Below are 62,276 nucleotides of genomic sequence, written 5' to 3'. Positions count from 1 at the left end.
TCCAACTCTGCAGGGCACCATACTTTAGAAATGTTGTGAGATGGTGCAGAAGAGATTCATGACAATAGTCCATGGGATGAAAAGCTTCAGTTCCGTGGGAAGATTTGATAGAATTGTTGAAAATAATGAGGATTCCTGAAAGAGATAGGGAGAAACTGTTCCCATTGTTAAAATGATTGAGATACAGAGGACACAGATTTAAAGTCATTGAAGCACGGTGATATGAGAACATAAGAACACAAGAAATAGGAGCAGGAGTAGGCCATCTAGCCCTTCGAGCCTGCCCCGCCATTCAATAAGATCATGGCTGATCTGTTGTGGCTCAGTTCCACATTCCTGCCCTCTCCCCATAACTCTTAATCCCCTCGCTTATCAAAACCCTATCAACCCACGTCTTAAAAATATTTAGCGAGGCAGCCTCCACCACTTCAACGGGCAGAGAATTCCAGAGATTCACCACCCTTTGAGTGAAGAAGTTCCTCCTCATTCATCATCTTATATGTCTCAATGAGATCTCCCCTCATTCTTCTAAACTCTAACGAGTACAAGCCTAGTTTATTCAGCCTCTCCTCATAGCTCAACCCCCTCAACTCCGGTATCAGCCTAGTAAACCTCCTCTGCACTCCCTCCAAGGCCAAAATATCCTTGCGTAAGTGCAGCGACCAAAACTGCACACAGTACTCCAGCTGCGGCCTCACCAATGCCCTATACAGCTGCAGCAAGACCTCCCTACTTTTATATTCAATCCCCCTCGCTATGAAGGCCAGCATCCCATTCGCCTTCCTGACCACCTGCTGCACCTGCAGGCTGGGTTTTTGCGACTCATGCACAAGGACCCCGAGGTCCCTCTGCACCGTCGCCTGCTGCAGTTTTTCGCCACGTAAGTAATAGTCCTTCCTACCATTCTTCCTACCAAAGTGGACCACCTCGCACTTGCCAACATTAAATTCCATTTGCCAGTTCCTGGCCCATTCGCCCAGCCTATCTAGATCCTTCTGCAGACTCTCCACACCCTCCGCGCAATTTGCCGTTCCACCAATCTTGGTGTCATCAGCAAATTTCGACACCTTACACTCAGTTCCCTCCTCCGGATCATCTATATATATGGTAAATAGCTGAGGCCCCAGCACCGACCCCTGGGGCACTCCACTAGTCACCAACCGCCAATCCGAATAGCACCCATTAACCCCCACTCTCTGCCTCCTATTTGACAACCAATCCTCTATCCACGCTAACACCCTACCCCCAACTCCATGCCCCCTTACCTTCTGCAATAACCTCTTGTGAGGCACCTTGTCAAACGCCTTCTGAAAATCAAGAAAGACCACATCCACCGGCTCTCCTCTATCCACCGCCCTAGACACATCCTCATAGAACTCCAATAAATTTGTCAGACACGACTTCCCCTTAACGAAACCGTGCTGCGTCTGCTCTATCAAGCAATTCCCCTCAAGATGCCTCGCTATTTCCTCCTTGATGACGGATTCTAACATTTTACCTACAACAGACGTTAAACTAACCGGCCTATAATTCCCTGCCTTTTGCCTGGCACCCTTCTTAAACAACGGCATAACATTAGCCGTTTTCCAATCTTCCGGCACTTCCCCGGAATCCAGCGACGTTTGGAAAATAACCACCAAGGCATCCACTATCACCTCCGCCATTTCTTTCAGAACCCTCGGATGCATTCCATCCCATCCTGGGGACTTGTCCACCTTTATCAGGCAGCAAGTTGGGAATGAAGAGTAAATGTTGGCCTAGCCAGCAATGCCCACATCTGGCGAATAAATTATTTTATGATGTGGAGATGCCAGCTTTGGATTGGGGTGGGCACAGTAAGAAGTTTCAAAGCACCAGGTTAAAGTCCAACAGGTTTTTTGGTAACATGAGCTTTCGGAGCACTAACCCTTCATCAGGTGAGTGACGAAGGAGCAGTGCTCTGAAAGCTTGTGCTACCAAATGAATCTGTTGGACTTTAACCTGGTGTTGTGAGACTTCTTACTGTAAATTGTTTTAAAAAGTGGTTAAAAACAGGGAGGCATTGCCTGATATGGCTAATGCCATTTTAGGTGCATCAATTTTCAAGTGTAATATACAACTGTCTGTAAAAGAAAAGGAAATAAAAATTTTTTCTAGGAACTCAAAATGCAAAGGCCAAAATTTGTATAGTTTCTCATCTGATCTTTGTATACATTAATTTGGTGTTTATTTAATATCCTTAGTTCATCTCTGTATGAACAATTTACATTGATTAGACCTTGTGCCTTAAAGGGATACACAACTACTCTGCAGAAAAAGATAATGCCTTGTGACAGAATGTCCCTGCCTTTATAAAGCATTCTTTTACTTACTGTGATTGGATTACACATAGAAATAATTGCAGGAACTTGGTTAAAGTTTATTTATGAGTCATAAGTAAGGCTTACACTAACACTGCAATCAAGTTACTGTGAAATTCCCCTAGTCGCCACAATCTAGCACCTTTTGGGCTACACTGAGGGAGAAATTAATATGGCCAACGCACCTAACTAGTCGTGCAGAATGTGGGAGGAAACCAGAGCACCCAGAGGAAACCCACACAGACATGGGGAGAACGTGCAAACTCCTCACAGACAGGGACCAATCCCGGGTCCCTGGCGCTTGTGAGGCAGCAGTGCTAGCCACTGTGCCACCATGCCACCCTAGTAGGCATCCATTATACCAACAAGTTTTGTTTCCTGTTTGCCTGACTTTCATAAAAGCATTGCAATCCTCTGGAAACCAACAGGGGCGGCACATTGGCACGGTGGTTAGCACTGCTATCTCACAGCGCCAGGGACTCGGGTTTGATTCCCGGTTTGGGTCACTGTCTGTGTGGAGTTTGCACGTTCTCCCAGTGTCTGCAAGACTTTCCTCCGGCTGCTCTGGTTTCCTCCCACAGTCCAAAGATGTGCAGGTTAGGTGGATTGGACATGCTAAATTCTCCCTCAGTGTACCCGAACAGGCACCAGAGTCCGGTGACTAGCAGATTTTCAGAGTAACTTCACTGCAGTGTGAATGCAAGCCTCCTTGTGACTAATAAATAAACAAACTTATAGAACTTCTCAGATATTAGCCACCAGTTACCGACAGCTCAAATGGATTTAGAATCATCCCACTTGCCGAGAATACTGGAGCTACAGACTTTAAGGGAATAGAGCACTTCAAAGATGTATGGGTTGGGCTAATTGGCCATCCTAATGTCTGTAATGTCAGGGGGATTAGCAGAGAAAATAAGAGTGGGATTACAGGAACAGGGCCCGGGGGGGAGGGGGGGGGTCGGTGCAGACTCAATGGGCCGAATGGTCTCCATTTGCACTGTAGGGATTCTATGTTATATATGAATGTTGGTGGACTTTGCAGTGGATGAGAACATGGTGCTCACTGCTAGGTGGAGAGATTGAGTCAAGTAACGTACCCATCTTTTAAGGAGAAGCTTGAAAAGTCCATCAGGGAGGTACAAGGAATGGAATCTTACAGACAGAACAGAGCCATTTGGGATGTCATTTTTAATACTATGTCTTAGCTTCCCCCCCCCACTCCTCCGGGAAGAAGCCGTTCTTGAGTCAATCGGTATGTGACCCCAGACTTTTGTATCTTTTTCCCAACAGAAGAAGGTGGAAGAGAGAATGTCCCGGGTGCGTGGGCTCCTTAATTATGCTGGCTGCTTTTCCAAGGCAGCAGGAATTGTAGACGGAATCAGTGGATGGGAGGCTGGTTTGCTTGATAGATTAGACTACATTCACAACCTTTTGTAGTTCTTTGTGGTCTTGGGCAGAGCAGGAGCCATACCAAGCTTTGATACTACCAGAAAGAATGCTTTCTACAGTGTATCTGTCAAAGTTGGTGAGAGTTGTAGCCGACATGTCAAATTTCCTTAGTCTTCTGAGAAAGTAGAGGTGTTGGCAGGCTTTCTTAATTATAGTGTTGGCATGTGGGGGGTGTTGGAAGGATTTGTAATTTGATATTTGGCCTGCTTGACTTGTACAGGAAAGGATATCACAAGGCATGGTACATTGGGGAGATTTTGCAGACGCTGTGAAAATGGATGAATGAACACCGCTCGACAATCACTAGGCAGGAGTGTTCTCTTCCTGTTGCGGAACACTTCAGCAGTCACGAGCATTCAGCCTCTGATCTTCAGGAAGCATTCTCCAAGGTGGCCTTCATGACACATGACAACGTAGAATCGCTGAGCAGAAACTGATAGCCAAGTTCCACACACGAGGACGGGCCTCAACCAGAATCTTGGGTTCGTCTCAAACTATCTGTAACCCTCACAACTTGCAAAATCTCACTAACTGTCCTGGCTGGAGACAATACACATCTCTTTAACTTGTGCTTAACTCTCTCTCCACTCACATTGTACCTTAAGACTCGATTATCTGTAAAGACTCACATTCCAACCATTATCTTGTAAAGGCTCGCATTCCAACCATTATCTTGTAAATTGAGTTTGTGTCCATATACGCCCTGTTTGTGAACACAACTCCCACTCACCTGATGATGGGACAGCGCTCCGAAAGCTTATGCTACCAAATAAACCTGTTGGACTTTGACCTGGTGTTGTGAGACTTCTTACTGTGCTCACCCCAGTCCAACGCTGGTATCTCCGCATCACTGCATGACTTGGCCATCAGAGGCAGTGACATTACCAGTGTGCCACAATACATCTGATTTCTCCCCACCACTGTGCAAATTAGATCTTTTCAGGTCCAAAGACCTTTGGATTTCTTGTCAAATGTTGCAGATCAGAACAACCATCTGTGTGAACCAAATTCTCATTTCCCATTCCCCCTTCCGGTTCTGCCAATTATTCCAAACTTGTGGGCTCTGATTATGAACTGACTTGCCGGAGGAGATATTCTGCATCTGCACGCCCTTTTGGATCAGGCAGGTTCTTGGTCGAAGGGGGCAGGAGAGAGGTTTGGGGAGGGAATGCGGGAACTTGGAGTTTAACCTCAGAGCAATGCCATCGAAGGTCAGTCAGTGTGACAAAGAAAACATAACAGAAAGTTGCATTGGCAAACTCTACTGGCGTTGTTGAGTAATTTATTTTATTGAAGGTGAGGGAAAGGTTCAGGAAATTCCATCACAACAACTGGAAACAACACACATTTTAGCTGTGTAACCATGGAAAAAAAACAACACAGGAGCTATGTCAGGAAGTGTGGCTTTGACTTTGGATTCATGCCCTCTGCCGGAAGCAGACATCAGAATACAGATCCAATGTGCTTTGTTGCTTATTTCCAGCGACCTCCAACCTTGCCTTTTCCCGCTGCTTTCTTGCTGTTGGAGAGAAAGGACACAGGGATAAGGCTGCGAAATTGCCAAGAGCACACCACCAAAGAAGTGGGGACCATACTGAATCAGGTCATCAGGAAGCTGCGCTGTTCCTGCAGTGGGACTCCAGGTGAATGTGACAGCAAGCTGGCAATTCTTTCTGAGGGAGGTACTGACTCCGGGGCTACCACGAGGAATGGTTGGGGCAAATAGCAGAGGTGCATTTTGGGGCAACACGATGGTTAGCACTGCTGCCTCACAACGCCAGGGACCTGGGTTCGATCCCAGCTTAGGTCACTGTCTGTTTGGAGTCTGCATGTTCTCTGCCATGTTTGTGTGGGTTTCCTCCAGGTGCTCTGGTTTCCTCCCACACTCTAAAGATGTGCGGGTTAGGTGTATTAGCTATGCTAAATTGCCCCTTAGTGTGCAAAGATGTGTATGTTAGGGGATTAGCCGAAGTAAATTGCCCCTTAGTGTTGGGGAAAGCCTAGTTAGGGTAAATGCATGGGGTTACGGTGATCGGGCTTGGATGATATTGTGCTTGGTGCAGACTTGAGGTGCCAAATGGCCTCCTTCTGCACTGTAGGGAATTCAGTGATTTAAGGGGATGAATTATGGCTTACCAGGGAGATGCTTGTGAGGGTTAATACCTTTGATTCTCTGCCAAAGCCACGTGCCCATGTCGAAAGGAGTGCAGAGGGGGGAAACCTGTGCCTTCCAACTCTCTCTTGTGACTCCAAGGGGCTGGTTGTGCACACCAGTTGCCACATTGTGGGATCACGACTCGGCAATTGTGCAAAACCTTGAGACACCCATCAACTTCAGCTGCTGAGTTGTGGGGACGTCACCTCTTCAAAGTGCATGAAGACTGGGAATGGCGGATGAGGTAGAAGGCACAGTGGTTAACGCTGCTGCCTGATTGCGCCAGGGACCTGGGTTCGATTTCGGCGTTGGGTCACTGTGTGGAGTCTGCACATTCTCTCTGTGTCTGCGTGGGTTTCCCCTGGATGCTCCAGTTTCTTCCCACAGTCCAAAGGTGGATTGGCCATGGTAGATTGCCCCTTAGGGCCCTATTTTATCATTTTGGTTTGAAGTGCTGGACGGACTTGAAACTGGGAGTATTTCAGACACGTTCTTAGGCGCCCCCATACGCACTCTGCCTGAAAAAATATCAGCAAGTCCGAATTCCGCTGCACAAGCCTGTGGACGGTGTTAAACGTGCCCGAAACCCTGCAGCTCCAATCGGAGCCTCCAACTGCACATGCGCAGAACAAATGATAGAATGCGTCTTCCCTGCCACATTCCTTCCAAGCCAGGTAATGCCTCCCCCTGGCCCTCACAGACATTGCCCCAGCCCCCCTCAACATTACTGACACCCTTATCTACCCACCCCCTACACCACCCAAGACCCATCGTGGGCTCCTCCTCCTCTTACCCCCACTGATCTCAGGCACAGTGGCTGGAGACCTCCTTCTCCCCCACTGATCTCAGGCAAAGTGGCAGCAGACCCCCCTGTTCTCCCTCCCACCGGTCTCAAGCAGAGTGGCAACGGAACCCCCCTTCCCCCCTACAGATCTTAAGCAGAGAGCCGTCAGACAGTCAGCACTCTCCTCCTTGCTAACCCTCACTGATGGACCACCAGAATCGGACTTATATGGAGCACGTCTGTTTCATGCCGATCCTGAATGGGCGAACGTGGCAGTAAAGGGGGAAGTGCCGGTAAAGTTGGGCGTGCAGCCCGTTAAGTCAATTTAAATGGCCATTGTGATTTTACAAGTGATGATAAAATCGGGCCCTTAGTGTCCAAAGATGTGCAGGTCAGGTGGTTTGGCCATGGTATATTGCCCCTTAGATGTGCTGGTTAGGGGGATTAAATACGTGAGGTGATGGGGATAGGGCCTGGATAAGATGCTTTGTTGGAGATTTGGTGCAGATTTAATGTGCTGAATGGCCTTCCTCTGCACTGTAGAGATTCTATCATTCCATGGATTCTATGATTATCCCGCCCCTGCAAAATTAATCCCTCTTTTTAATTAGTCAGGCAGTGGCGAGCGGGTGAATGGAACAACATTTTAAAGTAGGGGCATAAAGGAGGCTCACAGAGGATCCGTCATTTTGTTTTTCGACCTTTGAGCGGGGTGCGCACTATGAGAGATTTCTTTCAGTCGAGCTATCAGTACTTGACACGCCATCTGCTCATTCATCTCTTGGCATGGTTTTTGATGCCGTTGCCCTGGTGACCAGACTGCTCTGACATTCTGGTGCTGCTGAGGATTTGGAGCAGGGTGTGAAAGCAGCAAAGCTTGCTTCCTTCCTGACCCGATTGGTAAATGCAGCACTGAGGTTGAGACACACAGATCAGGCAGTACAGCGACTGTCCTGTGTTAACCAGCCATGCCTAATGCAGCAGAGGTGGCCATGAAATAAACCTCGGTGACTTTGTGTTGTGAGAATGGGGCCTGGAGGTGGGGGAGGGGATCTTTGTTGGGGAGAGAAAAAAAAATCAGCCAGCATTATGTTTGCTGATTGGACAAGGGCAAAGGTCAGGTTCAATGGGTGGCACGATGGCACAGTGGTTAGCACTGCTGCCTCACAGCAACAAGGACCCGGGTTCAATTCCAGCCTTGGGTGACTGTCTGTGTGGAGTTTGCATGTTCTCCCCATATTTCCGTGGGTTTCCTCCAGATGCTCTGGTTTCCTCCCACAGTCCAAAGATGTGCAGGTTAGGTGAATTGGCTATACTAAACTTCCCTTAGTGCCCAAAGATATGCAGGGTAGATGGAATGGCCATGTCAAATTGCTCCTAAGTGTCCAAAGATGAGCAGGTTGGTGGATTGGCCATGCTAAATTTTCCCTTCGTGTCCAAAGATGTGTGGGTTAGATGGATTGGCCATGATAAATTGCGTCTCAGTGTCCAAAGATGTGCCGGTTCAGTGGATTGGCCATGCCAAATTGCTCTTCAGTGTTCAAAGATGTGCAGGTTAAGTGGTTTGGCCATGCTAAATTGTCCCTTAGTGTCCAAAGATGTGCAGGTTAAGTAGGTTGGCCGTACTAAATGTATCAGTTTTCTGGGATAGGGCAGAGATGGTGTGCTTGGGTGGGATAATCTTTTGGAGAGTCAATGCAGATTCGATGGACAGAATGGTCTCCTTTGGGGTTCTCTGATTCTAGATCTTCCTATGAGCATTGCTTCTATGGTTCATTGGTGATGCCTTCCTTGGTTGAAGAGCTCAGCCACGCTCACTGTTGTCAAGAGGTTATGATAAAATCAAAATTAAAGAATCCAATAATTGATAATGTGTTCTGGTGGATGTATGATTAAAAGAGAGCAAACTATTTTATAAAGGGAATTGATTAGGAACACAGATTGGTGGAGATGATAGAACTGAGGTCTTTGATATTTGGAATAGCCTAAAAATACTCTAAACAAATGCTTACCTCAGAGAAGAATAGAATCCCTACAGTACAGAAAGGGGCCATTCAGACCACTGAGCCTGTGTCTACAGCAATCCCACCCAGGCCCTATTCCTGTAACCCCATCTATTTACCTTAGCTAATCCACCTGACACTAATGGGAAATCTAGCATGGTCAATCCACCTAACATCTTTCGGACCCTCGGGAGGGGGGAACCAGAGCACCCGGAGGAAACCCGTGCAGATACAGGGAGAATGTGCAAACTCCACACAGACAGTGACCCAAGCCAGGAATTGAACTCGGGCCCCTGACGCTATGAGGCAGCACTGCTAACCACTGTACCACTGTGCCACCCCTGACGTGGATAACATCGTGTCATAGAAGTTCAAGAGTTAAAGCAAAGATGGTAAAAGCTCAAAGAGAATATGAGGGTGAGTTTCACACTTCCATTCTAAAAGGGTGAATCATGTAAGAAATGACATTAAGAGGGACCTCTAAGACAGGTAGTTCCTTTAAGAAAAAATCAAAAGGATAGGCACTAATATCAGTAACAGAGTTAATCACATATAGAGGGCTGATCCAAGATCACAGCCAAACACAGCAAGCACCTGGAGAAAATAATATTCAAATTTTGTGTCTATTCTAAGACAGAGGCAACCTCAGAAAAGATAGGGGTGCCAAGTGTGGTAACTATTGCTGGATTTTGCTTATACTTTAAAACGTATGCAATGTTGTTTAGCTCTGAGGCTGGGGTGGATTTAGAACTGGGTCAATTTAAATGTACTGTGGATAGCCATGAATGTGGTTAAGTTTTTGATACCTTTCTCTTAAAGTTAAGGTTATTTATTAGTGTCATAAATAGGCTTACATTAACATTGCAATGAAGTTACTGTGAAAATCCCACAGTCACCACACTCTAGCACCTGGGTGGGTACACTGAGGGAGAATTTAGCATGGCCAATGTACCTAACCAGCACATCTTTCAGACTGTGGGAGGAAACCAGAGCACCCCGAGGAAACCCTTGCAGACACGGGGAGAATGTGCAAACTCCGCACAGACAGTGACTCAAGCTGGGAATCGAACCCAGTCCCTGGTGCTGTGAGGTAGCAGCACTAACCACTGTGCCACCGTGCTATGTGTTTTACTGTTTATTTTGTTTACTTATTACAAAAGACCAGAACATTCTTCCTTGGTCTTTGCATCATTCCACACATTATACTAAACTACCAAAAACGCAGTTCGGAACCCATATTCCAAGTTTCTCTTTTGGGATTTAGAATACCCTCAGCATTTAACATCAGCTGGGTTCTTAACACTGTCAAGAATTAGATCTGAATAACTGCGTAGGGGTTAGCTGGCATCTGTGGGACCACATTCCAGAAAATTGTTGATGCCTTCAGGAAAGAAGAGGAGGTGAGAAATATTCCACAGAACACTTCCGCTGCCTAATTCTCTCAATGTGTCTGTTTTGAAGGCTTGTTGAAATTACCTCGCTTACCCTGGCAGCACAATGGCACTGAGTGGTTAGCACTGCTGCCTTGCAGCGCCAAGGACCGGGGTTTCATTCTGACCTTGGGTGACTGTCTGTGTGGATTTTGTATGTTCTCCCCGTGTCTGTATGGGATTCCTCCAGGTGCTCCCACAATCCAAAAGGTGAACAGGTTAGGGACTTTGTGGGCCAAAGGGCCTGTATTGTGCTGTAGTTTTTCTGTGTTTCTATGTTTCTAGGTGGATTGGCCGTGCTAAATTGCCCCTTAGTGTCCAAAGATATGCAGGTTAGGTTGATTGGTCATGCTAAATTGCCCCTTAGTATCCAAAGAGGTGCTGGTTACGTGGATTGGCCATGCTAAATTGCCCCTTAGCGTCCAAAGATATGCCGGTTAGGTGGATTGGCCATGCTAAATTGCCCCTTCGTGTCTAAATATGTGTGGGTTAGATTGATTGGCCATGCTAAGAGGTGCTGGTTAGGGGGATTAGCCATGCCAAATTGCCCCTTGGTGTCCGAAGATGTGCTGGTTAGGTGCACTGGCCATGCTAAATTGACCATTAGTGTCATGGCGATTAGCAGGGTACATATGTGGGGTTACAGGGGTAGGGCCTGGGTGGGATTGTTGTCAGTGCAGGCTAGATGGGCTGAATGGGCTCCTTCTGCACTGTAGGATTCTATGATTCCACGATGTTGGGTGCAGTGAATATAAACCTCCCCATTCCACTGCTGCCATCAAAAATTTGTTGATCCAAGGTCATTGGGGGTGAGATGGGGGGAGGAGTGGGTACCTTCGTATGAACAATGTATTCCTGGATATACTTACAATTTCTGGTGTTCATTGATGCGGTTGTGCAGAAGGTTAATCTAGAAAGAAGACATATTTAATCAACATCAGGAAAGAAGTGAAGTCAGAAATGTTGCACTGCACCTCACTATTCTTCAAGTATTAAACTGAGGTGGAAGTTGTCTGAGCTAATACTGGGTTGTGGAGTGAACAAACCTCGTACAGGATATTTAGGGTGAATCAATGCAGTTTTAGCTATTTCATCCAGTTTCCAATCTGTGGCTGAGTTAGTGCTCTGTCAAGGATGCCATTAGGGCACTGGATGTAGTTCAGTCTTGAAAAGAGATGTCTATGAAATGTGGGCAACAAGGTACAGAACATAAGAACTAGGAGCTGGAGTAGGCCATATTCAGCTTGCTTCGCCATTCAGTAAGATAATGGCTCATCTTTTCGTGGACTCAGCTCCACTTACCCACCCGCTTACCATAACCCTTAACTACTTTACAGTTTAAAAATCTATCTATCCTTGCCTTCAATGAGGTAGTCTCAGCTGCTTCACTGGGCAGGGAATGCCACAGATTCACAACCCTTTGGGTGAAGAAGTTCCTCCTCAACTCAGTCCTAAATCTGCTCCCCCTTATTTTGAGGCCATGCCCCCTTGTTCTGGTTTCACCTGCCAATGGAACCAACCTCCCTGCTTTTATCTTATGTATTCCCTGCATAATCCTATAATTTTCTATAAGATTTTCCCTCATTCTTCTGAATTCCAATAAGTATAGCCTCAGTTTACTCAGTATCTTCTTCATAAGCCAACTCTCTCAATTCCAGAATCAACCTAGTGAATCTCCTCTGCACCCCCTCCGGTGTCAGTATATTCTTTCTCAAGTAAGGAGACTAAAACTGTACACAGTACTCCAGCTGTGGCCTCACCAGCACCTTATACAGCTGCAACATAACCTCGCTGTTTTTAAACTCCATTCCTCTAGCAATGAAGGACAAAATTCCATTTGCCTTTTTGTTTACCTGATCATCTGCAAACCAACCTTTTGTGATTTATACACAAGGACACCCAGGTCCCTCTGCACAGCAGCAAGCTGCAATTTATTTTTTAAAAAATATACATAATTGTAAAGAAAAAGTAAACAAGGAAAATCATTTGAATGTAAACCATTTGAAAAGGACAAGGAAGATACAGATTCAAATTAGTAAAAGGTAAATTTAGGATTAACATCAGAAAGTGCTATATATTTGCATAGATAGAACTTTAAATAGTTAAGCTGGCAGTTCCTCAAAACTTTTAAAAGTTCATCCCTGGAATGTGGGTTTTGCTGAGTAGTCCAGCGTTCATTAGCTGTTTCTAATTGCCCCTTGAGGAGGTGGTGGTGAGTTCCTGGCAGCACAGTGGTTAGCACTGCTGCTTCACAATGCCAAGGACCAGGATTTGATTCTGGTTTGGGTAACTGCCTGTGTGCTGTTGGCATGTTCTCCCTGAGTCTGCGTGAGTTTCCTCCAGGAGCTCCATTTTCCTCTCACGGTTCAAAGATGTGCAGATTAGGTGAATTAGTCTTCCTCAATTGCCCCTTATGCTCTACAGATGTGTAGGTTAGGTGGATTGGCCATGCCAAATTGCCCCTTCGTGTTCAAAGATGTACAGGTTCATAGAATCATAGAATAGAATCATAGAATCCTTATGGTGCAGAAGGAGGCCATCCAGCCTATTGAATCTGCACCAACCACAATCCCACCCAGGCCTTATTCCCGTAACCCCACATATTTATCCTACTAATCCCCTTGACACAAGGGTCAATTTAGCATGGCCAGTCAACCCAACACGCACACCTTTGAACCTCTCTGGTAAGACATATTGGTCATGCTAAATTGCCCCTTAGTGTCCAAAGATGTGCAGGTATGGTGGATTGGCCATGCTAAATTGCCCCTTAGAGACAGAGGGTGGTGACAGACGACTGCTTTAATAACTGGACGCCAGTGACCAGTAGTGTATTGTTCGTAATTTATAGAAATGACATAGATGACTATGTGGGGGGGACGGATCAGAAACTTTGTCGATGACATAAAAATTGGCCGGGTGGTTAACAGTGAGGTTGAGCGTCTTGGGTTACGGGAAGATATAGACGAGATGGTCAAATAGGCGGATAAGTGGCAGATGGAATTTAACCTTAAAAATTTTGAGGTGATGCACTTTGGAAGGAATAATTTGACAATGAAGGATACTATGAGAGGTCTGACATTGGGAAGTTCCGAAGATCAAAAGGAGCTTGGCGTGGTTGTCTATAGGTCTTTGAAGGTGGAAAGGCAGGTTAATAGACACACTGGCCTTTATCAGTCGGGGTATAGATTTCAAAAGCAGGGAGGTCATGATTGAGTTGTTTAGAACTTTGGTGAGACCACAGCTGGAGCACTGTGTGCAGTTCTGGTTGCCACATTATAGGAAGGACGTGATTGCACTGGAGGGGGTGCAGAGGAGATTCACCAGGATGCTGCCTGGGATGGAACATTGAGAGGTTGGGTAGGTTTGGATTGTTTTCGTTGGAGCAGACAAGACTGAGGGGCGACCTGATTGAGGTGTTCAAGATTGAGGGGCATGGACAGGGTAGATAGAGAGCTGTTCCCCTTAGTTGAAGGATCAGTTATGAGGGGGACACAAGTTAAAAGTGAGGGGTGGGAGGTTTGGGGGGAGAATTTGAGGAAAAACGTTTTTACCCAGAGTGTGGTGAGAGTCTGGAATGCGCTGCCTGGGAGGGTGGTGGAGGCGGGATGCCTCACATCCTTTAAAAAGTACCTGGATGAGCACTTGACACACCATAACATTCAAGGCTATGGGCCAAATGGTGGCTTGGCCCAAGTGGGATCAGGTGGGCAGGTCAGGGCATTTCAGTGCACACTCAATGGGCCGATTCTGTGATTCTGCTCCAGTTTCCTCTCACAATTCAAAGATGTTTAGGTTAGATGGATTGACCATGTTAAATTACTCCTTAGTGTCAGGGGGATTAGCAGGGTTAAATATGCAGGATTATGGAGATAGGGCCTGGGTGGATTGTTGTCAGTCCAGGCTCGATGGGCTGAACGGCGTCCTTCTACACTGTACGATTCTATGATTCTAACATTCCAATGTTCATCTTTAAGGATCCAAATGACTGTTTTCTGATTAATCTTGACACTGGGTTTGCAGTGAGCGATAATTCTATGGGGAGGTGGCACTGTAATCTTATTGTCAATGGTCAGATCATCCAAAGGCCCAGGCTAATCTACTGGGACATCGGTTCAAATCCCACCAGTGCAACTGATGGAATATAGAGCTAGTTCCTAATAACGGTGACCATGAAAACTATCACTGACTGTTGTAAAAACCCATCTGGTTCACTCACTGATGTCCTTTAGGGAAGGAAATCTGCCATCCTTACCTGGTCTTGCCTATATATGACTCCAGATCCTCAGCAATGTGGTCGACTCTTAACTGAAATGATCCAGCTAGCCACTCAACTCAAGGGCAATTAGAAATGGGCAACAATTATTGACATTGCCACTGGTGCCCACGTTCCATGAAATAATTTTATAAACCTGAGCTTTAGCCAGTTTTAAAGTTTATTTAACGGAAAATGCTGGAAAATCTCAGGAGGTCTGACAATATCTGTGGGGAGAGAGAATAGAGCCAACGTTTCAAGTCTAGACAACCCTTCGTCAGAGCCTCAAAACATTGGCTCTATTCTCTCCCCACAGATGGTGCCAGACCCACTGAGACTTTCCAGCATTTTCTGTTTTTGGTTCAGATTCCAGAATTCGCAGTGTTTTGCTTTTATATTATTAAAGTTTATTTATTCGTGTCACAAGTTGGCAGATATTTACACTGCAATGAAGTGACTGTGAAAATCCCCTAGTCGCCACACTCTGGTGCTTGCTCGGGTACACTGAGGGAGAATTTAGCACGGCCAATGCGCCTAACCAGCACGTCTTTGGGACTCTGGGAGGAAACTGGAGCACCCGGAGGAAACCCACGCAGACATGGGGAAGAATGTGTAAACTCCACACAGACAGTGACCCAAGCCGGGAATCGAACCCGCCCGACAGGGTAATGGAACGATTTGACTGACTGCATTCCATTAAGACACTCAAAGTGATTTATTTTGGAATGTGTGATTGATATTTTTTCCCCTCCTCTGGGCTCCCGGGACTGTTGACCTCTCCTCCTTTGGCTGATGGCTTCAATCTATCCATTGTTCATCTTCTGTTTGGTTTCCGCTGCTCTTGTTTTTCAGGGAATGTCATTGGCTGGATGCCACTTACCCTGACTGGACAGCACAGTGTGGACAGCAGCGAGGCCTGACACAGATAGGGATCAGGAACGTATGATACCATTCCCGTTTTAACAGCAAACTAGGAAGCGAAACTGAGAGTGGTTTGTTTAAAGAGTCACCATTTATAGTTACACTTGACTGATAGAGAGAGAGAGCCATATTTTGTTTAAACATATTAAACTTGTAACATAAATCATAGAAACTAGAAGCAGGAATTGGCCCTTCAAGCCTGCCCCACCATTCATTATAATCATGGCTGATCATCAATATCCAAATCCTGATTTTCCCCCCTTCCCCCCATATCCCTTAATTCCTTTTAGCCCCAAGAATAAAGTTTATTTATCAGTCACAAGAAGGCTCACGTTAACAGTGAAGTTACTGTGAAAATCCCCTAGTCGCCACACTCTGGTGCCTGATCGGGTACACTAAGGAGCAATTTAGCATGGTCAATGCACCTAACCAGCACATCTTTGGACTGTGGCAGGAAACCGGAGCACCCACCGGAGGAAACCCACGCAGACACGGGGAGAACGTGCAAACTCCACACAGACAGTGACCCAAGCCGAGAATTGAACCTGGGTTCCTGGCGCTGTGAGGCAGCAGTGCTAATCACTGTCCCACCCAAGCTGTACAAACATCGAGGTTAGAAGCAGGAGGAGGCCATTCAGCCCTTCGAGCCTGCTCCTGTCATTATCTTCATCATGGCTGATCATCGAATTCAATATCCTGAGCCCCTCTTCCCCCCAAAGCCCTTGATCCCTTTAGCCCCAAGAGCTATACAAAGATAAAAAATAGAAGACTCACAGCACCAGGTTAAAGTCCAACAGGTTTATTTGGAAAGATGAATTTTTGGAGTGCTACTCCTTCATTAGGCACATCACCTGACAAAGGAGCAATGCTCTGAAAGCTTCAGTATTTGAAGTCATTTTACGTATGCCAATATCAGTAGATTCAGGGTAGAATGAGAAAGAATGTTCCTGATGGTGGGGAGGTCCAGAACTAGAAGTCATAGTTTGAGGATAAGGGGACTGAGGTGAAGAGAAATTTCTTCACCCAGAGAATGGTGAATGTGTGGAATTCACTACCACAGAAAGTAGCTGAGAGTAAAACACTGTGATTTCAAGAAGAAATTAGATAAAGCTCTTGGATGCTGTCGGGATCAAGGGATATAGGAGGAAGGGGGGAATCAGGATATCGAATTTGATCAGCCATGAGTGTCACTGGTTGGGCCAGTATTTATTGCCCAATCCTATTTACCTGAGAGCAGTTGAGAGTCAGCCACATTGCTGTGGCTCTGGAGTCACATGTAGGCCAGACCGGGTAAGGAAGGCAGATTTCCTTCCCTAAGGGACATTAATGAATCAGGTGGGCATTTCTGTCATGATGGGATTCGAACCTGGGTCCCCAGAACAATGATTGAGTTTTTGGATTAATACACCAATGTTCCCAGGTAGTCTGGGGTCAGAAACATGCCTCTGATGTGCAGTCACTAATTCGGTAGCTGACGAGTTTCTCATATGGGGAAGTACTTGAAATAGATTCTGAGGTTAATTATCTTTGCTTGAAGTTTTGTCGAGATTAACAGTTCTTTTTAGCCCCTCTCTAGTGAGACATCTCAAAGTTAGAAAATAACTGTCCCCAGCTGAAAACTATTCACTTTTTTCCTCATTTTTTTATACATAGATAATTATTTCATTGATATTATCTGTGATGCAAGCGTAACCACCAATGAGGGGACACCAAAGAATTTATATTGTTTCCAGTGAGTTCACAGTGCCTCACAGCGCCAGGGACCTGGGTTCGATTTCCAACTTGTGACTGTCTGTACAGAGTTTGCACATTCTTCCCTTGTCTGCGTGGGCTTCCTTCAAGTGCTTCCTTCAGTTTCCTCCCACATGCCAAAGATGTGCAGGTTAGGTGGATTGACCATGCTAAATTGCCCCATAGTGTCAGGGGATTAGCAGGATAAATACGGGATAGGGCCTGGGTGGGATTGTGGTCAGTGCAGATTCGATGGGTGAAATGGCCTCCTCCTGCACTGTAAGGATTCTGTGATTCTATAATTCTATGAGTGTTGTAGGTGATTGGGATTCAAGGGAATGTAGAGAGAAATGACACCCACTTGTCTAGAAGAAGAGACTACAACCATAAAAGGAAGGCTCCTCGATTCAGATGGTTATGCCAGGGGAACACTCCTTCACACAAAGGGTTGTCAAAAACTGGAATTCCCTCTCCTTAAAATCTGTGGGGTAAGTTGAAAGTTTCAATGCTGACACTGATGGTTATTTTCTTGAGTAAGTATATAAAGGGTTAAGGATTGAGGTTGTTCAACATATTGGAGATACAGATCAATCAGTGTGTAATTAAATGGGGACAGCACAGTGGTTAGCACTGTTGCCTCACAGCTCCAGGGACCTGGGTTCGAATCTTGGTTTGGGTCACTGCCTGTGTGGAGTCTGCACATTCTCCCTGTGTCTGTGTGGGTTTCCTCCGGGTGCTCCAATTTTCTCCCATAGTCCAAAGACGTGCTGGTTAGGTGCATTGACCATGCTAAATTCTTCCTCAGTGTACCCAAACAGGTGCCAGAGCGTGGCAACTAGGGGATTTTCAAGTAACTTCATTGCAGTATTAAAGTAAGCCTACACGTGACACTAATAAATAAATAAATTTTGAAGCATTTTAATCTGGAGGAAACAGAAGTTACTTGTTGAAATAACTCTTCAAATAGACCAACCATGCAAACAGAAAAGAAATTGATGTAGATAAGTCTGTTATCATACCTGCCTGAACATTGAAGAAAGATTTCATGATGCAGAAATCTAGTGTTCCAAGCTACTGATATACATTTTTTTTTAACGCAACACAAAGAATCTGTTGTGGCCAGCAAAAGAATTATTAATCAAAGTAAGAGTTCTACTTGCAACTATGCCAAGTCTAGAGCTGTTGTTGTAGTGCTTCAGGCTTGCTTGATGGGTATAGGGTCTGAAAAGTGTTTGACCAATGGTTATCAATGTCCACCATACTGTTGTTTCAGTTCCCTGATGTCACTGTACAAGTCACTTCACCATGAACATGTACCCACAGGGCACGCTCTGTTCAGTCTGCCAGCTGGAAGTATACTGGCCTCAGACTGGTCCTGAGCAGAAATTTTAATTGACAATTGCCTCTACTTTCTCAGGAGGCTTAAGGAAATGGCTGTGACAACTCTCACCAACTTCGACAGATGCACCATCGGCATATCCGTGACAACTCTCACCAACTTTTACATTGCACCATAGAAAGAAGTATCCTTTCCAGATGTATCCCAGCTTGGTATAGCTCCCACTCTGACCAAGACCATAAGAAACTACAAAGTTTATTTATTTATCAATCAGAAGTAAACTTACATTAACAGTGCAATGAAGTTACTGTGAAAGTCTCCTTGCTGCCACACTCCGGCACCTGTTTGGGTACACTGAGGGAGTATTTAGCAAAGCCAATTCATCTAACCCGCACATCTTTGGACTGTGGGGGGAAACCAGAGCACTCAGAGGAAACCCACGCAGACACAGGGAGAATATGCAAATTCCACAAAGACAGTGACCCAAGCTAGGAACCGAACCTGGGTCCCTGGTGCTGTGAGGCAGCATTGCTAACCACTGTGCCACATGCCGTCCCAAGGAGTTGTGAAGGGTGTGAACGTAGCCCAGTCCATCATGCAAAACAGCCTCCTATCTGTTGACTCTGTCTGCACTTCCAACTGCCTCAGTAAAACAGCCAGCATAATTAAGGACCCCATGCACCCTGACATTTTCTCTTCCACCTTCTTCCATCGGGAAAAAGAAACAGATGTCTAAGGTCACGTACCAAGTGACTCAAGAACACAGCTTCTTCCCTGCTGCCATCAGACTTTTGAATGGATGTATTATATATTAAGCTGATCTTTTTCTACACCCTAGCTGTATCTGTAACAATATATTTTGCACCGTCTCCTTTCCTCCTCCCCTGTATACTCTAAGAATGGTATGTTTTGTCAGTATAGCGCGCAAGAAACAATACCTTTCACTAATACACGTGACAATAATAAATCAAATCAAAAAGAAGTTATTCTAAAATGAGGACAGAAAAATGTTGGGTTAAGTTATAAGTTCTAAGAATTATTTATGCAGTAGAACAATGACTAAAACTCCTGTCTTTGCAAAGTTACCAAAGGGAAAAAAGCTATTACAGTGTAAAAGGGAGCCATTAGGCCCATTAATGATGTCTCTCTGGTGAGCAATCCAGTCAATCCCATTGTCTCACTTGATCCCTGTAGGCCTGCAAGCTTATTTCTCTTAGGTGCCCATCAATCACATTAATTGGCCGGAATTCTCCGGCTGTTCACTCCAGCAGCATTAAATTAAATTAATTAAATCAAGAAGGTTTATAGTGCTTGAGCAGCATTTTGACTCAACTGTTAATCCTCGATCACATCTTAGCATCGAATTCCAAATACTGTCCAAGATGAGCTACTTCGACCTCCTGAGCATCACTCATCCCCACCCTTCATCTGCTGCTGGAAGCCTGATCTGTGCGTTTATTGGTTTCAAATCCCTAATTGCCCTTGAACTGAATGACTTGCTGGGCCATTTCAGAGACAAAACATTTCAGAAACCAGCCTCCCATCCATTGGCTCCGTCTACACTTCCCGCTGCCTCGGCAAAGCAGCCAGCATAATTGAGGCCCCCATGCACTCTGGACATTCTCTCTTCCACCTTCTTCTGTCAGGAAAAAGGTACCCATCAAACACTTCCAGGACAGGTACAGCATGGGGTTAGATACAGAGTAAAACTCCTTCTACACTGTCCCCATCAAACACTCCCAGGACAGGTACAGCACAGGGTTAGATACAGAGTAAAGCTTCCTCTACGCTGTCCCCATCAAACACTCCCAGGACAGGTACAGCACAGGGTTAGACGCAGAGAATATCTCCTTCTACTGTTGTGGCAGAGGAAGGAAGGAGAAAATTAAAAGGGGCAGTCTGGTTATAAAGTAGTGGGCTCTCCAGTCCTGGCACTGAATCATTAGACCAATTAATCATTGGTAGGATTTGTACCCAGAATCCAAAGATGGGGATGGAATTTAGCTGTCCCACCTGCCTCGGGAATCATAGTTGGTGAGATGCAGACAATACAAAGGTCTGTTGACCTCCAGAGAGATTTTCTGGCCTTGGGGCGAGCGTGGCCAGAAAATCCCACACAGGAAGGTCTAGCATTGTACCCAGTGCTGCAGATTCAAACTATTAAGAGAAAAAAACTCTCACTTCAGTTGCTTGACAGTACAGGACTTGAAGTCGCTGAAAAGTCGGCATGTTGCTGAAGTTTTTCATCTTGCACTCATCAAGACAAATGCAAAAATTCCAAATTTCAAACAATCGCAACAATTTATAATGCAGGAGAAAAGAGTGCTGATTGGTTGGCAAGTGATCTCTAATTGTTGGAGGCTTTGTCATGGAGAAGGCAACAGGAAATGATAAGCTGGTCAAGACACAAGCAATTCAAAAAATGCACAAGACCTGGACATATTCCTTTTGATTGCAGAGTCCCTATGTATGAATGGAAATCACATCTATAGCCTGTGTGAATGAGCCACATTATGAGCTTGACTGACTATCTTAAGTTGGTTGTTAGAGTAGTTATTAATACACACGGGATTGTTCAGTAAGTGCTGCCTAATCATCTATTGTTAGATGTGATTCTTGATTGGAACTCACTCTATCCAGGAACATCTCACTCTGGCAAGGTCACGTACCTCATATTTTTGCCGTTTCAGTTTCTCCATCAGGTCAAACTTCTCAGACTCCAGTTGGTACATCCAATCCCACAATTCCTTGGCCTTCTCCCTGTGGAAGAAGAGAAACAACATAGGGAATAAGGATCCTTTCAGGGTAAGTCGAGCCCTGCAAAAAACCAGAAGGTTCTGCTGCTTGGGAAACCTATTGGAACTGCGATTGCACTAGGGATACAATAATTGGCCTCTTCCTCTGGGTTAGACAGAGGTTGGGTGGGAAGAAAATAATTTATGAGAGGCCTGGATAGAATGGATAGTTGGAATGTAGAAATGTCAGTTACTAGGGGAGATAAGTTTAAACTCAAAGGGGGGAAAGTTTAAAGGAGGTGTGAAAGGTAAGATTTTTACACAGAGGATGGCAAGTGCCTGGAATGTGCTGCCAGATGAAGTGGTAGAAGCAGATACAATAGCAATGTTTTGAGAGGCATCTTGACAGATACTGAATACACAGGGAATAGAGGGATAAGGATTGCGTAGAGACAGAACACCTTTAGTTTATGTGTCAGTGCAGGTTTGGTGGGCCGAGGAGCTTGTTCCTGTGCCGTACTGTTCTTTGTTCATTGAATCAGTTAGGATTCCTGTTGCTGATTTCCTCCAGGTTCTTCCCACAGTCCAAAGATGAGCAGGTTGGCTGGATTGGCCATGCTAAATTGCCCTTTAGTGTCCAAACATATGAAGGTTAGGTGGATAGGCCATACCAAATTTTCCCTTAGTGTCAGGGGGACTAGCTAGGGTAAGTGCATGGGGCCATGGGGAGAGGGCCTGGGTGGGGTCGTGGTCAGTGAACACTCAATGGGCCGAATGGCCTCCTTCTGCCCTATAGGATTCTATGATACCCAGGGACCCCTGCTGAATGATGCCTCCAGGGTTGATCTGGTGTCCACTGCCCAAGACCACAAATGGAAAATGGCCATTGAAGGGTTGCCATTTTGAAAATATTCATTCTTGGAATGTGAGCACTGCTGGCAACACCAGCAAGTACTGCTTATCCCTCATTACCCTTGACAAGGTGATTGATTTGATTTGATTTATTACTGTCACATGTATTAGTATTCAGTGAAAAAAGTATTGTTCCTTGTGCACTATACAGATAAAGCATACCGTTCACTGAGAGATTGCAGAATGTAGTGTTACAGTCTTAGTTAGGGTGTAGAGAAAGATCAACTTAATGCAAGGTAGGTCTATTCAAAAGTCTGATGGCAGCAGGGAAGAAGCTGTTCTTGAATCATCTGATACGTGACCTCAAACTTTTGTATCTTTCTCATGATGGAAGAAAGTGGAAGAGAGAATGCCCGGGGTGTGTGCGGTCCTTAATTATGCTGGCTGCTTTGCCGAGGCAGTGGGAAGTGTAGACAGAGTCAATGGATGGGAGGCTAATTTGAGGGATGCATTGGGCTACATTCGTGATCTTTTGTAGTTCCTTGCTATATTGGGCAGAGCAGGAGCCATACCAAGCTGTGATACAACCAGAAAGAATGCTTTCTGTGGTGCATCTGTAAAAGCTGGTGAGAGTTGTAACTGACATGCCAAATTTCCTTAGTCTTCTGAGAAAATCGGGGTGTTGGTAAGCTTTTTTTACTGTAGCGTTGGCGGGGGGGTACCAAGGTTATTGGTGATCTGGAGACCTAAAAACTTAAAGCTTTTGACCATTTCTACTTCGTCCTCATTGATGTAGAGGTATGTTCTCCTCTACGCCTCCTGAAGTCGATGACAATCTCCTTTGTTTTGTTGATATGGAGGGGGAGATTATTGCCCTCGCACCAGTTCACCACGTTCTCTATTTCATTCCTGTACGGTTGCGTTTCATGTGGTATTGGTACATCCAATGTGCAAAAGATTGTGAATGTAGTCCAATGCAAACCAGCCTCCCATGCATTGACTCTGTCTACACTTCCTGCAGATAAAACTGGATAGAGTGAGAGGCCATTTGAGAGGGCAGTTCTGAGTTTCAACCACATTGTTGTGGGTCTGGAGTGATGTGTACGCCAGATTGGGTAAGGATGACACACTTCCATCCAAGAGGCACTTTACCGAACCAAATTGTTTTTTACAATAATCTGGTTGTTTTGTGGTTATTATTATTAAGACTAGTGACAGAGTTTAGTGTAGGTGATGGCTGTAGACCAGATGAGAGCTGGTTTTCAGGAAGACCCAGTGAATTAAGTGCCAATCAGACAATTAACTGAACCTTCCCTGGGTTCCTTGATTCCAGCCAGGATGGGGTTGAGGCAGTTGGGATCGGGGGGGGGGGGGGGGGGGGCGGCAGACAGTGTTGTGGGGGGGGGACACGCACACCTGCCGACTTTCAATCCGGACCTGGACCTCTTTTAAAAATCCAACCTCAGGATTTGGAGGGCCAGGATTCTCCGACCTTGCCCCAACAGCTGAGATTTTCCAGTCCTGCTGCAGACAGTGACAAATTCTCTATTCTCGCTGGTGGTGGTGGTGGTGTTTTGGGGGGGGGGGGGGCATGCGATCGGCCAAAGATCTAAATGGCTTTACCTCATTTTATCGTCATTGAGATGTTCGATGTTGAGGGGCTTGCGTCTCTCTGCCAAAATCTTCTTCTTCATTTCACGCCCTGTCTGCCTTTTGCCTCTTCTCTGCTCTGCCTATGCAACAAACAGAAAAAGCGAACATGTGACTTTCCTTGAAGGTCTGTCGATGGCCTGAATTCCAAAATTCTCACCCAAATTCTGGCTTGGGGTGCATTCCTGACTCCCCTTTCTCAACCATCTTGACTGGGCCACAGCCTCGGGTGGTTGACCATCAGAGTCCATCACCTGGGTAGCCCCAAGGCATTTCCTGATCAAGACTTCATCATCCAGTGGACAACTAGCACCTTCCGTTTAGATTTCTGATTTGCAGCATCCACAGTATTTTGTCTTTCTACAGTGGATAGGTAGTTAACCATTGTCCATGACGGCTATAGGTCTCTCATCCTATTCGAGAGAGAGAGAAGACAATAGGTTGTGTGGCTTAAGGGACACCCGGTGAGGATGCAGGTCATAAGCTTACCTCAGCCAGAATAGGAATTGAACTGATATTTTTCTCAAACACATGCTGGCCATCTTTCCAACCGAGCTAACCAGTCTCTCCTGTATGCGCTATTATTGTTCAATTCAATGAAACATCTCTTCCAGGATCAAACACCTTGAAGAAATTCAGCTCTTAGAACCATAGAAAAGTCGCAGCACAGAAGAAGGCCATTTGGCCCAACTTGTCCATGCCAATCTGAGGACATCCGGGTGACTGTTCTAATCCCACCTTCCTGCACCTGGGCCACAGCCTTGTGGCTTACAGCTCTTAAGGTGCAGGTGCAGATACTTTTTAAAGTGGGCAGCATGGTGGCACAGTGGTTAGCACTGCTGCCTCACAGCGCTAGGGACCCGGGTTCAATTCCAGCCTTGGGTCACTGTCTGTGTGGAGTTTGCACATTCTCCCCATGTCTGTGTGGGTTTCCTCCCACAATCCAAAGACGTGTGGGTTAGGTTAATTGGCCATGCTCAACTGATCATAGTTTCAGTAAATGTGTGGGGTTGTGGGAATTGGGCCTGGGTGGGATTGTGGTCAGTACAGACTTGATGGGCCACATGACCTCCTTCTGTACTGTAGGGATTCTAAAAGAGTTTAGGGCCTCTGCCCCTACCGCCAACTCAGAAAGCGAATTACACACATCCACCACCTTTTGCATAAAAAGTTCTTCCTCATGTCCCCTCTACACCTATGGAGGAATTTCCATTTGCCTCTGTTGCCCTGTTAAGACTGGTTACGTTACTAACATTTCCCACTTCCGATAAAAGTTCACCAAATTGAAATGTTTAACTGTGTTTCTCCCTTCACGTGATCCGACCCTGACCCCCCTCATCCACCCCTCCCAATTCCAACCGTCTTCCGGCATTCCTCGTTATCTGTCAGGCAGCTAACTAGTTCCTAGCTATCCTCAAACACTGTTGTGACACTGATCAATCTCACGCCTCCCAGAGTAAACGTGGCCATTTCTAATTTAAATGAGTATTGTTTTCAGGGAGGTATTAAGGGAACCTTTGGGAAACCTAGTGTATTACTGCCATTTAATAGAGGCAGCAAAATGTGCCGTTCAAACTATAAGTAGTTGCACAGACATTGACTAAGGCCCTTTACCTCAGGAAGACCCAGTGACTTACTGTGCATGGTGGTACAGTGGTTAGCACTGCTGCCTCACAGTACCAGGGACCCATGTTCAATTCCAGCCTTGGGTCACTGTCTGTGTGGAGTTTGCATGTTCTCCCCATGTCTGCGTGAGTTTTCTCCGGATGCTCCAGTTTCCTTCCACAGTTCAAAGATGTGTGGGTTACATTGATTGACTATAGTAAATTGTCTTAGTGTCAGGTGGACTAGCAGGGTAAGTAAGTGGAGTTATGAGGATAGGGCCTGGGTGGGATTGTGGTTGGTGCAGACTCGATGGGCCAAATAACCTCCTTCTGCACTGTAGGGATTCTACGATCTCCCTACCTTAATAAGGTATCCACCATAGTGTGCACCCATGTTAGACAGGACTTTCTTCTTCTTGGCATCATCTTCTGCACGTTTCTTGGCCTCTTCCTCCTCTTTACGCGTTCTTTCTTCCTGTGTGCAGAAATCGACATGAAATATCTAAGAGTACATTGTAAACATAACCTGTAATGGTAAGTGTAGTGAGGCTCGCGTACTATAATGAAAGGTTCTGATTGCTCTTGCATTGAATTAATATCAAATTTATTGGCAATGATTGGAGTTGTGGAGGGTAGGTGGGGTGGGGAGAAATTAATGTTGTTGTCACTGGACTATTGAGCCAGCGAATCAGGGTGACACAGTGGCATCATGGTAGCACAGTGGACAGCACTGCTGCCTAACAGTGCCAGGGACCCGGATTCGATTCCCTACTTGGGTCACTGTCTGTACAGAGTTTGCATGTTCTCCCCATGTCTGCGTGGGTTTCCTCCGGGTGGTCCGGTTTCCTCCCACAGTCCGAAAGACGTGCTGGTTAGGTGCATAGGCCATGCTAAATTCTCCCTCAGTGTGCCCAAACAGGCGCTGGAGTGTGGCGACCAGGGAATTTTCACAGTAACTTCATTGCGGTGTTAATGTAAGCTTACTTGTGACACTAATAAATAAACTTTGAAACTTTAATGCTCTTGGGAACCAGGTTCAAATCCCACCATGCCCAATGGTGAAATTTGAATCCCTAGTTTTACGAAAACGTGGAATTGAAAGTTCAATGATGACCAGGGAAACCGTTATAAAAACCCATCTGGCTCACTTCAGGACTGGGAAGGAAATCTGCCGTCCTTACCCTGTCTGGCCTACATGTGACTCCAGAGTGACAGCAATGTGGTTGATTCTTAACTGCCCCTTGGAAATGGTTGAGCGAGATGACCTGCTCAAGGGACAATTAGCAATGGGCAACAAATGCTGGCCCAGCCAGCAACACTCATGTCCATAAATGAATTTAAAAATGCTGAACACAATAGTGGTCTCGGGAATGATCTGCATAGATGAAGTGAAAAGGGACACTGAGGAACAGAGAAAAGCGGGGCTTACAAGGAGCCTGGTCTGGCGGTCACGCTCTTTTTCTGCACGAAATCTCTGCTGTTCCGCTCTCTCTGCTCTCCGATGTTCCTGGGAATAGAACAAAAACATCTTGTGTTGCAAATTACCAAAGATTTAAAAACACAAGTGATTGGTGAAGACTCACAGTACAGGAGTGAATACAGGAGTTAGGACGTCTTGCTGAAGTTGCGCAAGACATTGGTAAGTTTCTGATGTTCTTCCATATCACTTTGCGCATACCAAGGTCAGTGAGACACAACACCTTCTTTCCCTTTGACAGCTGCACAGTGAAGTCAGTTTGATCAAGTTGAACTTAATGCGAGTGTGTAATAGAAAGAATTACTCACCAGACAGTGCAATTCTATTTATATGTGTTTGTGCGAGTATGCACAATTGATGGAGGATTACGTACCATATTGAGGCAGCTGAACGTGACTGTCTCAGTGTGCCAACCCCCCACCCCTCCCCAACTCTTTACTATTTACTAGGTACAAGCCCATGGCTACAGGATGTGCTGATACGTTGCCCAAACGCCCATTTATCACACAGGAGCCTTGGAAGTGAGTGATAACAGGTTATTTAACTGGAATGGGTATCATATCCACAGTTTAGGGGGAGGTGATGGCCTCTGGTATTATCTATTTATCCAGAAACTCAGCTAATGTTCCGGGGACTCGGGTTCGAAACCCGCCACGGCAGGTGGTGGAATTTGAATTCAATAAAAAAAATCTGGAATTAAGAATCTACTGATGACTTTAAACCGTTGTCGATTGTTGGAAAAATCCATTTGCTTCACTAATGTCTCTTTAGGGAAGGAAAATTGCCATCCTTACCTAGTCTGGCCTACGTGCGACTCCAGAGCCACGGCAATGTGGTTGTCTCTCAACTGCCCTCTGAACAAGAGCAACTAGGGATGGGCAATAAATGCTGGCCACGTCTCACGAATGAATAAAAAGAAAACTTGAGTTGTCTGTAACCCCAGAGGGTTGAGAACACTTAATAGAGGCTAGCCTGGATTGATTTTTGGGATTGTTATCCAGTCAAATGGTATCAGAAATGGATAGCTAAGTTCTGCGTGCATGAGGATAGCCTCAACTGGGCTCTTGGGTTCATGTCATACTAACTGTAACTCCCACCATTTGGCCTAGGCTTGCAAAATCCTGGTTTGATACAATTCCCACCTCTTTAACCTGTGATTATCCCTCACTCCACTTGCATTGTATGTACCCAAAAAGACTTGATTACCTGAAAGACTTGCATTCCAACCATTATCATGGGGGTGCCACAGTAGCATTGTGGTTAGCACTGCTGCCTCACAGCGCCAGGGACCCAGGTTCAGTTCCTGGCTTGGGTCACTGTCTGTGTGGAGTTTGCACATTCTCCCTGTGTCTGTGTGGGTTTCCTCTGGGTGCTCCAGGTTCCCCCCAACATTTCTGAAAAACGCACTGATTAGGTGCGTTGACCCGAACAGGCACCAGAGTGTGGCAACTAGGGGAATTTCACGGTAACTTTATTGCAGTGTTAATGTAAGCCTTACTTGTGACTAATAAATAAATGTTAAACTCTTGCAATTGCGTCTTAGCCTATTTATGCCCTGTTTGTGAAACCGACCTCTCTACCTACCTGATGAACGAGCAGCGCTATGAAAGCTTGTGTATCCAAATAAACCTGTTGGACTTTAACCTAGTGTTATGAGACTTCTTACTGTGCCCACCCCAGTCCAACGCCGGCATCTCCACATCATAACAAAGACATTTAAATGTAAAACATTATCCGAGATGTGCCCTTGTTTTCCATACTCAGTGAGTTGGAAAATTTGACCTGCGGGGAAGTTCTGAAGAACACTTACAATTCTCTCCTTCAGGGCAATCAGTTCCTCCTCTTCTCTTTTCCTCTGCTCAAAGTGAGCTTCGATCAGAGTCTGGAGTTCCAGGAGATCTTTCTCCATGCGCTTCCTGTAAATATCCTGTAAAACAAGGAGGTGAAAGGGGAAAAGACCAATAAATCGAGGCACAGTAAATCATAATCCGACAACGTCTGAAAGTAAGTGGAGGCACTGGCCTAGTGGTATTATCATGAGACCATTAATCCAGAAACTCAGAAATGTTCTGGGGACCTGGGTTCAAATTCTCCACGGCAGATGGTGGAATTCGAATTCAATAAAAAAAATTAAGAATCTACTGATGACCATGAAACCATTGTCAATTGTCAGAAAAACCCATCTCGTTCGCTAGTGTCCTTCAGGAAAGGAAATCCGCCATTCTTACCTGGACTGGCCTACATGTGACTCCAGAACCACAGCAACGTGGTTGACTCTCAACTGCCCTTCGGGAACTAGGGATGGGCAATAAATGCTGACCCGGCCAGTGACACCCGTGTCCCACAAATGAATAGAAAAATGTAACAGCAATGGAGTGTTGCATATATTTCACTAAAGGGGAATTCAGTGCATTTTCTTCCTCATTTTTCGATATCTTTTCCACTTCTGTTGCCCTTGCGGTTCTCAGCATTGCCAACTCTTACCACTACCTGCTATTTCCTTCAGTTGAGAGGTTTAGAAGGCAAATGGCTCCAGAGGTGAGAAGCTTCAGATATGGGGAGAGGTTGGGACTGTTCTCCTTGGAGAGAAGGAGGCTAAGATATGTGTTGATAGAGATGAGGGGGCAGGGCTGGACAAAGTAGATAGGGAGAAACTGTTCCCCATCCCGTGTCTGCATGGGTTTCCTCCAGGTGCTCTGGTTTCCTTCCACTCCAAAAGACATGCTGATTAGGTGCGTTGGCCATGCTCAATTCTCCCTCTCTGTACTTGAACAGGTGCCAAAACGTGGTGACTATGGTATTATCATAGTAACTTCATTGCAGTGTTAATGTAAGTCTATTTGTGACATTAATAAACAAAATTAAAAAGCTAAAAACTGTCATCCAAACTGAGATTATTATTGTGAGTAGAATTCATTCAATTTCCCTTATGGTGAATTAAATCCAATCAGCCTTGACATCTCTTTTGTTGAAAAGTAGGTTTAATTCTCAAACAACTGCCAATGTCCTCCAGTAGCCTGAGGAACACAAGGTGCTGGGAACCACCAATGCCCTACTCTCTAATTTTGCCTCGTTGTGCAAGCAAGCACCAGAGATTGTTCAATCGGTGGCACAGTGGTTATAGCACTGCTGCCTCACAACACCAGGGTCCCAAATTCGATTCTGGTTTCTGGTCACTGCCTGTGTGGAGTTTGCAAGTTCTCTTCGTGTCTGCGTGGGTTTCCTCTGGGTGCTCTGGTTTCCCCCCACAGTCCAAAGGTGTGCTTATTAGGTGGATTGGCCATGCTAAATTGCCTTAGTGTCCAAAGATGAGTAGATTAGGTGTATTGGGTGTGATAAATTGCCCCTTAGCGTCCTGAGATGTGCAGATTAGGTGGATTGGTCATGCCAAATAGCCCCTTAGTATCCCAAGATGTGTAGGTTAGGGGGAATTAGCCATGATAAATATGTGAGGTTATGGGGATAGGACGGGGGAGAGGGTTTGGGTAAGTGAATTGGTGCAGACTTGATGGCCTGAATGGCCTCCTTCTGTACCGAAGGGACATGGTTTCAATTGCCTTGGTTTACTGTGTATGCAGAGTTTGCACATACTCCTTGTGTCTGTGTGGGTTATCTTTAGGTGCTCCAGTTTCCTCCCACGCTGCAAAGATGTGTGGGTTAGGTTGATTGGTCATGCTAAATTGCCTTTTTGTGTCAGGGGATTAGCAGGCAAACATGTGGAGTTTTGGGATAGGACCTGGATGGGTTTGTAGTCAGTGCAGATTCGATGGACCGAATGGCCTCCTTCTGCACTGTTGGGATTCTATGATTCAATGGATTCAGTGCCTTTCACTGCCAGGCTCTGACAAATTGAATGGAACCACAGTCAAACATCTGTCTGTCCACCACAGGGCTTTGAGTGACCATGCTCAAGGTTACAACCTCACTCACATTTTGGACCAATCTGACCACCTAACCCAATTGTCAGCATGGACCAATCAAAACCAAATAGAGAGAACTTACATCAAAGTCAACCCTTTCTCCATCAGGGATCTTGGGACCAGAAATCTGGGGGACCACGAGCCTGAGAGAGACAGAACGGAACATTACTTTCAGAACTGTCACCACTTGTGAAACCATAAATTAGAGCTGCAAGTTCCTGTTGCTAAAATTTGCACCATCCTGCGGGTCAATTTTAACCAAAGCCACCAGTCAGAAACTGACAGAATCGGATGCAATTCTGCTTTTGAAATTAGAGAAGGTCAACATTAGATGCATACAACTAACATTCCACCCAATACTGTGCATTTTCTGCTGGATAGCTTGGAATGAAATTATCCCCTGCCTATCTGTCCATCTCTGTCCACGTTTGTTTGCAGATATGTTCTTCACATGCAAAACATACAAAGGCACAGGCATTTTAAATATCTCCATAAATAGTGCAAAAGCAAGAAGCGACAGCCAAAAGGCGGCACGGTAGCACAGTGGTTAGCACTGCTGCCTCACAGTGCCAGGGACCTGGGTTCGATTCCCTGCTTGGGTCACTGTCTGTGTGGAGTCTGCACATTCTCCCCATGCCTGCATGGGTTTCCTCCGGGTGCTCCGGTTTCCTCCCACAGTTCAAAGATCATAGGCTCACAGAATCCCGACAGTACAGAAGGAAGCCATTTGGCCCATCGAGTCTGTACCAACCACAATTGCACTATCCCCGTAACTCCACGCATTTACCCTGCTGAATCCCCTGACACTTGGGTCAATTTAGCTTGACCAATCAACCTAACCCACACACCTTTTGTCTGTGGGGGGAAACCGGAGCATCTGGTGCAGGCTAGGTGGATTGGCCATGCAAAAATGCCCCTTAGTGTCAGGTGAATTAGCAGGGTTACGGGGATAGGGCCAGGGTGGGATTGTTATTGGTGTGGAATCAATGGGCCAAATGGCCTCCTTTTGCACTGTAGGGATTCTATGTTTCTTTGGTTCCTTGGGTCGCTGTCTGTGTGGAGTTTGCACATTCTTGCCATGTCTGTGTGGGTTTCCTCCGGGGCCTCCTTTTTTTTCCCCACAGTTCAAAGATGTGCAGGTTAGGTGCATTGGCCAATCTAAATTGCCCCTTAGTGTTCCCGGATGTGTAAGTTAGATGATGACATGATAAATGTGTAGGTTTATGGGGATAGGGTGGGGTGACGGGCTTGGGCAAGACACTCTGTCAGAGAGTCAGTGCAGACCCAATAGGTCAGGTTAGCCCTTTCTGCACTGTAGGGATTCTATGTTTCTTTCCTGCGAGATAGAGTGAACATTGGACAGGGGTGGGGTTGAGCTTCTATAATTCAATTGCCCATTGATACTCATCTGTCAGAGTTCACACACCACCCAGGTGAGACCCTGAAAAGGACCAAGTGTCTGAAGGAAAGAAAGGTAGGAAACAGATGGAGAAATGTAAGGTGGCCTGACAAGATGCAAAATGTGTTGTAGAACCACAAAAATGCTTTCATCGAGTAGAAATCTCATTCAAAACACATTTTGCAAATTGAAGAATTCATTGATCTATCTCACACTGACTTTTTAATATTAACTAATGTTCTTCGGAGAAACCATTCTTGTTGAAGCCAAATCAAAGTTTGTCTGAGGGAATGGAGTCAAGTCAAAGTTCTTACTTTGGTCTGGGCCGTTCCTCTTCTGTGGGCAATGAGACGGAAAAAAAACCAGAAAAAATGTTAGTTTTGGAGAGAACTTGCTTACAAATCTCATTCAACAACACACATCATTATGAGCTCTTTAAAAAGCATGAAGACAGCAATCATATAATCCCAATAGATCAGAAAGAGGCCATTCGGCCCATCAAGTCTGCACCAACTTATATTCAAACCAAAAGAGGAAGTGCTGGAAAATCCCAGAGGGCCTACCAGCATCCATAGGGAGAGAAAAGCTTTGATAAAGGGTCATCTGGACTCGAAACATCAGCTCTTTTCTCTCCTTCCAGATGCTTCAGGACCTGCTGGGATTTTCCAGTATTTTTTCTTTGGTTTCAGATTCCTGTATCTGCAGTCATTTGCTTTTATCCAAATTATACTCAGGTTTACCTCATAACCCCACCTATTTACTCCACTAAGCCCCCCTAACCTACACATCTTTACATAATAAAAGGGCAATTTAGCATGGCCAATCCACCTAACCCCACACATCATTTGACTGTGGAAGGAAACAGGAGCACATAGAGGAAACCCATGCAGACACGGGGAGAATGTAGAGTCCACACGGACAGGGCTGCAATTGAACCCAGGTTTCTGGTGCTGTGAGGCACTGGCACAGTAGTTAGCAGGTGCTGAGCAGGTGCTGGAGTGTAGGGACGAGGGGATTTACACAATAACTTCATTGCAGTGTTAATGTAAGCCTACTTGTGACACTAATAAATAAACTTGAAAACTTTAACTTTAAACTTGAAAACTTTTAAACAATAAAAACGTTGGTTGGCACACATACCCAACCCCATCACCCAGGAACAATTCAAAAATGTTCTCAAGGGCAGCACGGTGGCACAGTGGAACCCTCACAAGCGTCAGTGACCTGGGTTCGACTTCTGGCTTGGGGTTACTGTCTGTGTGGAATCTGCATGTCCTCCCCGTGTCTACATGCATTTCCACCAGGTGCTCCGGTTTCTTCCCATGGCCTAAGATATGCGGGTTAGATGGATTGGAAATGCTACATTGCCCTTCAATGTCAGGGGTTCTGGGTAGGGTAAATATATGGGGTTACGGGAATAGGGCCTGGGTGGGATTATGGTTAGTACAGAATCAAAGGGCCAAATGGCCTCCTTCTGCACTGTAGGATTCTATGATTCTGTGAGGCTGTGTCATAAACCACAGCCATAGGATAAATGGAATATATCACTGAGTTCCAGGTGTATCCCTACATACCTGAAGGACCACCTTAATCAGTTCACCCCTCATATGTTTGATTTCTTTCATATGCTAAATAATCACTGTCACATGAGATACCCTGAATTTCTATAATATCCACAATTACAATGGGCCACTTGTTCAATAGAAGTGGACAAGTTATTTAGAAGGTGTGCATGTATGGGATTGTTGCACTTACCTTGTTGAGCTGTCAGTGAAACCCCACATAGTGGAACACAGTTGAAGCAGAGAGTTGCAGGAAAAGTTGGGGCAGGTCGAGGAAAATAAGGAAAAGTTGGAAGAGTGGGAGAAGAAAGTGGATGTAATTAGTATAGTCACGCTGAAGGTCTTCTACAATCTTCAGGAATATAAAACCCAAATCCGACCTAACCATAATCCTATCTCTCTTTCTAACTCTAGAGTAGCTGGAGGTGTGAGTAGTATTATCACTGGACTAGTGATCCAAAAACCTAATGCTTTGGGGGCCAGGATTCAAATCCCACCTTAATAAATGGTGAAATCTGAATCTAATAAAAATCTGATGGCAACTGTGAAACCAATGCTAATTGCCAAGACCAAAATAGTTCACTAATGTTGTTTAGAGAAGGAAATCTGTCAGGTTGACTCTTAAATGTTCTCTGAAATGGCCTTGCAAGTAGTGTCTATATCCCATGGAAGAAAAAAACATGTATTTCTGCAGTGTGATGATAAGGTGCCTTTAAGGAATGTATTTATATGATGTTTCTTGCAAGGGGTATATTTAAAATTCAGTTCTGTTTTACACAGTGCCAATTTGTCTGGGTAACAGACAGCTCAGATGTTGAGAATGCAAGATAATAATTGATTTTAGCTAGGGATATATTTGCGTTAATCTGAGTTAATGCATTTTTGTTTATTTTGGTTATTCCCCTGGGGTTTCAGGGTAGGTTTTGTTTAGGTTGCTTGACAGATTTGTTATGCTGGTGGGTGGAACTAAACTTGCAGAAAAGATGCATAGTTTCTTTAAAAAAGACAGTTAGTTTCTGCGTGGTCCTGAAGGAAGCAAGAAGTATCTTTCTGTCTTTCTCTCTCTCTGGAGGCTGCTGTCAGGTGGTGTCAGAAGAAATGTGTCCATCTGTCTCTATCTCTCCAGAGGCATTTAAAAAGCTCTAGGACTATTAACAAGTACAAGCATTTAAGCCTATATGTCGCTAACTGACTCTGAAGAGGGATTTAAATCTGTAAGAGGAATATTGCTTCAATTGGAACTCATGGGGATAGGTTTGCAGTTACGAATTGTATCTTGTCATGTTTAAGCATTGTTGAAATGTTAAATGTTAAGCTAATTCATTTGTTATAGTTAAATGGTGTTGTTAAATAAAATTTGTTTTGGCAAAGGTATCCCAGTTTGTCAGTAGAATTGTCCCCGAAGTGAGACAATAATATCTTCATGTTAATGCCAAAAAAGCAAATAGTTGGGGTCTAATCCAACCTCAAAATATAAAGTTAAAGTTTATTTATTAGTCACAAGTAGGCTTACATCAACACTGCAATGACGTTACTGTGAAAATCCCCTAGTCACCACACTCCAGTGCCTGTTCGAAACACTGAGGGAGAATTTAGCACAGCTAATGCACCTAACCAGCATATCTTTCAGATTGTGGGAGGAAATCCTATCCCTGTTACCCCACAGACTTTGCTAATCCTCCTGACACTAAGGAGAAATTTAGCATGGCCAAACAACCTGAACTGCATATCTTTGGACTGTGGGAGAAAATCGGAGTACCTGGAGGAAACCCATGTAGACTTGGGGAGAATGTGAAGACTCCGCGCAGACAGTGACCCAAACGGGAATCGAACCTTGTGGTCCCTGGGCACTGTGAGGCAGCAGCACTAACCACTGTGCTACCATGCTGCCCCATACCTTGGGGTTTCTGATATCATACCCAAACAATAGCACCTTGGATGACCTCAGGCAGTTTTTTTGAAGTGTAGCCATTGGTAATAATACAGGGAATGAGGGAGCCAATTTGCACACAGCAAGCTTATGCAAACAGTAATGTGATAACAAAAGCAAAATACTGCAGATACTGGAGATCAGAAATAAAAACAAAACTTGCAGGAAAAAAATCTCGGCAGATCTGGCAGCATCTATGAGGAGGAGGAGAGAGGCTGGAATTCTCTGACCGCTCACTCCTATAGCCACTGACAGCTCAGGCCGAGAACTTGGCGCTCAGCCAAACTTTGTTGATTGCAGCAGGATGGGAGGACTCTGGCTGCGAGAAAGGTCAGAGAACCCAGCCCAGAGTTAATATTCCGAGTCCAATATAACTTCTCTTCAGAGTTGAGTTAATCCGTTTCTCTCGTGATACTGGTTGAGGGATACATTTTGGCCTTGTGTTTTTTGAGATAGTGCCCTGAAATGTTTTACATCCACATGAGTTGGCAGATAGGCCTATGTTTATTATCTCATCTGAAAGATGGCATCTCCAACAGTGTGGCATGCCTACAGTACTGGGATTGCCCTCCTGTAGTATGTATTTGAACCCACAATCTTCCAGCTGCTTCCTAATGTCTTACATTTCTGAGCCTCAGCTCTCGCAGGCTCTGAGAAGCTTGATCCTTTCCCTGGCAATCCTCAATTATATTAAAAAAACACTGATGCACAAAAATAACTGTTAATAAATAGGTCTATTGGCTATCACTAGCAAACATAGGGAATTAAAGGTAAAGTTGTGATGATGCTATACCTTTAAGAAATTGTGCAGATTTTTTTTACTGTCTATTCTAACTCCTGCCATTGGGTCTATAACCAGTTTCCCCTATTGTTACTGCAGCAGTATAATTGCTCATATGCTTGTTTTAATCTGGACTAATACTGTTCTGTTGGTTTTAGTGTTCCTCTGGGATTTTGCAGAGTAGAGCTTGGTTGGGTTGTTTAACAGTGAACATCAGGTGACTGGGTGGAGCTGAGCTTACTCAGGATGCAAGCTCAGTTGTTGCTTGGAAGCTGCAGAGAGAGATAGCCCTTTCTCTCTTTGAAGTCTGGAGACTGGGATCTGCCAGAAAAGTAAGTTTGTTTCTCTGAGGTTCTGCTGTTTGAGGATATATCCTTCTCTGAGATTCTGAGAATAAGAAGAGAGGTGGCTGTCTGGATCTCTGCCTAAAGATGTTCAAAAATTGGAAATCTACAATCCACATGAGCATATTAGTTTTTAGTGCTAACTGGTTCTGAAGGAAGGACTCAGGTCTATGGGGAGACGCTGCTTAATTGGAACAATTGAGATAGCTAGCTGTTAAGAATTATAACTTGTCATATTTAAGTATTTTGATCGGTAAACATTATGCTAATTCTTGTTGTGACATTCTAGCTGTGTTCTTAAATAAAGTTTGTTTTGATAAAATTTTTCTTGTGGGTCACTTGAATCATACCTGAAGTGAAACACCTTTTGCTCATGCCAAAACCAAAAGTAAAAGTTGGGGTCTAGGCTAACTTCAATATACCTTGAAGTTTATTACTTGGTATCTAACAAAGTTAACTATTAAATTTGACATGACAACCAATACATGGGAGAATAATAGGGTGCCTGCCTAAAAATGATTTTTAGAAAGATAACTTTGGCTTTGGTTGCCTTTAAGAAAGTCAGAACTGTTGCTATTTCAGTCTTATTAATTCCCATTAAATGGGTTTGTATGAGGTTCCAGTAAAGATATGAAATAACATTTAATATTTGTGAACTGTAACTTTTGATTTTTGCACAATCAATATGGATCATTTTTAAAAAAGTTATCCACAAACTAAAAGTTGTAGAACTGTGGTCTGCTGTTAGCCAGATTGAACGCACCCTTAAATCAAATGAGAAAGTGTCACTGCCACTTACCTTCCACCTCATGCTGCTCGGCTTTTGCAACAAGGGAGTGTCGCCATAGGCAGTAATGATATGTAGAAATTGGGGAATGAAACATATAAGAACAGCATGAGACAGAACAACCATTATAAAAGATATCTTTTTCACTAAGGAAGTATGAAAATTATGTCCCTTAATTTCTGTGGGAGTCTCCCACATAAATGGGCAGTACAATAGCATAGTGATTAGCACTGGTGCCTCACAGCGCCAGGGATCCGGGTTCGATTTGCGACTTAGGTCACTGTCTGTGCAGAGTCTGCACATTTCCCCCCATGTCTGCGCAGGTTTCCTCCCACAGTCCAAAAGATGTGCTGGTTGGGTGCATTCGCCATGCTAAATTCTCCTTCAGTGTACCCGAATATGCACCGGAGTGAGGCGACAAGGGGACTTGCACAGTAACTTCATTGCAGTGTTAATGTAAGCCTACTTGTGACACAAATAAATAAATAAACATAAATATTTATGTATACATGTGTGTGAGTGTGGATCTGCACACAAATGCATGCATGCATCATTTAATTCTGCAGGAGTCACTGAATAGCAGCCAGAAACATGAGTGTGTGAATCATTGAATCGTAGCATAATGCAGGAGGCCATTCAGCCCATCAGGTCTGCACCAACTCTCTGACAGAATATCTTGGCCAGGTCCTCTCCCCACATTATCCCCATAACCCCACACGTTTGTACGACTAATCCCCTAGCCGACACATCTTTGGACACTAAGGGGCAATTTAGCATAGCCAAACCATGTAAGCTGCATATTTTGGGACATTAAGGAGCTATTTAGCATAGCCAATTCACCTAACCTACACATCTTTGGCATTAAGGGGCAATTTAACATGGCCAATCCACCTACCTACACATTCTGGGAAATGTCTGGGAGAAAAACTGGAGCATCCAGAGGAAACCCACGCAGACACAGGGAGAACATGTAAACTCCACATGGACAGTGACCCGATGCTGGAATTGAACCTGGATCCCTGGCACTATGAGGCAGCAGTGCTAACCACTGTGCTGCATATGAACACACTCATTTGAAACTCCATTATGAGTGCACTCTGTTTTACCGTTCTTGTCAAGGATTTTACTCTTGATACATACGTGACAATTGATGAAATGCTCACCTTCCTGGTCATATTGTTGTTCTCCTTGTTGTGGTAAGGCATACAGAGAAAACAGAGACAGTTAGAGAGAGAATATACACTTCATTTGATTTTTAATTCAGTGTAAAAATCTACATGGAGGCAGCATCAGGAGCACCAAGGTGAAGGGTGCAAAGATGTCTTTTGAAAGGTTATATTTCCCTGATTTGTCAACAGAGACATTAGTAAACATTCATTCATGGGCACATGGTTAGGGAGCTAGTTAAACACAGCATCACATAAATTGACATTAAGGGCCCGATTTTACCCTCATAATGCGCCCATTCTCCTGCGCTGCCACTCTGCTTGTAATCAGTGAAGGGGATGGGCTCGCGATAGGTCTAGATGGGGGATAGTGGGGTCAGTAATGTTTTTAAGGCTGGGGCAATGTCTGTGGGGGCCAGGGGGGAGTTAATATCTGGGCCGGTCAATCTATCATTGTTTTCTGTGCATGTGCAGTTGGAGACACCAATTGGAGCTCAGGATTTCGGTAGCATTAAGCCCCGCCCACAGGCTTGTGCAGTGCGATTCGGACTCCCTGATATTTGTTCAGGGAGACTGCGTATGGGAGTGCCTGAGGAGGGGTCTAAAAGTCAGATCTAAAACATTCCCAGTTTCAAGTCCGCCCAGCGTTTAGAATCAAAATGGTAAAATAGGGCCCTAAGTAACAGATAACACAGTTATTCTTACTGCTCTTAGACCCTCTGTTTGAACTCAACATTGTGTTCAAATTGTCCAGCCCAGTTTGGGTTTCCCTCATGCATGAGTCAAGCACCCACCCATCCCTTTCTATTCTGGCAAAAAGCCGGGCTGTTGAGGATTGTGAACCCATCTGGTTCACTAATCTTCTTTAGAGAAGGAAATCTGCCATCATTACCTGGTCTGGCCTACGTGGGACTCCAGAGCCATAGATTTTGGTTGACTCTCAACAGCCCTCTGAGGGATGGGCAATAAAGGCTAGCCAACCAGTGACGCCCATGTTCCATGAATGAATAAAAAAAATGGAGTGGGACTTTTGAAACTGGCTCTTGTCTGTCATTTTTAATAATCTGCGGAGTCTTCGTGACTGCAAAACTCCAAGCCTATTAACCCTTAGTTAATGAATCTATGAATAGTACAGATGCGTTTCTGTGGAAGCACATGAGGGTGAAAAGAATTGAAGGATATGTTTTGATGGTGTTAGTTAGAAGGGTAGGAGGCAAAACTGAAGCATAATCCAGAGCATAGATTAGTTGGACTGTTTATATGTTGTGTGTTCAATGTGACCTTTGCATGTATTTGCATGTTCATCTATGTATATCATAGTGCAATATGGTTTTCCAAGGAAACATTAAATGTACCAATGTTGGTACAGTGGTTAGCACTACTGCCTTGCAGTGCCAGGGATCTGGGTTCAATTCCGGCCTTGTGTGACCGTCTGTGTAGATTTTGCACATTCTCCCCGTGTCTGTGTGGGTTTCCCCCAGATGCTCCGGTTTCCTCCTGCACTCCAAAGATGTGCAGGTTAGGTGGATTGGCCATACTAAATTGTCCCTTAGTGTCCAAAGAGATGTGGGTTAGAATCATAGAGTCATAGAATCCTACAGTACAGAAGAAGGTCATTCGGCCCATCAAGTTCCACCAACCACAATCCTCCCCCCAGGCCCTATCCCCATAACTCCATGCATCTATTCTAGTTAGTCCCCCTGACTTTAGGGGTAGTTTAGCATGGCCAATCCATCTAATCCACACATCTTTGGACACTAAGGGGCAATAAATCATGGCCCAATCCACCTAACCTGCACATCTTTGGACTGTGGGAGGAAACTGGAGCAGCTGAAGGAAACCCACGCAGACATGAGAAGAATGTGGAAACTCCACACAGACAGTCACTCGAGGCTGGAATTGAACCTGGGTCCCTGGCGCTGTGAGGCAGCAGTGCTAACCACTGTGCCACTGTACCACATATGAACACACTCATTTGAAAGTTTGTTATGAGTGCACTATATTTTGCTGTTCTTGTCGAGGATTTTACTCTTGATATATTAGTGACACTTGATGAAATGCTCACCTTCCTGGTCATATTGTTGTTCTCCTTGTTGTGGCAAGGCGTGCAGAGAAAAGAGAGACAGTTAGAGAGAGAATATACGCTTCATTCAATTTTTATTCAGTGTAAAAATCTACATGGAAGATGCATCAGGAGCACCAAGGTGAAGGGTGCAAAGATGTCTTTTGTAAGGTTACATTTCCCTGATTTGTCAACAGAGACATTGGTCAACATTCAATCACGGGCACATGGTTAGGGGGCTAGTTAAACATAGTATCACACAAATAAACATTGAGCCACCCTTCGACTCTCCATACCCACTCACCCAAATACTGCCATGCGCAGACCTCAGGAGTCACATTGAGATGAAATAAATTAAAGACCTAAGTATCTATTCAAACTTCCATTGTATTCTTGCAAATCCATTCAAAACTATCAAAATTCCGTAACCCCTTATCAAAACAAACAGACGCATATTCATAACCCTGTATCAAAAATGGCTAATCCTTTAATAATCTCTTTGAGCTATCAATCAAACTGTGAATTTACTACACCGTGAATTCTGGCCTGTATTTATGTTGTGTGTTCAATGTGATCTTTGCATGTCTTTGCATGTCCATCTATGTATATCTAAATTGTGCAACATATCTTTGCAAGGAAACATTAACATGTGCCAACATTGGCAGTGCCAAGGATCTAGGTTCAATTCCAACCTTGGGTGACTGTGCAGATTTTGCATGTTTTCCCCGTGTCTGCGTATGTTTTCTCTGGATGCTTTGGCTTCCTCCCACACTCCAAAGATGTGCAAGTCAAGTGGATTGGCCATACTAAATTGCCCCTCAGTGTCCAAAGATGTGCGGGTTAGGTGGTTTGGCCATGCCAAATTATCCTTTAGTGTCCCAATACATGTAGGTTAGGTAGGTTAGGGGGACTAAAGGATAAATATGTGGGCTATGGGATTAGGGCCTAGGTAAAATGCTCTATCAGATAGTCAGTGTTGAATCAATGGGCTGAATGGCCTCCTTCTGCACTGCAGGATTCTATGATTCTATGTGTCTGCAGTAACCAGGTAATTGCAGTCTTTCAAAGAGGACATTAATGACAAATAAAATGTGTTCTTGGATGCCTGTACATGAAGGACTGGGTTAGTTAATCCTTTTGACAAACCAATTAGACTAAATTAAATTAACTGAGGGATAAACCAAAAAGGGGCAGCTTCCAAAAGGAAGGGAACCGCCCTAAACAAAACAACAAAGAGGAAAGGAAACTTAAAACAGCAAATTAAAATGTAATTAAAGAGGTTGATAATGTACCCCAGCCCCTGCAGTGCCCAATGGGCACAGAAGGCATTGACAGTGCCCTCGAACACCAAATGCTCCCTCTCTAGGAACACCTGGCCACAAATATGGCCACGGTAGAGGGGTAGACATTTGGGTCAGACGACCCCCTTGGTTGCCCGCTGCCTGGATCTGTTGATGGCAAGAACTGGGTTAGTCAACAGCTTAAATCTATAATAATAAAATAAGCAATTCAGCCAACACTGAGAATTGATGGGATATTACATCAGACAAATATTAGGTCACAGAACGAAGCATAAACATATTGAAGGTCAACTTGACTGTGTGCAACATAAAAAGCTAGTTGGATGGTTGGCATAGGAAGCATAAAGGTTTTCTATCACCTGCACTGGTTGTTGGCATGGACACAGGCTGAGAATAAAGCAACTGCTGAGCTTCGTACCTTCCTCAGGCTCTTCCTCTGTGAGAGAAAACAGGAGGCTTGTTATAAAGACACCACAGTACAGGTTACTTGCTGTGCTGAGGACTGCGAGCAAGCCAATGTTTACATGCAACCTTTGCTTGCACTTTGATTTGACGTATCAATCACGAGACGCAAAGGATAATGGGCAAGATTCACGGCCTCCCAGTTGCGTGTTTCCGCCGGCCGGAGGCGTGGTTTGCTAGCGGCGGGATTCCCTAGTCCCGCCGCGGTCAATGGGAATTCCCATTGATGTCACCCCCACGCTGGCAGGAAACCCACAAGTGAGGGTACGCAGCTGCTGCGACTGGAGAATCAGTGAACAGCCAGAGAATTCCGGCCAACAAGTGTGATTGATGGGCACCTGAGAGAAATAAGCTCGCAGGGCTACAGGGATTGAGCGAGACAATGGGATTGACTGGATTGCTCGCCAGGGAGACATCATGAATCTGATGGGCCTAATGACTCCCTTTTGTACTCTAATGACTATCTTTTCTTTTGGGAACTGTGTAAAAACAGGAGTTTTAGCCATTGTTCTAGTACAAATGTTAATTCTTAGAATTTATAATTTAACCCAACATTTTTCTGTCCTCATTTTAAAGTAGCTTCATTTTGATTTGGTTTGATTTATTATTGTCATGTGTATTGGTATGCAGTGAAAACCTTGTTTCTTGCACACTATACAGACAAAGCATACTGTTCATAGAGTACATGGGGCAAGGAAAGAAGAGGGTGCAGAATGTAGTGTTACAGTCATAACTAGATTGTAGGGAAAGATCAGCTTAATATAAAGTAGATCAATTTAGAAATCTGACAGCAGCAAGGAAGAAACTGTTCTCGAGTCAGTTGGTACATGATCTCAGACTTCTGTATCCTTTTCCCGATGGAAGAAGGTGGAAGAGAGAATGTCTGGAATGGGTGGGGTCTTTAATTATGCTGGCTGCTTTCATTTCAGTTGTCTGATGCTACACAGTATTGCCTTTCTGGAGTAGGGCAAGGGATGCTTGCAAGTACATCATTCTTGATTTCTTTACCAGGAGATCGGTCTGACTGAGTCTTCCCCTGTCCTGTAGGCTCCTGGATTATCTTGTTCTATATTCTAGTTAATCTTGCTGGCTGATAACCTGATCTGTTGTTTACTGGCTTCTCTATCTGATCCTAGCTTGATTTACTGACAACTTGTATGTTGCAAAAGGATGAACAATGGTGGACAGGTGGAGACTTTCTGTTGGAGACGCTCGTGCTAAATATTAACTTGTATTGCTAGCCACTGTCAGTATCAATATATTTTGGTACATTGACTGGGTACAGCAATGGAGCAGTGGTAATGTCATTGGATTATTAATCCAAAACTCTCTGAGAACATGGGTTCAAATCCCACGATGGCAAGTGGTGAAATTTCAATTTAATAATTAAAAAATAATAATCTGGAATTGAAAAGACGGAGGCCAAGGGAAGACCTGACAAAATTATGAGAGATGGATAGTCAGAGGCTTTTTCCCAGGATAGAAGTGTCAATTACAAGGGGGCATGGGTTCAAGGTGAGAGGGGGGAAAGTTAAAGGGAGTTCTGCGGGGGGAGTTTTTCACACAGAGAGTGGTGGGTGCCCGGAACGTGCTGCCAGAGGAGGTGGTGGAAGTAGGCACATTAGCAACGTTTAAGAGGCATCTGGATGGGTCCATGAATAGGGAAGGAATAGAGGGATACAGTCCCAGTTAGGGCAGAGTTTTTTTTGGTTTAGTTATGATTGGCGCAGGCTTGGAGGGCCGAAGGGCCTGTTCCCGTGCTGTACTTTTCTATGTTCTCTGTTCTACAGTGGACGCCAATTGTAGAACTCTATAATCAAAATTAGAATGAGTTCACTGATTGGCAACTATGATTTACGATGATTGACTGAGTAAAGAACGTTGAAGGGGTGCTTGTGATAGATAGTTAGACATTGAAATTAATGCGTCTCACTAAGATATCTTTCAACTGCAAACCAATATTGCAAATAAATGGAAACTATGCACTTTATCACTTCTAAGAATAAAAGAGTATAAATTGAGAGATTACCTTCCTGCTGCCCCCTGTGAGGAGAGAAGTATAGAGATTATTATTTTGACAGTTCAGTCAGGAAAACTTAACATAATTTAAATAGAAATATTTCTCAAGGTACAGAGCATAAACTAGTTGAAATACAAGCAACAATGCTACTTTCCTTCGCCCATTTCATTTATTCATTCCTTTCTTAGTGCAGAAGGAGGCCATTCGGCCCATCGAGTCTGCACCGACTACAGTTCCACCCAGGCCCTATCCCTGTAACCCCATACATTAACCCTGGCTAGTCCCTTTGACACTAAGGGGCAATTTAGCACGGTCAATCCACCTAACCCGCACATCTTTGAACTGTGGGAAGAAATTGGAGCACCCAGAGGAAACCCACACAGACATGGGGAGAACATGCAAACTCCACACAGACAGTGACCCAAGCTGGGAATCGAACCTGGGTCCCTAGTGCTGTGAGGTAGCAATGCTAACCACTGTGCCACCATGCCAAATTTTATTTCATTTCGTTTTATCTCATTCATCCATTTTATCATCCTTCTTTCTCACTTCTATTTTTCCACTTCTTCATTCCTGCTCTCCTTCTTTTCACATCCTCCCCCAACACCGCCACCCCTCCACTGCAACTGCCACATTCCTCAAGCAGTCCTTTAAGATTCTACACCTCATTTCTGCCATTCACGCACTCCGATCACTTAACAATCACTCTTATATGCCCACCATGGGAATGAGAACAGTTGGGACATGGACCATGCAAAGGTCCATTGACCTCAGTTGGGATTTTCCGGCTTTGGGGGTGAGCGTGGCCGGAAAATCCTGACCAATCATTCTCTGAATCGATAGGTGCTTGATGGGTGATGCAGACACAATGGGCCGAAGGGCCTCTTTCTGTGCTGTAACTATTTTATGATTCTAGAAGACGATGTGCTAAAAATACTCAGAATTGGGGACAATAATAACAACATGGACTAAATCAGTGTTCACAAACTGATGTGCGGGGAGAAGTATATCAATAACACACAGCAATGTTCGCATTGTGGCATTCATGTCAAAACCATTGACATTCTATAACATATATGTATTTTTCAGCCTATATTTAATAATAGAATCATAGAATCCTACAGTGCAGAAGGAGGCCATTTGGCTCATCAAATCTGCACCAACAACAATCTGCCCAGGTCCCATCCCCACAACCCCAAATATTTACCCTGCTAATCCCCTGAAGGGCAATTTAGCATGACTAATCAACCTAACCTGCACATCTTTGGACACTAAGGGGCAATTTAGCGTGGCCAATCAACCTAACCCCCACATCTTTGGACTGTGGGAGGAAACTGGAGCACCCGAAGGAAACCCACACAGACACGGGGAAACTCCACACAGAGAGTGACCTGAGGCTGGAATTGAACCTGGGACCCTGGCGCTAATGAGGCAGCAGTGCTAATCACTGTGCCACCGTGCCGCACGATAATCCACACTCTTACTTCATTCATATATCTTGGAAGTATAACTCTTTCAGGAAATGAGATCCTGGCAATCACAACCCAGTAACATTGCCAACATCCCCAAGTTTGGCCTGGAGTGTCTGAGATATGAAGATTAATTGACTGAGAAATGTAGAGAGCAACACCCAGGACTAATATCACCATTTAAAAAAAAGTGTTTTGTTCATTGTTCTTAAACATGTCAATTTATTAGTTTTAAAAGTATTGGAAATTGCAGGAAAAAAATAAGGTGTGTTTAATAGTCAAGAATCATCCAATAAGTAATGGTGTGGATATGCTGGGTGGCCAATGCTGGACCAGGCGGGGTGGGGAACTCGAGGCTTGAAGTCATGAGATGCGACCTCCAGGACTATATTTGTGATGATACTGTGTCTTTAAGTAATGTTTTTTAATCACGTTTCTCTGCATGTGATTTTGTTGGCATTGTGTTGTCTGTAGCTGGTGTCTTGCATTGTTACTGAAGCAGTATAATTGACATCATGTCAATTTTAATCTGAACTAATGCAGTGTTCTGTGCTTTAATGGTCCCTTGGGAATGGTGAGTAGAGCTTGATTGAGTTCAGGTCAGGTCACGTGGCTGGGGACAGCTATTTTTCACAGAACATTTCAGTTTTAGTTTGTTTTTCAGAAGCTGTGAGAGAGTCAGCAATTTTTTCCCTTCTCTGGAATCTGAAGACTGGAAGTCACGAGAGATAAAGTTTACCTCTCTGAAGTTTGGCTGTTTCGAGGATGTATCGTCCTCTGCAAACAGCTGATCTGGATTTTTGTCCATATGTGTTACAAAACTGAAAATGTAGCACGCTTGTTTCTGTGCCAAGCCTGAAGAAGTGTGTATGACTGTGGGATGATGTTTAACTTAGAACAACAGAGATAGCTAGCTGTTAGGAGTTATACTGGGTCATGTTTAAGTTGTGTAATTGGTAAAAGTTGTGCTAATTCTTTGTGTTATATTTTAGCTGTGTTCTTAAATAAACTTTGTTTTGATAAAAGCTCCCTTGTGGGTCACTTGAATCATACCTGGAGTGAGCCACCTTATGCTTACCCTAATGCCAAAATAGAATGTAAGACTTAAGGTCGAGGCTAGCTCCACAAAATACCTTGGGGTCCCTTGCCTAGGTCTTAGCACATTCAACCAAAGTTGGCAACTTTAAGCCCCATCGGACTCAATATCCGAAGAGACCTGAAGAGTGACACTGTCTGTTCAATGAAGTCAGGCTCCGTTGGTGACGATTTAATCACTACTCATTTCTCAGTTTGGCTAAAGGCATCCCACTTACAGATTAAAAGGTGGGGGGGGGCCGGATGGGGAAAGGGTGATGGGGACCGCAAATATAAATATTCCAAATAAACTTACTCATATTCACCGACATCTTCAGTGTCAGACATACTGGATCCTGCGATCTACCTGATGTCAAAGAACAAGTATTAATGCATTGCTCAAGAATTCATCGCCTTTTCAGCTCTTCAGAACTTCAAACTTGCACGTCAGCAAAGATGCCCATGCAGGAGTTCGACAAAACTGCAGAATCAGAACGTAGCCCAATGCATGGCGCATAATTCACCAGTTGTCAATATCTAATGGCCAATGAGCATTCACCAATGACATGAATATTCTAAACATCTATGGGCAGCATGGTGGCACAGTGGTTAGCACTGCCTATTGCACTGTGCCAGGGACCCACGTTCGATTCCTGGCTTGGTCATTGTCTGGGCGGTAGCTGAACATTCTCCCCGTGTCTGTGTGGGTTTCCTCCAGGTGCTCCGGTTTCCTTCCACAGTCCAAAAGCTGTGCTGGTTAGGTGCATTGGCCATGCTAAATTTCCCCTCAGTGTACCCAGACAGGTGCTGGACTGTGGCGACTAGGGGATTTTTACAGTAATTTCATTGCAGTGTTCATGTAAGCCTATTTGTGACACTAATAAATAGATAAACTTCAAACACACCTGATCACTGGTTAGGTAGCAAACAAACTTGTAAAATAGGAGCAGAAGTAGGCCACTCAACCCCTTGAGCCTGCTCCATAATTTGGTAAGATTGTGATAGATCTACTTGTTTTTTTTATTCATTCGTGGGACATGGATCATCATTGGCTAGGCCAGCATTTATTGGCCATTCCTAATCTTCCTTAAACTAAATGTCTTGCTTGGCCCATTTCAACCCCGTTGCTGTGGTTCTGGAGTCACATGAAAGCTAGACCGGGTAAGGACGGCAGATTTCCTTCCCTGAAGGGACATTACAGAACCAGATGGGTTTTTCCAACAATCAACAATAGTTTCATGGTCATCAGTAGATTCTTAATTCCAGACATTTTTTGCTGAATTCAAATTCCACCATCTGCCATGGCACGATTTGAACCCGGGTCCCCAGAACATTAGCTAAGTTCCTGGATTAATAGTCTAGCTATAACACCGCTGGACCATTGACATCCCTTGTGCTTCAAGTTTGACATTCCCATCTACTCCTGATGACCTATGATTCCCATGGTTAGTCTGCCACTGAGGAGGCATCATGTATGGTGTGTCACTGAGTGGGGTACCAATTTGGGATGGACTTGAACTAACAGACTGACCAGAAAACAATTCACAAAATGCCAATGTACACTTGCATTGATACCCGGATACCTAACAGTCTGTCTCCTTGAATGCATTCTTTCCGATTGTATCACAGCCTGGTTTGGCTTTTGCTCTGCCTAATTCTGCACAAAACTACAAAGGGTTGTGAATGTAGTCCAACCCATCACGCAAGCCAGCCTCCCATTTATTAATTCTGTCTACACTCTCCACTGCCTCAGGAAAGCAGCCAGCATAATTAAGGGCCCCATGCTCCCAGGACATTCTCTATTGCACCTTCTTCCATCAGGAAAAAGATGCAAAAGTCTGAGGTCACAAAGCAATTGACTCAAGAACAGCTTCTTCCCTGATGCCATCAGACCTTTGAGTGGACCTACCTTGCACTAATTGATCTTTCTCTACTCCCTCCCTATGACTGTAACACTACATTCTGCACAATCTTCTTTCTTTCTCTATGAATGGCATGCGATGTCTGTATAGCATGCAAGAAACAATACTTTTCACTGTATACTAACAGAATCCCTACAGTGCAGAAGGAGCCCATCAAGCCTATACTGACCCACACAGGCCCCACCCAATAACCCCATGTATTTACCCTACCTAGTCCCCCTGACAAGGGCAACTTAGCATGGCCAATCCACTTAACCTGTACGTCTTTGGACTGGGGGAGGAAACCGGAGCACCTGGAGGAAACCCGTGTAGACACGGGGAGAACTTGCAAACTCTACAGAGACAGTAACCCAAGCCAGGAATCAAATCCGGGTTCCTGGAGCTATGAGGCAGCACTATACCACCATATCGCCCTTTTATATTAAATCAATACATGTGACAATAATAAATCAAGATTTGACTGCCAATGTGCAGCGTATTGTCAAATGGGTCACTTAAATAAAATTTATAGTTTATTTAATAGTGTCACAAGTAAGGCTTGCATTAAAAGCAATGGAGATACTGTGAAATGCCCCTAGTCATCACACTCCGGTGCCTGTTCTGATACACTGAGGGGGAATTTAGCATAGCTATTGCACCTAACCAACACGTTTTTCAGATTGTGGAAGGAATCCGGAGCACCCAGAGGAAACCCACTCAGACGCAGGGAGAATGTGCAAACTCCACATAGGCAGTGACCCAAGCTGGAAATTGAATCCTAGTCCCTGGTGCTGCGAGGCAGTAGTGCTAACCACTGTGCCACTGTCCTGCCACATAAATCAGTATCACAGTGCCAAAGTCATTCATTAAACAAGGCATCAATGGGAGAGGATTACCCATTGAATGTGGACGCTGGTGAGGAGGAAGATGAGGACAAGTGAAATCGATAAATGTTCTGGAAGGAAAGGGCCTAAACTGCTTTGGTGAAAGAGATAAAGCTACATTTTCCTGATAGAAGTTTATAAGATTGAGGGACATGGACAAAATGGATAGTCAGAAACTTTTTCCCAGAGTGGAAGAGTCAATTACTAGGGGGCAGTTTAAGGTGTAGGGGGCAAGGTTTAAAGGAGATGTATGAGGCAAGTTTTTTACACAGAGGGTGGTGGGTGCCTGGAACTCGTTGTCGGGGGAGGTAGTGGAAGCAGATATGATAGTGACTTTTAAGGGGCATCTTGGCAAATACATGAATAGGATGGGATTGGAGGGATATGGTCCCCAGAAGTGTAGTGGGTTTTAGTTCAGTCAGGCAGCAAAGTCGGTGCAGGTTTGGAGGGCCAAAGGGCCTGTTCCTGTGCTGTAATTTTCTTTGTTCTTTGAGAGCAGGAGTGAGGACAACAGGATGGACCGGGTCAAGGTTAATCTGACAACTGTGCCCGTTTCCAAGGTGTCCGTGTCCCCTGGCATGAACCAAACATGATGGCACTGCTTGCCAATGACTTTGCTTCTGTAACTTTGGATGCTTCTGAAAGGTTACATTACTGGACAATGAGCTGAGATTTAATCTAAAAGTCAGATTGCATTTTAGTTATTTGGTTTATTTTCAACCCTCCCAGGTCTTGGCCAACTCTCCATGAACCCAACAGTTCAGGAATAGTTCCATTAAAGGAGAAGGGAGTCTTTTCTCAACCACCCTTCTGACAGCTGAGCATTTTTCAGCTCCTATCAGGTTCCCCATCCATAGGGAACACAATGCTACATTTGGCTGGGAATGGCTGAGATAATCCTCATGCATACGGTCGGCAGGGCTTCAGAAATACAATATGGAATACAAAAGCTCCTCTCCTGTAACCCTCGCTGCTGGATCACTGCTATTCTGAGAATCAGTGCGGTTTTGAATGAACAACTTAATCCTGGAAGAATGTGTCTGAAATGCTTTCCGATTTAACAGAGGACACTGGCTAAGTTTAAAGGTCAGTTGACAACATTGTCCTTTTTTTATGCAGTTGTGAGTGAGAGGAGCATCCTGCAGCCCTTTCGCCATCACTTACCGCTGCCTGCTGTGCGTCACGCAACAAGCTGTTGCCAGTGGCCGCCAGGCGCCTGGGCAGGCTCCGGAGCTCCCAGGCATTAAATTCTGGCCCTGAGTGACTGACTCTGTGGATTTGCACATTCTCCGTGTCTGTGTTTAAACTTTATTTATTAGTGTCACAAGTAGGCTTACATTAGCACTGCAATGAAGTTACTGTGAAAATTCCCTAGCCGCCACACTCCAGCGCCTATTCGGGTAACTGAGGGAAAATTTAGCATGGCCAATGCATCCAGCTGGCATGTCTTTAGGACTGTGGGAGGAAACCGGAGCACCCGGAGGAAACCTGCGCAGACAAAAGGAGAATGTGCAAACTCCATACAGTCAGTGGGAATCGAAACTGGTTCCCTGGCGCTGATAGGTATCAGTGCTTGCCATTGTGCCACCCTGCAGCCCTGGTTCCTTTGGTGCTCTGGTTTCCTCCCACAGTCCACAGATGTGTACGTTAGGTGGATTGGCCATGCTAAAATTGTCCTTTAGTTTCCCAAGATGGGTAGATTAGATGGATTAACCATGCTAAAAGTGTTGGGTTAATGGGAATAGGGCCTGGGTAAGATACTCTATCAAAGAGTCAGTATTGACCCAATGGGCTGAATGGCCTGTTCTACACTGTAGGGATTCTATGATTCTTGGTGAGTTACCCCTCGTATCCTGGCAAATTGTTGTTTGTGGGAGTCTGCTCAGCACACATTAGCCGATGTTTCCTATATTACAACATTGTCCGTGTTTCAAAAAGTATTTGACAGGCTCTGAGATGTCCAGTGATCATGAAAAACACAATATAAATGCAAGTCTTTCTTTCATTATCACATTGCTGTTTGTGGGATCAGGCTGTGTACAGGTTGGCTGCTGTGCTTCCTACATTACGATGGTGGCTACACTTCAGACAAAACCATTCATCGCTTTCTCCTGAGTTCATGAAAGTTATCAATGCAAGTTCTGTTCTTGTCCAAACTGGTACCTGATCGGTAAGTTAGCACTTCAATAGGTCTCAGGGGAGTAACAACGATAACAAGTATCAGGGATAGAAACATAGGGTGGAATTTTACTGGCACATCTGCCCGAGGTTCGTACGATCCTGCCTGAGGCCAATGGAGATGCCGTTCTCCGAGTCTCGCCCACGCCGAGAATCAGGGAGTGCCGGTAAAATGCCACCCTATGAAAGGCCTATTCTGGCCATAGAAATAGGAGCTGTGATAGGCCATTCGGCCCTTCGAGTCTGCTCCATCACTCAATGACATCATGGCTGATCTTCTATCTCAATGCCATTCTTCAGCATTTTCCCCATATCCCTTCACATCCTTAGAATCTAGAAACCTATCTATTTCCTTCTTGTAATTGGCCTCGCTGTGATGGAGAATTCCATAGGTTCACCAACTCTGAGTGAAGACAAAGAACAAAGAAAATTACAGCACAGGAACAGGTCCTTCAGTCCTCCAAGCCTGCACCGACCATGCTGCCTGACTGAACTAAAACCCTCTATCCATTGGGGGATGGTATCCCTCTATTCCCATCCTATTCGTGTATTTGTCAAGATGCCCCTTAAAAGTCACTACTGCATCCCCTTCCACTACCTCCCCCGGCAACGAGTTCCAGGCACCCACTGCTCTCTGTGTAAAAAAATCTGCCTTGTACATCCCCTTTAAACCTTGTCCTTCGCAGTTTAAACCTGTGCCCCCTAGTAATTGACTCTTCCACCCTGGGAAATAGCTTCTGACTTTCCACTCTGTCCATGCCCCTCATAAGCTTGTAGACTTCTATCAGGTCTCCCCTCAACCCCAGTCATTCCAGTGAGAACAAACCAAGTTTCTCCAACCTCTCCTCATAGCTAATGCCCTCCATACAAGATAACATCCTGGTAAATCTCTTCTGTACCCTCTCTAAAGCCTCCACATCCTTCTAGTAATGTGGCAACCAGAATTGAACACTATATTCCAAGTGCGGCCTAACTAAGGTTCTATAAAGCTGCATCATGACTTGACAATTTTTAAACTCAGTGCCCCGGCCGATGAAGGTAAGCATGCCGTATGCCTTCTTAACTACCTTCTCCACTTGCATTGGCATTTTCAGTGCCCTGAGTATCTGCACATCCAGATCCCTTTGCCTATCAATACTCTTAAAGGTCCTGCCATTTACTGTATATTTCCTCTCTGTATTAGACCTTCCAAAATGCATTACCTCACATTTCTCTGAATGGCTACCCTATATTGTGAGACTGTGCCCTTTGTTCTGGACCCCCCCAACCAGTGGAAACAACATTCCTGCATCCAGTCTGTCCAGCCCTGTCAGGGTTATATATGTTTCAATGAGATTCTTCGAGAGTTCAGTGAATACAGGCTCCAGTTGACACAATCTCTCCCCCTGCCACCCCGAGAGTCAGTCTGGTGAACCTTCACTGCACTCTCTCTATGCAAGTATATCCTCTCTTAGAGAAGGAGACCAAAACAGCACACAATACTCCAGGTACGATCTCACCGAGGCCCTGTGCAGTTGCAAGAAGACATCCTTGCTCCTGTCCTCAAGTCCTCTTGCAATGAAAGTCAGCGTACAATTTGCCTCCCCAACTGCTTGCTGTACCTATATGTTTGCTTTCGGTGACTGGTGTACTGGACACTTGGGTCCCTTTGTATGTCAATATTTCCTAATCTAGCGCCATTTAAATAATACACTGCCATCATGTTTCTCCATCGCAAAAGGATAATTTTACATTTATCCACGTTATACTACATCTGCCACGTTTTTGCCCACTCGCTCACCTTGAAGCCTCATAACATCCTCTTTATCACTCACATTCCCACCCTTCTGTGTCATCAGCAAACCTGGAAATATGACTTTTCACTGAATCATACAATCCCTACAGTGCAGAAGATGCCATTCGGCCCATTCAGCACTGACACTCTAATCTTATCCAGGCCCTCTCCTCCTGTTCTTTCCCCATTAACCCCACACGCTTCCCATGGATAATGCATTGATTCTACACATTTTGAGACACTAAGGGGCAATTTACAAAAAACAAAGAAAGGTACAGCACAGGAACAGGCCCTTCAGCCCTCCAAGCCTGTGCCGATCATGATGCCCTAATTAAAGAAAAAAAGTCACTGCCCTTACTCGGACCATATCCCTCTATTCCCTCCCTATTCATGTAACCAACCAGACGCTGTTAAATGTTGCTAATGTGCCTGCTTCCACCATGGGAATGTGAGTGATAAGGAAGATGTTATGAGGCTTCAAGGTGAGTGAGTGGGCGAAAACGTGGCAGATGTAGTATAACGTGGATAAATGTAAAATTATCCTTTTGCGATGGAGAAACATGATGGCAGTGTACTATTTAAATGGCGCTGTGTTCCAGGCACCCACCACTCTCTGTGTGGAAAAACTTCTCCCGCACATATCCCTTGAACTTTCCCCCTCTCACCCTGAACCTGTGCCTCCTTGTAATTGACACTTCCACTCTGGGAAAAAGCCTCTGATTATCCACCCTGTCTATGTCTGTCATAATTTTGTAGACCTCTATTAGGTCTTCCCTCAGCCACCGTCTTTCCAGTAGAAACAATTTTAGTTTATTTAACCTCTCCTCATAGCCAACACCTGCAAGACCAGGCTATATCCTGGTTAACCTTCTTTGCACTCTTTCCAAAGCTTCCGCATCTTTCTGGTAGTGTGGTGACCAGAACAGCACACAATACTCCAAATGGAGCCTAACCAAGGTTTCATACAACTAATTTAGCATGGCCAATCCACCTACGCTGCACATTTTTGGATACTAAGGGGCAATTTAGCATGGCCAATTCACTGAACCTATGCATCTTTGGACACTAAGGGGTAATTTAACATGGCCAATTCACCTATCTTGCACATAGGATTAGTGGGGTAAATACATGGGGTTTCAGGGGTAGGCCTGGGTAAGATGCTCTGTCAGAGAGTCGGTGCAGACTTGATGGACTGAATGGCCTACTTCTACACTATAGAAATTAAACCGTGGCCCTGTCTACCTTCTCCAATGGAAGACAAAGGCTGACCCTCCCAATACAGTTCAGTGGGTGTATTAGACTGCCAGAGGCACCATCTTTCAGGTGGGACCTTAACACAGGACAGGACAGGTTCCATTACACCATTTTGAAAAAAGCAGAGGATTGATCTCTGGTGTCTAGCCCAATATTTATTCCTCAAATAACAGCACAAAACACAGATGCCTGCTCAGTATCACATTGCTGTTTATGGGAGCTTGCTGTGCACAAATTGGCTGCCTAAATTACACTACTTCTAAAGTATTTCATTGGTCGTGAAGCATTTTGTTATGCCTTGGGATCATGGAGGCTGTTGAATAAACGTAAATGATAACTTTGGGGACCTAAATTTATAGCATTCAAGATCTCAATTTGACATTTTTACATCAAACCATTGGGTCTTATTTGTAGAATCTCAGGATAGAATTGCTACAGTGCATTAGGAGGCCAGTTGGACCATCGACTCCACACCAACTCTCTAAAAGAGCATCTCATCTGCTTACCGCTGTAACCCCATGCACTTACCATGGCTAATCCACCTAACCTGCACATCTTTGGACACTAATGGGCAATTTAGCATGGCCAATCCACCTAACCTGAACTTCTTTGGACACTAAGGGGTAATTTAGCATGGCCAATCCACCTAACCTGAACTTCTTTGGACACTAAGGGGTAATTTAGCATGGCCAATCCACCTAACCTACACATCTCTGGACACTAAGGGATAATTTAGCATAGCCAATCCACCAAATCTATACATCTTGGAACACGAAGGAGCAATTTAGCATGGCCAATCCACCCAACCTGCACATCTTTGGACACTTAAGGGCAATTTATCATAGGCATAACCAGCTAACCTCTACGGACAGGTGGAAGGGGTGCAATGTGCTTGTTCCAACCTATTTTGAAACATTGAGGTGACAATGAGATACCTTTAACATCAGCCTGAGCCAGGATGACACAAGTGCAGATTTACGGTTAACTTGCAAGGATGCAAGTTCAGCACCATCTGAAAACCAAGAGCAGTTCTCTGTGAATTACACTGAGACTGGGACAGGGCAGGATAGACGTCAGCCTGTGGACCCCCTACAGCTCCAGCTGCTCTTTCACAATCATTGTCAGCCTGATTCTCTGCACAGCAGGAGGAGTATAACGTGGGAAAATGTCAGCTTGTCCACTTTGGCAGGAAGAGTTCAACAGCAGGATATTGTACAAAAGAGACAGCAAAATGTTGCTTTTTTAAATTCATTTGTAGGATATGGTATCGCTGGCTGGACCAGCATTTATTGCCCATCCCTCGTTGCTCTTGTTCAGGGGGCAGTTGAGAGTTAACCACATTGCTGTGGCTCTGGAGTCACATGTAGGCCAGACCGGGTAAGGACAGCAGATTTCCCTCCCTCAAGGACATTAGTGAATCAGGTGGGTTTTTCCCGACAATAGATTCACTGTAATTGTCAGATTTTTAATTTCAGATTTTTTTTACTGAATTTAAACCATCTGCCATGGCAGGATTTGAAATTGCGTTCCCAGAACATTAGCTGAGATTCTGGATTAATAGTCTAGCGATAATACCACTAGACCAACACTTCTCCAATTAGAGAGGAATCTGGATTCATGAATCACAAGAAATTAGCATGTCAGCATAACAAATAATTAGGAAGGCAGGTGGAATGTTAACCTTTGTGCAAGAGGATGAACTATAAAAGGAAGGAATAAAAGGAAATTGCTGTGGATGCTGGAATCTGAAACCAAAAGAGAAAAGGCTAGAAAATCTGAACAGATCTGGCAGCATCTGTAAGGAGAGAAAAGAGCTGACGTTTCGAGTCCAGATGACCTCTTGTTAAAGCTGAATACAGGGTCATCTGGACTTGAAACGTCAGCTCTTTTCTCTCCTTATAGGTGCTGTCAGACCTGCTGAGATTTTCCAGCATTTTCTCTTTTGGGATAAAAGGAAGTCTTGTTGCAATTTACAGGGCATTGGAGAAACCATACCTGATTCGATCTGATTTGATTTGATTTATTATTGTCACATGTATTAGGATATAGTGAGAAGTATTGTTTCTTGTGCACTATACAGATAAGACATGCCATTCATAGAGTACATAGGGGAGAAGTGAAGGACAGGATGCAGAATATCCTGTTACAGTCCTAGCTAGGCTGTCAAGAAAGATCAGCTTAACATATGGTAGGTCCATTCAAAAGTCTCATGAGGAAAGTTTGAATAGATTGCGCCTGTATTGATTGGAGTTTAGAAGAATAGAATAGAATGCAGAAGGAGGCCATTCAGCCCATCAAGCCTGATATCTTATCAAATGCCTTCCTGAAGTCCAGATACACTACATCTACAGGATCCCCAGTATCCCCTTGGCTTGTTACACCTTCTAAGAATGCAAACAGATTAGTCAAACATGACTTACCCTTTATAAGACCATGCTGTCTCTGATGGATTGCGTTTTGACTTTTCAAATGTCCTGTTATTACGTCTTTAACAATGGATGCTGATGGGTAGTGTGGTGGCACAGTGGTTAGCACTATTGCCTCACTGTGTCAGTCCAAACATGTGCAGTTTAGGTGCATTGGCCATGCTAAATTGCCCCTTAATGTCCCAGCATGTGTATGTTAGAGGGATTAACGTGTGGGATTAGGGAATACAACCTGGTTGGGATTGTTTTCAGTGTGGACTCAATGGGTCGAATGGCCTCCTTCTGCACTGTAGGGTCACTATTTATTCCATGATCCTATGACCCGGGTTCAATTCCCGCTTTGGGTAACTGAGCGGAGTTTGCACATTCTCCCTGTGTCTGTGTGGGTTTCCTCTGGATGCTCTGATTTCCTCCCGCAGTCAGAAAGACGTGCTGGTTAGGTGTACTGGCCATGCTAAATTCTCCCTCAGTGTACCCAAACAAGGGATGGAGTGTGGCAACTAGGGGATTTTCACAGTAACTTCATTGCAATGTTAATGTAAGCCTACTTGTGACGCAAATAAATACATTTTAAATCTATTAGCAGCAGTTCAAGAAGACAGCTCACAACCATCTTCTCAAGGACAATTTGGGATGGACAGTAAAAGTGCTGACATAGTCAGCAGTGTCCACCTCCTAAGAAAGAATTTTAAAAATCCTTTAATCATCTTTCATAGAAAGCTACAGTGCAGAAGGAGGCCATTCAGCCCATTGAGTCTGTACCAAACACAATCCCACCCGGGCTCTATCCCCATAACACCATGCATTTACCCTAGCTAGTACCCTTGACACAAAGGGGCAATTTAGCATAGCCAATCCACCCAACCTGCACATCTTTGGACACTAAGGGGCAATTTAGCATGGCCAATCCACCCAACCTGCACATCTTTGGACACTAAGGGGCAATTTAGCATGGCCAATCTACCTAACCTGCACATCTTTGGATACTAAGGGGCAATTTAACATAGCCAATCCACCTACTCCAAACATCTTTAGACATTAAGGGGCAATTTAGCATGACCAATCCACCTAACCCGCACATCTTTGGATACCAAGGGGCAAGTTAGCATGGCCAATCCACCTAACCTGCATATCATTGGATACTAAGCGGTAATTTAGCATGGCCAATCCACTTAACCTCCACATCTTTGAACAGTGGAAGGAATCCGGAGCACCTGGAGGAATCGCATGCAGACGTGGGGAGAACTTGCCATCACCCATGGCTGGGAATTGAACCCAGATCACTGGCACTGTGAGACAGCAGTGCTAGCCACTGGGCCACCTCAATTAAATCTTAATCTTAACCTTCTAAACTCACAGCAATACAACCATTGTCTGTACAAACAAGTCTGTATGTGAACACTGCTGATGGGAAGTTCTACCCTTATTGTCCAAAATAGTAAACATTAGTTGGTGAAGATATTGAATCTACAATATCTAGGAATAGGATTGAGACTACGCTGAACTTCACACCAGTAGAAGGATGGGACTTTCATCTCACTTGTCTGAGTCAGGTTTTAAACACAGGCCCAAGGGAAAGGACAGATTGTCAGCGTGTGACCAGACAAAGAACACAGTGATGGAAATACCAGTGTAAAAATACACTTAGGTCAAAAAACAAATTCCAATACAGACTTTCCTAATCATCTAAAGTTCTTATCTCCTTCTTTAAAACTGATTACTGACTCCAGTACAAATAAAGTGTAAAGTAAATAGTAATGTTGGATGTTCAGAAGAGAAATCTACCAGGGTTCTGAACTATGCACGTACTTTTAGCTCTGAATTCAACAACCCTCAAGAAGCAGCCAATTCACAATGTACAGATTCCTCACATTTAAATCCCCCACGTAGAATCCCCATGGTGCAAAAGGAGGCTATTCAGCCCATTGAGTCTGCACCAGCCAAACCCCTTTCCCATAACCCTATGCATTTACCCTACTAATCCCCCTGACACTGGGGTCAATTTATCATGGCCAAACAACCTAACCCGCACATCTGTGGGAAGAAACCCTCGCAGACACGAGGAGAACTGTGCAGACTCCACACAAACAGTGACCCAAGGCTGGAATCGAACCTGGATCCCTGGTGCTGTGAGGCACCAGTGCTAACCACTGTGCCATTGTGTCGCATGCCCTTGGCCCTTCGTATCTCTGAAACTTCTTCAGCCACACATGCCTCAGAGAACTCCAAAGCCTCCTGCTTTGGCCTCTAATGCACCCTTCCCACTTCCTTCTCCCTCCCATTGCTAGCCATGCCTTCAATCTTCAAAGTCCTCAGCTCTGGATCTTCTTCCAATTAGAGACACCAATACTGAGGTGTGGTCTCACCAATGCCCTGTACAATTGCAATAAAACATCCTCATTCCCATATTCAAATCCTCTCACTAAGGCATAGTTTCAAAATACAATCCATTAAAATAACTCCACAAGATTAAATTGAACAGAGGACTGTTTAACTCTTCTTGATCAAACATAATCCTCACTCAGATTCTTTCCCTCCTATTCAAGCCTTGCTAACAATTTTCATATCTAATCTCCTGATCTTGGAGGCGAGGTGTGGTCCCATTGCTGGGGTCCCACTCGCCGGGGAAGAGAGAAAATTGGACAAAACTATTTGTCTCCAGCAACCATAGTCACTGGACTGGGGGAGTAGTTCAACAAAACAAACTGCTTTGCCTTACCTTAGAGGCTGTTGGAAAAAGAAAGAGACAGAGAGAGACACAGAGAGAGTGAGAGAGAGAGACGTGAATGCCTTCTGTGTCTGTTAGACAGTGAGGAGATGATGGAAATCCAAAGACAGGGTATGCTGAGGAAACCTGATACTCCCTCTTTATTTGGACAGCCTCTTTGCGTAGAACAAAAAACAAACTAAGTGTGTTCCTTTAAATAGAATTACACTTCATAGAAGAATAAGTTACGTTCCTCCGGAGATGGTGACAGAAATCGAGGCGGAAACCTTGACAACATTTCGCATTGGCACAAGGCAGAATTATTCTACTGATTCTTTGGATTTTGTTATTTTTGATTTAATTTGATTTATTATTGCTATTTGTATTGGGATACAGTGAAAAGTATTAATTCTTGCGTGCTATACAGACAAAGTATACGCTTCATAGAGAAGGAAATGAGAGAGTGCAGACTGTAGTGTTACAGTCATAGCTAGGGTGTAGAGACAGATCAACTTAATATTTGATTTATTATTGCCACATGTATTGGGACAGAGTGAAAAGTATTATTTCTTGCACACTATACAGACAAAGCATACCCTTCACTGAGAAGAGGAGAGAGTGCAGACTGTAGTGTTACAGTCATAACTAGGGTGTAGAGACAGATCAACTTAATATTTGATTTATTATTGTCACATGTATTGGGATACAGTGAAAAGTATTGTTTCTTGCATGCTGCACAGACAAAGCATCCTCTCCATAGAGAAGGAAACAAGAGAGTGCAGAATGTAATGTTACAGTCATGGCTAGGGTATAGAGACAGATCAACTTAATATTTGATTTATTATTGTCACATGTATTAGCATACAGTGAAAATATTGTTTCTTGTGCACTTTCCAGACAAAGCACAGTACAGAGAAGGAAAGGAGAGGGGGTGTGCAGAATGTAGTGTTACAGTCATAGCTAGGCTGTAGAGAAAGATTAACTTAATGCGAGGTAGGTCCATTCAAAAGTCTGACAGCAGCAGGGAAGGAGCTGTTCTTGAGTCGGTTGGTACGTGACCTCAGACTTTTGTATCTTTTTCCTGACGGTAGAAGGTGGAAGAGAGAATGTCCGGGGTGCGTGGGATCCTTAAAAATGCTGGCTGCTTTGCCGAGGCAGCGGGAAGTGTAGACAGAATCAATGGATGGGAGGCTGGTTTGCGTGATGGATTGGGCTACGTTCACATGTTATTTACATGTTATTGCTCCTAAAATGTCATGTACAGATCTGTCTGGTGAAGCGGAAAGTATTGTGTAAGGGGAGGAGGGGGGGTGGGGGGAGGGAAAATATATTTATGTCCAAAGTTGACTCTCAACTGCCCTCTGAAGTGGTCTAGCAGGCTACTCAGTTCAAGGGTAATTAGGGATGGGCAATAAATGCTGGTCCAGCCAGCGATGCCCAAAGGGGGGACTGGCATTTGAACAAATTGGGGAAAGAATCATTGAATCCCTAAATGCAAATGAGACCATTTGGCCCATCGGGTCTGCATCCACTGTCTGACAGAGCATCTTATCCTGGTCCTCGCACCTGATCTATCCCCATAACCCTATACATTTCCCACGGCTAATCTATCCAACCAACTCACCTTGAGACACTAAGGGGCAATTTAGCAAGGCCAATACATCTAACTGCATATCTTTGGACACAAAGGGACAATTTAGCATGGCAGACACGGGGAGAACATGCAGATTCCACACAGACAGTGACCCAAAGCCGGAATTGAACTGGGTCCCTGGCGATATGAGGCAGCAGTGCTAACCACTGTGCCACCCGTGCCACCCCAAAAAGGGGCAGCTGCACTAATGTGGGGTAGCAGGGGATAGGATGGGGTAAACATCTGTAGGAGGGGAAATGGGAATAGCATTTGTATTCGGAGAGAAAGAGGGGAACGCCTGATGAACAAGGGAGAAAGGAAGGGAGAACACCCTTACAAAGGCATCGATATATGAGGAAAAAGAAATCAGAGTGTCTCTGTCTGGAGTGAGAATTTTTCTCTGTTCTTTAGCAGCTGGTATGCAACTCTGAAAATATTTGAAAACAGAATTAGACAGAGTGCTAACACCATCACAGTTTCCTTCTAAGCCACTGAACTAACAGTGAAAAGAGCAATCTGCT

The 62,276-nt window shown here is 44.6% G+C and overlaps 1 protein-coding gene across 3 annotated transcripts; it reads right to left on the bottom strand.

The window, feature by feature from the left end:
* Positions 1 to 5,053: 5,053 nt before the first annotated feature.
* On the bottom strand, positions 5,054 to 60,239 carry tnnt1 (troponin T type 1 (skeletal, slow)). Of its 3 annotated transcripts, XM_080217294.1 has the most exons (16): positions 60,135 to 60,239; positions 47,315 to 47,365; positions 44,465 to 44,478; positions 42,392 to 42,409; positions 40,676 to 40,699; positions 38,608 to 38,631; positions 37,457 to 37,477; positions 32,355 to 32,376; positions 30,724 to 30,784; positions 28,532 to 28,648; positions 26,674 to 26,751; positions 25,606 to 25,719; positions 23,614 to 23,723; positions 21,073 to 21,163; positions 11,030 to 11,070; positions 5,054 to 5,307 (listed from the first exon to the last, which is right to left on the bottom strand). In XM_080217294.1, the coding sequence occupies exons 2-16, from the start codon at positions 47,344 to 47,346 to the stop codon at positions 5,262 to 5,264; spliced, it is 813 nt and encodes a 270-aa protein (XP_080073420.1). In that variant the 5' UTR covers positions 47,347 to 47,365; positions 60,135 to 60,239; the 3' UTR covers positions 5,054 to 5,261. The 3 variants fall into 3 exon arrangements, with proteins under 3 accessions (XP_080073420.1, XP_080073421.1, XP_080073422.1); XM_080217295.1 differs by lacking the exon at positions 37,457 to 37,477 and having other exon boundaries at positions 60,135 to 60,238; XM_080217296.1 differs by lacking the exons at positions 37,457 to 37,477; positions 38,608 to 38,631 and having other exon boundaries at positions 60,135 to 60,238.
* Between the last annotated feature and the right edge of the window lie 2,037 nt (positions 60,240 to 62,276).

The sequence above is a fragment of the Carcharhinus amblyrhynchos genome, chromosome 35 (assembly GCF_965287045.1).
Source record: "Carcharhinus amblyrhynchos chromosome 35, sCarAmb.v2.hapA, whole genome shotgun sequence".
Taxonomy (NCBI): Eukaryota; Metazoa; Chordata; class Chondrichthyes; order Carcharhiniformes; family Carcharhinidae; genus Carcharhinus; species Carcharhinus amblyrhynchos.
This window is presented reverse-complemented; position numbering and strand designations above follow the sequence as displayed.

Coding starts and splice junctions, on each gene's coding strand:
- tnnt1 (XM_080217294.1), bottom strand. CDS start 47,346: ATGTCTGACACTGAAGATGTCGGTGAATATGA. Junction 37,478..38,607: donor ACAACAATATGACCAGGAAG/GTGAGCATTTCA, acceptor TTGTTGCAAAAG/CCGAGCAGCATGAGGTGGAA. Junction 5,308..11,029: donor ATCAATGAACACCAGAAATT/GTAAGTATATCC, acceptor TCTCTCCAACAG/CAAGAAAGCAGCGGGAAAAG.